The 72089-nt window shown below is 41.6% G+C and overlaps 1 protein-coding gene across 1 annotated transcript; it reads left to right on the plus strand.

Annotated features, from left to right (window-relative positions):
• Positions 1 to 15967: 15967 nt before the first annotated feature.
• MYL10 (myosin light chain 10) lies at positions 15968 to 29920 on the plus strand. The gene is made up of 6 exons (XM_009478825.2): positions 15968 to 16003; positions 18785 to 18860; positions 20344 to 20448; positions 23934 to 24012; positions 29014 to 29062; positions 29822 to 29920. Exons 1-6 carry the CDS (start codon positions 15968 to 15970, stop codon positions 29918 to 29920), a joined length of 444 nt encoding a protein of 147 aa, XP_009477100.2.
• Positions 29921 to 72089: the final 42169 nt, after the last annotated feature.

The raw sequence follows: 72089 nt of genomic DNA on the forward strand, positions 1-72089 counted from the left end.
CTCAGTACGATGTGATCCAACGTACTCTGGGATTCATCTGCAATTAAACCACAAACACCTGGCATGACTTTAGCCACTGGGTCAATATTCAGATATTATTTTCTGTAAAAAAAATTGGCTTTTGCTATGCTGGATTTTTGACAGAGGAGGTAGAACCTTATAGTTTAGCACATTCTGATATAGTTAGATTTTAGATGAAGAGTTCCAATTGTTTATCCTGAAATTTTAGGAAGCTCCATGCCATACACGTTCCAAACATTTTCAGAAATTATGCATGTATGTGTGTACAAACAGAAATTACAAATGCATCAGATTAATTTAGAAAAGTAGATTTTAGCCTAACAGAAAAAGGCATAGTAGACCTCATTGAAAGCTAAATAAGACAGAAATATTGAGGCAAAATTTCTGACAGGAGAACCATTTGTCAAGTTCTTCCATTCGTTGAAAGTTTTGAGTAAATACAGCCTGCCTTTCTGTGAAGATTCTTGGTCAAAATATTAGCAGATGTCTAAACTTCACCTGCTTTCCCAGAGCTCTTTAGCTTTTCTCCAGCCTATCTCAGTTCCTGACTTCTGCTTTGTTAAACCCTATCTTCTCAGCAGGGTATCCTGCTGCCAGAAAGAACAAGCATTGTCAGCAGAAACTAATTACTTTCTCATCAAATCCTATCTTGCAGCAAAAATGTTGTGATCTGTCCCACTGCATCCAGTGCCTCCCAAACCATTCGTGTACAGATGTGTGGCCAGCAGTCCAAGATGGGTGTGGAGGATATGCTAAACTGCAGATGTGACAAAGTGTGGAACAGTGAGGACAAGTCCACCAACTAGACTGGCTCAAAGTCAATGGGGGCTGAATTCTGTTGCTGAGGATGCCATGGCTTGAGTTGGCTTGGCCAACTGCTATCAGCAGAAGATAATAACAACAACAGCAACAACAATAACAATGTTTAAATATATGTTCTAGCTCAACCAGAAGATGCAGGCTTGATACAGCAACTGATAGATAAAATGCTATGGTCTGTGTTAGACAGGAGAAGTGGCTAGAGATGCTTTTTTGATTGTTTCATCTGTAAAACTCTGGAAGAAATTACAGTAGATTTCATTATAGTCCATCAGCTCAATTATTTGGTTACTGTTGGGTCTTCTGTTTTGGTTCTGTTGGATGGAGAACAAGGCAGAGCTGTTGCATAGGGATTCATAACATCACCAGGACATTCCCATTTCATTTATTATTATTGTTTGAGGTTTTTACAAATAAGTCTCATGTCTGCTTTTTCCACTGGGGAACTGGGCAGTATAAAGTAGCCAGGGAATGAAAAATAGTGCAAAAGGCTGGGAATTCTGCTGCCTTGCATTCCAGCCTTGCCTATGACAGACTTCCCATCGGGCCTATAGTAAGATACAGTTTTGTGCTTCTGCTCTCTGTCTATGGAATAAGGAAGGAATAACAGTGTGTTTCAACCTTGCGGGTGTTTTGGGAAAACAGATTCAGCCTTGGTTTTGAAATACACATATACTGCGGTAATTAGAACAATACAAAAGCAAATAAAACCAGGAAGAAAAGTACCTAACCCTCAAAAGGACTTGGTTGATGTGCAGCAAATGAGATATGGGACCACAGACTACATGATGAAGTTAAGAGAAATATTGAACAGCTGCTTTGCTACACACTTCTACAAAATGAAATGACATCCTGCAGGAAAAATAGTACAGGCTCATTTACTACCCAAGAGGGCAGAGCTAAGGTTACAGGGACTTTAACAGTGTTGTCATTTCCTTACTCCCAGGAGCTGTGTTTTCCAGCTTGATGGCTTTCCTAATGTAATTGCATTTTATGTGATAGTTTTTTAGAGCCTGATTCTTGCTAGAGTAAATCAGGAGGAACCCCTGAGAAAAGCCAATGAAGTAATCTCAGTGCAAAAATGATGGGAGTCATAGCAGAATCAGGCATGGTCAGTCCATAACCACCTTCTCCAAATTCTGCAACAAATGCCCCATGCTGGAATAGCAAGTAAGTATCAGACAAAAACACAAAACAATGACAACAGTGCATTTTTCAGTAGCCACATCATATTATGTCATTGATGTCAGGTTGAGTTATATTAGTCTGCTTTTCATTATGTTGTGTTATGCCTTTTGACATAATGCAACACACTGTAAGTAACATAAAGTGACCTCCAAGTATAAAAGAGAACACAGTTTTTGTCAGATTAGATAGTGGCTATGCATTCTCAGAGAGGGAGGGGTAAGTCAGAGAAGGAGAGAAGGAGGTTTGGATTCAGTGTCTTGAACAACAAATGCACAGAACTTAATTAACGGTTACAGCAGCCCTGGCAGTTTCCAAATAGGTGTATGTGCCTCCACTCAACAGAGACAGAAGATTCTCAGTGGGATTTGCGTGTTTAATTTATTTAAAATTCTGCAGAGGTATGTGTAATAGCTCTTTCTTTTCTGCACCTGAACTGTAGGAGCTCCATAAACAGTGAACATAAGACTAACTTGCCTGAGACTCGCCTTATTGCCAGGCTCCAAAATACAGTAGTGTTGTGGTTTAACCCCAGCCAGCAACTAAGCCCCACACAGCCGCTTGCTCATTCCCCCCAAGATGGGTTGGGGGAGAGAATCAGAAGAGTAAAAGTGAGAAAACTCATGGGTTGGGACAAAGACAGTTTAATAGGTAAAGCAAAAGCCACGCACGTAAGCAAAGCAAACCAAGGAATTCATTCAGTACTTCCCATTGGCAGGCAGGTGTTCAGCCATCTCCGGGAAAGTGGGGCTCCATCATGTGTAATAGTGACTTGGGAAGACAAAGGCCATCACTCTGAACATCCCCCACTTCCTTCTCCTTCCCCCAGCTTTATATGCTGAGCATGATGTCCCATGGTATGGAATATCCCTTGGGTCAGTTGGGGCCAGCTGTCCCAGCTGCGTCCCCTCCCAGCTTCTTGTGCACCCCCAGCCTGCTCGCTGGTGGGGTGGGGTGAGAAGCAGAAAAGGCCTTGACTCTGTGTAAGCACTGCTCAGCAATAATGAAAACTTCCCTGTATTATCAACACTGTTTCCAGCACAAATCCAAACCATAGCCCCATACTAGCTCCTATGAAGAAAATTAACTCTATCCCAGCCAAAACAAGCACAACAAACAGACCAAGCTTAGCCAATGGGCTTCCTGAGCTGCACTGTGTAACCTGTCCTCTGTATCAAGAATTTAATCAGCTGCTAAGAAAACTGCTGTAGGGAGAAAGGAAAAGGGAATCATCACGGCTCTGAAAGGAAGGGTATCTCCTCATTAATTTAAGGTGATCAAGAAAAAGTGGGTAGTTCAAGGGAAGTTGCTAATTCCCTCTGGAGGGCTTGAAATCCACCTCAGCTTGGTAGTTCTTGCTGGTGGCTTTGCTGGTATCAGCTGGTATTCTCACTTTAGTACCTACTTGAGAGGCGCTTGCTGTATACTCCTGATCCATGCTTTGCATGCCTGCCAGGACTTGCAAGACAAAGCTTCAGTTTGCTGCTTTGCTTTTAAGTCCTATTTACATTTGGATAAATCACTGCATATATCTGTTCCCCACCTGTAGAATAAATGAACATCTGTGACGTAGAGGATGTTAGGACCACATAACAATGAGAAAACAGATGACATGGCCAGAGAACAGTAGTAGTTGGCAATTCCACAAGGTACATCTTGCCAGAGTGCAGAGTGCCAGGATGGGGCTCACATGAGTCCTATTTTTAGACAGGGACTGGCCTTGTCTTTACCCTCAGCACCAAATTACATGTTGGACATAGAGATCAAGCCTGGTCAGTGCATAGAAAGTGTAGTCCTTCGGTATGAAGGCTGGGATACAACTCTTCTAAAGGTTTGGGGATTGTCCTGACCTATTGGCAGGATGTGGAAGGTTTCAGTTCCAAAGTATGATTAACTGTCATACCTCTTTTTTTGAAAGCATGCCACTCAAAGACATGAAGGAAAACTATCTGTGTGCAGAAGAAGTGTAATGTTGTGGTATGAAGTTGGTCTCAAAACTCAGTCTGCCATAGCCAGAATACTTACAAAGGTACTTCTTATACATTTCCTATGTAATATATCAGCATTAGTGGCTTTTTCTGTCCCCACTGAATGAGAAGAAGAGGCCACATTCCATTTGGCATTCCATCTCACTACAAGAATTGTCACTAAGTCCTGTCATCTGCATCTTTTTAGATAGTGGATGTTGTATGGATCAGAAACATTTTCATGATCAGTCTCGAAGATGGAAGTTGCGAAGGCACCTGAATACATTTGATGTGGTCTTCCTGAGCAGTAATAGATGTGGAAACTCACTTTAAAAGGTGTTTTAATATTAAAATTTAATATTGCTAACAGGAATAGACTGTAGCATTTTGCGTGAAAAAGGCACATGGTTGAGCAGTTAGAACAGCACATGATACCAGAATCCAGTGTGTGTCACATGTATTTTCTTCATCATTTCTCCATCATAAATATAGTATAAATTAGTATCTACTTAATTTCCAGGCATGCAACATTCCTTTAAGATGTGTATGAGATGCTATCCTTGTTCATTAGGCTATTAAATATTAGAGAATTACCAGTTACTTCTTCTGAACAGTGTGCAATAAACCAGCTCCGCTCTCCATCCTGCAAAGAGATCTGTGCAATCAGACCCCTGTGACACTGACATCCACAGTGCTCTGCATGAGTGCAGAGATCTACCTTTAAGTATCATTTTTCAGCATCAGAGAGTCCAGAATTAAATATGAAACATTCTGGTAAGGGTTGTTAAGCTCATAAAGAAAGCTGTTACCCTTGGTAGGACATCAAACCTTGCTTACGGCCAGAGAGACATGGAGACTCAACACTGGAAAATCTCACTGAGATTTTCAGCCAGGCTGGATCTCAGGAGACTTCCTATTATTATTTTCTTTACTAATAAATCATTATGTTGTCTCCTTCACAGCACAGAGAGTTCAAATAAACCTGTCCTGTGACAATCTGATTCTCTGAAGGAGTGTCCTGTTCTGTTGAGTCATGTGAGAGCAAAATACAAAGAAGTAGAAAGACAGATCAAAAAGGGGTAGCAGAAAGGGCCCTGGAGGCAGACTTAAGTTTGGTATTTAATATTTCAGGTAAAATAGTCGCTTAGCATCAATTATCTTGTTGGGTTCTTTTTTTTTTTTTTTTTCAAATGAAATTGCCTTCTGAATCAGCCAGCTCTCTAATTACCAGATTGAATGATTGAAATTTTTAGGGCAATTAAATTCAAGCCTTTCTCTTTCAGTCCTTATGTTTTTCCCCCCTTTCCTCCCTCCCCTCTCCAGTCTGGAGCCTTTCTATAATTTGGAGGCAGTTGCAGAAGCAAGCAGACCTTTAAAGCCAAGATGTATGTCTCCCTTAATTCCTCTGTGGATTTGTTTTATAGACTAAGCAGAGAGGGTTCTGGTCTCTCAGGACATGTGCATTACAAACACACAGTATTGTGTGGGTTTTATCCTAACATGTCATGTCATTTAAAACCAGCTTGGAATAATTCATTTAATATAGAAATTCTGTGAAAAGACAAAGATCAATGTAGAAAATACATGCACTATTGGAAAATGCCTGCAGATCAAGCTAGAAAACTAAGGAGCAAATTGATGATAATAATGATGATTGATGATACACAAGATAGGAGAAAACAAAACTCCCAAAGAAACAGTACAAAGCATCTGTTAACAGAGCTGTTAGGAGAAACTCATGAAATGGCTGGATGAAAAGATAAGTATTCTTCCAAAAAAGGACACAAAATTCACATGATGGAATCCTGGGCCCAGTGAACTCAATGACAAAGCTGCTGCTCATTTTCCTGTCTGGTTAGGATTAGAGCACTGATCCTGCAAAACAAGTAGCTATATTCTTAAATGTAAGTATGTGAGCTATTAAATTTATTTCAGTGGGACTATTCCTTCCTTAAAGTTAAGCAGATGCTTAACAGCTTTGCTGAATCAGGACCTATCCCAGTGAACATGCTTAGTCTTTATCGCAATGAACCTTTGAAATGATGTAAGATTTTCCTCAAAAACCTTACTTTGAGTTTTTCAGATTACGAAACTCAGTCTAGTATACAAACATGGGTCTGCTACTCACCAGGTGGTTGCAGGCGAATGGACTGAGGGATCTATTTTTATCCTGTGTTACACTAGGTATTGGTATAATGTCACTGAAGTCAGAATGATGAACACTGGGCTAACTTCCAGCTTGTGCCCACGACAATTTTGCTAAAGCCAGATTAATTCTATTATGCTTATTTATTACTTAATTATCCCTGTAGGTGTTCAAGGTACTTCACAACAGCTAAAACAGTCCTTGCCCTGAAGAGCATGCAGTCAAGTCTAAGATTAGAGATGACAGCACTGCAAGGGGCTGGACTGGGAGAAAGAACAAGGTCCTTATTCAACTAGATACTTAAATGTATGTCTGTCTCAAAGTTCAGTTGGTTGGTTAAGCACTTTTGTGACTCAAGGTTCTGATGTAGAGAAGTATTTCAGATGCTACTGTATGTTCCTGAAAAACCCATTGTTGCTGCTGTTTTTAATGCACCAGTTGTCCTGTATAGATACTCTCACAGACACAGATTAGACCTTTAGGAAATATGATTTCATGTCTGTGGAATTATGCCATTTTGTACAGGTTAATGTTTTGGCCCGTCGTGATAAGGCAGAACATGATTTATGAATCGGATGGAACGTGTATGCATTAATGTCCATGAGCATTCCCCGGGAGACACAGCCCTTGTGGTTCCTATGCTGCCTTCTCTTTTCTCCTGCTCTGAACACCAAATTCATTACTAATATCTCTTTTTTTGTACTTTGAAGTCTATGAGTGTCCATCAGTTTGCAGTGCCTTGAGACCTGGCCCCTGGACTTCAGGCATGTGCGATAGATTTGGGAAAAACAGACCTGATCTGAGTCACTTTATTGCCATCTGCAGAGCCGTGCTTTTCCAGCATACCTCCCAGTTATAGATGCACCTATGCAGAACCTCAGTCATTTTTTCTGGAGTTCTGAATGCATGCACCAGGCTCTGGAGCTACCAGACATCTCAGTGGCCCAGATCTATTGCTAGTTTCCTCTGCATTTTCTCAAGGAGCGTGTTTCTCTTTCTGCTTTTTCAGGATGCCATGTCCACTTAAAATCTTTTTAGTGCATGCCCTGTGTTAGTTATTTAGAAGTACATGGGAAAGCCCCTTCAGCTCTAGCTTATTTTGAGTGCTGTACAATTGCATCCCGACTGCCTACTCTACTTATCTACTGCATTATTTCTGTGAAAGCAAAAGCCGTGCATGGAACAGATGCTTGGAATGGTATTGGGATCCAATTACTGCACTTTTCCAACCTTACATCTATTGTCTAAACTTGGAGCAGGCGTATTTTTATTCCTTGGTGACACTATATAAAGAGACAATTGGCATTGCATTTGCTGGCTGACTAGTTGGCAGAGAAGGGGTGGAAGGAGCAGCAGCAGTATGGTAGGTTTTATTCTTTCCCATGTGTGTCTGTTTATCTCCGCCTGTATTTCTTTCCAACCCTAACAATTCAAACAGAGCAGTAATGATCACACTGGACCCCGTGAAATCTCATACTTAGTATTGCATCCAGAATGAAGATATATCCCATAGTGTGAGCTGTGAACTTCCAAGGACTTTTCTGCATGTGTTTAACAAGTGAGTAAGGTAGGGAACATAGACGCACTTGCTGAAGGGAAGAGCTCGTGCATCTCTTCCTAAGACTAGTACACTAGGGCAGTGATTGCTGGCACAGCTGATGTTAAATAGTGCTAAGGTCTGCAATGGTGTGATGGGCAGTGAGGAAAAGGGATCTCTCTACAATTGTAACTGTGTTGTTCTTGAGACCGCAGGGAGATGTAGGAAGTACTACAGAGATTTCTGTGTCTTGTCTTTTGCCCTGCTTACTGCTGCCTTTTAGCTCCTGGACTCCAATGGCCACCTCTGCACCAAAGGTGCACTTGATGTGATTGCAAGGAGCAAAGAAGAACTCCTGCCTAAGGACCAGTGGGCAGATTGGGCTCTATCTTTGCCTTCTGCAAATTCAGAGGAATGAATACAACAATACTAAAAAAAAAAAAAAAGCTGGTGATTTTCTCTTTCCTTATTTTTCTCCTTTTTGCAGGTCCTTTTCAGGCTGTCTTAAAGTAATGCTGCCCAATGGCCCCATGGGGCTATGGGATATTTGATTCTGGAGAGCACCGGAGAGGGAGTTGTAAATGAAAAGCTTTCTCAAAGCTTATTTCAAACCTGATTCCATTTAAGCAGGTGATGAATGTGATCCAAGTGCTGTTCTGAGCAGGATAAAACCACATTCAAAGCCATTTCTAAAATCCATGCACAAACCTAGGTTGCAGTTTCAGTCAGTGCAAGCCCAGTGTCAGTGGTTTCACACTGAGCATGCAAGCCACTAATCATGTTCTTCACCACTGTTTTAGAAGTGAGCAGTGCCTTGTGCTGATTATGCCACTTCAGTTGTGGATTTACAGGTTTCCCTTTAATCAGCTTCACTAAAGTCTAAGCCAGCCCTTTTGTGGGGTGGGGGGCAAGTGCTGGGTCTTAGGTTTCCTTTTTCCCCTCTTTTTCAAAATTTTATTTACCCGTTTTCTTCCCTCCTATTTAGTGCAATGACACACCACGCTGCTTGATGTTTGAGGATATTTCAGGACATTCTGCAGTAAAATTGCTTAAGTTAGGAGATGTGAAAATATAGTGACAGACTATTCTGTCTCCTCACTCCCAGTTCAGCTGATGATTCTCTGTGGTGGTTCTTTTCATTGTACCTTTTGTTTTGGGAAAATATCTTCTGAGGTACCTTACTATAACAGGGACACATGAAACAGATTTAAAATGGAAAAAAAAAAATAGCCTTAATGAAAGAAAGCTGAAGAATATCTTTACATAAGGAAGTGATCATTTTTTATTAATCAGAGGGAAATGTATATGTAATTATGCTAGATGAACTCTGTGGGGAGGTTTTTTTCTCTCTTTATGATGTCTTAAGGGATTTATAAATATTACAGAGGTTTTATAGCATCATAATATTTCAGATGTGCAGTAAAGCTACTTTCAAAGGATTAGTGCAGACAAAGCAGCATAGTAAAAAATAATTACAAGTCAGCCAGTGCTACTAGGCTCTGACATACAGGGCTGATGAGAGTGAGAGAGGCAAGGTTCAGGGAGATAATTTTTCTAACAAGAGCAGACCACACAAGTGCTGTGGAATCGAGTTCTGAGAACTGTCTACGGCTCTCCGTTAATTCCAGGGAATTCCAGTGAAGTTGGGTCTGTGATGTCTCCCTGCATGCTCTGTGCTGATGGAGAGAAGGGAAGAGAGGCGGAAGAAAGGAGAAGGAAGCCTTTTTCATATTCCCAAAAGATTCCTGTGTTTATTCAGTTCAAGTGACACCTCGTAGCAAATTCTGTGTGCTGAAGGGAACTGCGTACCCAAAAATAGATTGCATTCTGATCGAATGTGTTTTGCAGCCTGCTTAACTGTCTGGAATGTACCACCTGTACTGAAACAAGTACTGACCTCAGTGGAGCAATGCTGATTTCACTCGCTGAAAATGCGGCCAGTTGTTTAACTGTTGAAGTGTTTGTGTATGCAACTGCACATGCATGTGTGTGTACGTATGTGTGTGTGTGTGAGCATAGAGGACTGTAGGTAGAGAGGGACTGTTCATCTGTTTACAAGGAGGAGGAGGACATGTATATGCCAGAGAAGAAATTCTGTTGGGTGGAGAAAGCAGCTGGTGAATTTTGGGTCATAGAGGTTGAGCAGTCTGAGATTGAAGAGGTTATCTGCTGTTCTGAGATAAGTTTTGGGAGATAATACATTCTCTCTGTATATCTGTGCAAGAGAAACAAGGAGACTGTGATTGGGAAGGGATTTTATGTGGGGCAAAGGAGAATGCTTTAGTGTACGGGAGTGTGAAGCAAGGAGGATGCAGTCCAACAGATTTTTGCATCTAGCAGGGATCAAAGGTGTGTGTGCCTGTGTGGGTGTGTGGGAGGCTGGGACTACATATAAAATGGAGTGAGGATGAGAAGGGAGGGATCTGTTTTTGAGTGCAGAGTAGGTAATAAAAAGATCTTCTGTTTCTCAGTTCTGATAACGTGGGTTTTTATTTGAATGATCTGAGGCTGTTGCCTGTTTGAAATGCAAATAGTGCCCTTAGAGCAGTTTATGTTGCTTACTCCTCTAGACTGTTCCCTGAAAGGCATGCACTCGGGTTGGCCCTATGCTGTTCACCTGCCATGAAAAGGACCTAAAGCATGCTAAAAAAGGATGGCTTGTCCATAGCTGGGATCTTTGGTGCAGGTGCAGTGTAAATCGTCTCAGCAGAGTAAACTTGTGAGACAACAATCAACAAAAATCCTGTCCAGTGCTGCAAAAATCCCTTGGATGGGCCTGTGTCGTGGTTTAGCCCCAGCCAGCAACTAAGCACCACGCAGCCGCTCGCTCACTCCCCCTACCCCGATGGGATGGGGGAGAGAATCGGAGGAGTAAGAGTGAGAAACACTCCTGGGTTGAGATAAGAACAGTTTAATAATTGAAATAAAGTAAAATAGTAATGCTAATAGTAACAGTATAATAATGATAATAATAATAATGATACACGAAGCAAGTGATGCACAATGCAATTGCTCACCACCCACTGACCGATACCCAGACAGTTCCCGAGCAGCGATAGCTGCTCCCCGGCCACCCCCCCCCAGTTTATATACTGAGCATGACGTCATATGGTATGGAATAGCCCTTTGGGCAGTTTGGATCAACTATTCTGGCTGTGCCCCCTCCCAGTTTCTTGTGCGCCTGGCAGAGCATGGGAAGCTGAAAAAGTCCTTGACTAGCATAAGCAGTACTCAGCAACAACTAAAAACATCAGCATGTTATCAACCTTCTTCTCCTACTAAATCCAAAACACAGCACTATGCCTGCTGCTAGGAAGAAAATTAACTCTATCCCAGCCGAAACCAGGACAGCCTGAGATGTAACTTTTGATTCAGAAGCTGGATTCAATGATAATGAAAATTCAAAGACAGGAAATGTCAGCACTGAGATCCCAGAGTGGATGAAAAACAAGGAGAGAGTATGATGGATGAAAAAGTAATAGTAACTCAGAGTTAACATCATACTGTGGATCACAGTAGGGGACAGAATGTGAGCGAGATGATGGATGATTCTGTCTTTTCTGTAGTCACAGATGTAGTTGCAGAGGAAGGAAGTATGAAATGTGAACAGTGCAATTTAAAGCTGGTAGTATCTTATGTCTAGTTTGCTCTGGGCTGAATGAACACATAAGGGTACAAGACAACAGAATCAGGCTCTTAATAGTGTACACTGCTGTTTTTCTCTGAAGGACTCCCTCCCAGGAGACCTGCTTATCCACTGGTGTCTTCTTTGGTAAAAAATTAAAAGAAGACATGATAAGTTGCTGAGTGGGGAAGTGTTTCTTCTTGTGTTTTAACTTTGGCTGTTAGGAATATCAAATTGTGTCATGTTTAGTTATTTAGAGTATTTTCTGAGTGATTAAGGGACGGTGGACCAAACAGGGAACCCCAAACCAAACTGAAAATGTGGCTTCTGGCAGTGCTGCCCATTTTTCCTGACTGCCTGTGGAGACGTTCTTGCTCTGTAGAAAACGCTAAGTAGAGGTCGGTTACGTCATACTTCCTGAAGCACAGAAGTGTGCACCTGAGCAGTCAGTGCAGAGTAGTGTCAGTTATGGAGATGTACCTTTGTTTGTCTTGCAGCAGCTTGTCTTTTACCATATTTGTCTGGGTTGTCCGCAAAATTCATTGAGGGGCTGAGATGAGGAAGTTCTGCAATAGTTCAGCGTCACTTCCTTTGTATCTCTGGTGTCATGAACCTGCTCTAGCACCAGCCTTCTATGAGTTTATCACGGTAAACAATGCCTCACGTTCTGAAGTAACAACCAAGTATTCTCACCTCCTTCCTCCTTTGCTTGTAGAGTTATAAACTGATTCCCTGCCCCCTTTTCTTTTAGGTCACCCTAAAATCAGAGATTTCTTCACTCTGATTCACTTGAACATATACTCCCCTCCACAAAATACAAAAAACCGAATCCCTATTCTTATATCCAGAGAGGCAAAGGCAGCGTACACTCGTCTCTGTCTGCCTGTGTCACTGCACTGTCCTTGTTCTCTCTGGCTCCCTGACACTGCCAGACAGGAGAAATATAAAGAACATCAGTGGGGATGAGGGATCTCCCTCATCCCATCAGATGAAGGAAACTCAGCTCAAAGCAAATGCCTGGTTCAATAGTGTTTTCTTGGGACTAGATTTGTTGGCTCCATTTTTTCATTTAAAGCTTCTAAAACAAACAAAAACCAAACTAAGGAGAAAAAAAAAAAAAGACCCTTTAAAATCCAGGCTAATTGAGAGAGTGCTAACACTAGTAAGACAAATGAGTGATATGCGACAAGCCTGTGGTTTCTCTTCTAAAGTGAAGTGTTGTTTTCTTCACAATGGGATGATTAATACACTCAGGCAGGAATATTAATAGGCTTGTTCAGTTGTTGCAACATTCTTCCCACTGCTGTGCTATTGAGGCCTCGGAATCTGAGCCCAGGGGACCCTCAGCTCTTCAATTTCTCATCTGGCACATTTTGTATGTCAGTCTCAAAGCACATGCTGCAAAGATAGAGCAGCTATCTTTCCAAAGTGTAGCTCGGTGCACTTTGCATTTTACAAATGGGGAAATCAAGGCAGACAGAAGTGATGTGTCAGTCACTCACTTGCTCCTCTGTAGGTCACCTACTAAATCCTTGACAGTTTAGAAACTGTATGTTTGCTTAGTTCTGTGTTGCTCTATTTACCATGCCATTCTTTCAGAGAGGTACTCCAGACTCAGAATCCTGATTCTATTAATCAAAAAATTCTGGAGTGTCTGGAGTTGTCAGACAGCAGCACAGACCTATTTCTATACTCCTAGAGCTGCCTTGTAATTTGACTCACCTACCAGAAAGACTGACAATGTACTGTGTTCTGTTCCTGACCCACCTACTTATCTCTTAGCCTTCCTCTTCATAATCCCTGCCTACCCACTAGTCATGCAAAAACCAGGTGCAGTTTCTTTCTGTGATTATGAATTTCCTAGCCTTTCAGAGCAGATAAATTATGGTCCCAATACTGCATACGCAAAACCAAGAGACTGATAATCCAGGATGCTCTGTACATTTGATACCAAAAGACTTAGCTTGAAACTGGTGATGGAAAGCCATTCCCATCCAACAGCTGTTCATTGGCCCCTGTGAAATGTATTGGTGGTCTCAGCCCCATTCCACAAGTGAGCAGATCATAAATAGGATCCACACCCAGAGCTTCACCAGAAAAACTAGAGATAGATTGAGCCACATGGGCACTGATCTCCTTTATCATCCCTGGAGATGACTAACCAGAGAGTAACATTGAACAAATATCACACTGGGATGAATTTCTCTTAGTATGGTGATTGTTCTCTGGATAACTAGTCTTCAATGTTTTTGCCATGAATAGGACTTCACTAATGTAAAGAAACATCTGGGTGTTTTTTGTGTTGCTGGTCTGTTTCTAATAGATACTGAGCCACAGCTTTTGGGTTTATCTGATCCTTTCTTATAACTACAATCCTTGCTTAAAGCCTTACAGCACAGAGACACAATTAAACTGAGAAATAATGGAGGTATTGCCAGTGTTTGGCATTTAACATTAATAAAACCTGGAGCTGGAGCCCACTGTCCTTCCTTGTGGTGCTAGCTCAAAAAGATGCAGATTGTTTGCTAGCATAGGGAATATTTATCATGCTGAATATGGATGCTGTATTTAGTCACAGCAGAGCAGAGCATGAGAATGGTAAAACATGTTTTGTCTTCATAAATACCAGCTACACAAGCACAGGAGAACCAGTTCTACTACCCCATCCAAAAACGCTGAGGCCAGCCTTGTGCCCTGTGGTCAGTTCCCCCAGACAGCTTGCAATACATTCTGCTGGGTAACATCTGCTTTCTTTTTACCTCGGGGAACAAATACACATAAATACGTAGGATTGTTCTTAATATTTCCATTCAATCTGGAAGTGTTGAAAGCCTCCACCAGGCACCTCACGTTACATGGAATATTGCCCATTACTGCTCAAAATAACACTTATTTCATTTGTAGGAGGAGAAGGGAATCTGTTTATTCCAAAATCAATATTTCTACATTCATTAAACCTTCCACTTATTCACTTTTTTTCCATGCCTGTGGTGGCATTCTATCCTTATTTTTATCCTCACTACAAATACATTTTTCTTTTAATTTCCATTCCTATTTCCAGATTTTAGTGTTTTGCATTAGCTGATTGGAGCTTGACAGGTCTGGAGTGTGGTATGTGGGTGAGTGTCTACTATAGCCCTAATTTTCAACCTGGGATCTAGACCAGGGTGGCTGAGTGCGGAAATCTGCCTGGCAAATTAAATTGATCAGGCAGTGTATACTTCAAAAAGAGTCAAGTGGGAATATTTCCTTGAGCTGCTCTGCTCCTCAGGATATTTGAAATCAGTATTGAATTTGAACTTTCACAGGCTTTTTTATTTTGATGAAAGGAGACAGTAGAAGTTGCCTTCTGTTTCATGCAGAATAGCCCTAACTAACTAAGACTACTTTTCTGTGACATGAGAACCAGGTGGGACTATGATGATGAAGTTTAAAAGTAAAAATTATAAAGAAAAAAAATATCTGTCTGGAAGGGAACTCAAAAGGTGATGTAGTTCATTATCCTGCCCAAGTAAGGATAATGCTGCAGTTTAAACATTTCCGTAATCTGTAGGAATCACAAATTTGATTCTTTACTGCAGAACAAGAACTGTATTGTCTTAGGCAAGCTGGTTGGGTCCTTATTTAAAGATATATAATGAAGTCTAGTTCTGACTGATTTTTCGTGAGCATTAGATTCTTAGATATCATTGTAGCTCTTTCCCCAATCTTTCTCTGTCTCAGTCTGCAGACTACAGAATAGTGATAAAAGCAGGCCTGCTGTTTTATTTAAGATTACTATCTTGACTATTAAAATTATATGGGCTAGTTAAGGCAATGTAGTGTAGTGTCACAGGTTAGTGCAAGAATATAGACTGTCCTCCAAGTGTAGAAGGTGTTCCACATAGAAAGAGTCTGTTCAGTCAGTGTTGGTCCAGACAGAGCAGACTTCTAAACATTTCTACATGAGTAGGAAATGATACAATTTCCCTCTGTAGTTCCTGAACTGAATCTTCATGCAGGGCCTCATTTTGAGTCTGGCTGCTTGTCCCTGCATGGGAACTGGGAAGGAGTACCTGTAGTCACTTACCTGAACTGCCTGTATTTCTTGAGAAGAGCAGGTTGGGAATTTTAGCTTACATCTCCAAGTGAGACAGACTTACATCCCTCCTCCTGTAGTGCAGAGCTCTGAAAAGCCAGTGCAGAAGGGTGAGTAGTCTCCTGCATGAAATGGTCTGGCATAGGTGACTCTACACAAGGAACAGGCAGTTCCTTGGGGAAACAAGCAGTGGACCAGCTGTGATATTCAGAGTCACACTTTGGGTCCCTCATCTTTTTTAAGGCAGCACAGTGACAAGCTGTCCTTGTTTATCTGAGCTGCCAGGTTCCAGGCCAGAGCAAGGGAGTGGCAAAAAGTCTCAGTGAGATCTGTTACTAAAGCAGCATTTTTTATCCCTTTTATATATATATATGTGTGTATATATATACACGATTGAATTAAAAACCTTGTCATAACAAAACACAATCCTCTTGTACTACTTGACTGTATATATTTTACCTTCTGTTAAAGATGGAATTTGTTTTCATGGGTACTTAACAGACAAAGTAATATATATTTGATCTTATTTGTATTATAGGCTCCAAAAAAGGCAAAGAAGAAGGTAGAAGGTGGTTCCAATGTATTCTCTATGTTTGAACAAACCCAGATCCAGGAGTTCAAAGAGGTTGGTCACTATTCTGCTGTTCTCTATAGTCTCCTGTCATTGCTAATGAATAACATAGGTTTTGTTTGTAATCCTTATTCAATTCTCCATCTGCTTTAATAGAACACACAGTTGTTTTCTGAATCATCTCTGTGGTTTTGGCTGGTATATCATTTTCCTTGTGTGTTTGTTTGTTCTTTCCTTCATTCTTTCTTTCATTCTGTCTTTCCTTCTTTCTGTCCCTCCCTCCCTCTCTCCTGTTTCAAGCTCTAGACTTACTGGAAAAGCTCCCAAGCCCCCGCCCCAAAATAAAAGAAAATTTTCATCTCATCCACTTTAGCCCCGATTCAGGAAAACACTTGAGCACATGTTTAAAGTTAAGTGGTATTTTAAATAAGAATAGTCTTATGTGCTCAAGTATTATCCTGAATAGAGATGCCTTGTGGAACCAGGGCTTTAATTAGCGGACTGTTCCACAATAGCAATAGAAAATATTCTTCTGTGCCCTTCTAATACTGCCCACAAACTAGAGACAAAAATACCAAGAAGCCCTCAGCCGACTTTCTCCATAAATGCCAATAAAACAAAACAACATGTTGAGATTAACTAAGTAAGCATCTTTTAGCTCCCATAGAATTTGGTATTACCATGCACTGTAGATTCTTTGACCAGTTACCTGTGAAGAGGTAAATCTAATGGGCTGGCATAAAAGCTGAAGCATGTTAAAGACAGATAATTTGTTTGATGAGTTTATGCTCTTTTTCTGAGTGGACATTCTAGAATGTCTGTGAAGCCATCACATTTTGCACTGGTTTATAATTTAAAATTATTTATTTTTTCCCCATTTTTTGCTAACTTACATCTCCAAAGCGATTTCCAATATGATAAATAGCTACTGTTTCATTTTGTACATGTGGCTTTCAACTTTACTTTTCATGAGGATTCGCACCAGTAAAGCTCAGTGGTGAATGAGGCTAAAAAGCCATGCAAAGGACTGTGAATATGGCCCAGGTAAATGGATTGAAACCATTAACCTTTTCCCCACACTTAATCGGAACACGTTTAACACTCTTCTCCCACCTTTTCTCCATATCTTATGAACTTCCAATTTTATTTTCTCCAAAGACTATTGTTTGAACATGTACCAACAAAAAAAAGAATTGGTCAGAATGCTGTATTTGATCTACTCTAAATAAGATCATACTAGGAGCATTTCTGGGAGGATGGTGGCAGAATAATGGCAGAAGCATAAGGCAGTGGAGAGGTCCAGTGAAAACCAAGACCACGTTGTGTCCAAAAACTGCATACCTGGGACAAGTATTTCTGAAAAGCTGGGTTTGATGAGAACGTTTTTATCTAGAGATTTCAACCAGCTCACCAGAAAATGTTTCAGCATTGCTGTTATTACGTTATTTTAAGTTCACCCATTACAATACATACCTAAGGCTCTTCCCATCTTCTATGAGCTTGCTGGGCTCTGCTTTGCTCTTCATATTTTCTTCTGTTTTGCTTCCAAATTGTGGGGATCACCATTTAAAGCAAGCCCCCCCAAAAGGACGGAAAGCAATTCTAAAGAGTTGGGCTTAATTTTTTATTAGGTGATGGTTTGGCAGGTAAATTAAGGGTTATGAACATGCATGCTGCAAGTAATCACATGGGCAAACTGGAATGTGAGCAGTGGGGCTTTGTAAGAAACTGGAGGTAAAACTACATGAAGATATGTTGATATAATACGATCATGGAAAGAAGTGCACCCTGTAGAGCAGTAGACTTTAAAACTTTGCAAGTTACTGTAGCTGCAATGGACTAGCTGTATTCTCAGGAGAACATTGTCTTTCATAATAATACTGAAGTAAGAATAATTCCTGGTCATTGTAAAGATATACCCTCATATTGATGTGCATGTCAGACAGATAACCAGCTTCAGAGACATGCCTGGTTCTGCTAATATTCCCCACAGTATGATCAGGGGAATTTCAAGTCATTAAAATCCTTCAAAATCAATGAAACATTAAGTGTGATGGCAGTGAATAGACAGACATGTAAATAGGTAAATAGATAGATAGGCAGTTAGCTGGCTTGGTAAATAATGGTTAGAGAACATCAATTCTGGCTGAAAACAGAAAAATAACTGGTTTTTTTCTAGCAAAAGTTAAATTTTGCCTGACAAGAATTATTTAAGGTCAACACATCAAGGTCAGTCAGAGCACAGAGTACAGTCTGAAGGATACAATTTATTAGAGAGGGAAACTAACTTTGAATAAATAATACAAAGAAAGCTACATTTCTTCGTAATGTAGCTGATAGATTCAGCTATCTCTTTACAAAGGATCATTCTGAGGCCCAGAAGAAATTGACTTTAGCTTGATCTACAGTAATTACATGTTCTACAGAATATGATAGCTGCACAAAGGAAGGAGGTATGGGAAAGGTACAAAACACACAGAGTAACCACTGAATAAATCCTCCCTAACTAAAGCCTCCCTAATTCCAACTTTTATGGGTTAAGGCCTGAATGGCTGGAGCCGCCAGCATTGGCTTCAGCCCAGCTACACACTGCACTGAGCATTAATTTAGTAAGAAGAAGTTTGGGTGGGTTTAATTAAGCCCCTTGCCAAGATACAGTAATGTGTTGAAAGTGAGGAAAGTGCAACGATGTGGCATGATATGGATGAATCAAAGGAAGTTAAATATTCCTCTTTACAGCATGAATATAATACCCCCCTGAACTGGTATCTGTGATTGTAGCACTGTCCAGTGTAACATCGCAATGGCAATTAATTTTCCTTTTTCTTCCAACAGGCTTTTACCATCATGGATCAGAACAGGGACGGCTTTATTGACAAAGCAGACTTGAGAGACACATTTGCTGCACTAGGTAAACTGGTAGTAATAATTAAATACTTAAAAGAAATGCAGCTTAAATTTCAAGCACGTAAGAAAAGTTTGTATTAGAATTACACTGGGGGAAGTAATGAGATACACAGGAGGCAAAAGGAAACCTGCTCAGTTTGATCTTCCACCTTTATCTTATGGTATTTGCTATCTTAGTACATAGCTCCAGCTGGAAAGTCTCCTGAGCCGCCTCTTTCAGAAGTGAAATGAAGGTCTCTCTGGGACTCACTGGCGGGTGCAACAGAGCTGTGCAGCTGGCAACTCTCCAAAGGCACTGATCCCTCCCCTGCAACTATTTCACAAAAAGCCCACCCAAGCAGGGGTCCATGCCAGGCATTTCTGATTTGCCTCTGAATCCAGGCTTCACAGGCTGCACCTTTTTCATCTAGGAGCCATGCAATATCTACCAATTAATGTTGTCATGGACTAGCTAGCTGCCCCTCTGCCCACACAAAAGTAGGAAGACTTCATGTGAGGTTCTGTGCTGTTGTGCATTTATGCGGGGTGGAATGTGCCTGTTATGAGATTAGGTATTGTCCATTCCACATGCATAACAATCCTGATAATATCAAGCAGATTAAAGAAAATCTTCCCAAGGAAAGGAAAAATCAAAATGTTCATGATCCCAAACCTGGAGTTGTATCCTTGTTGCAACATTGGAGGCTTGAACAGTAATGTAGGCATTTGGGTTTTTGCCATCTGGATCTTATTAAAAAGAGTTTGATAAGAATCTTTAGTGCTCCCTGGGGTGGAATCAGACGCCAGCAGAGTCAGTGCAAAGAGCAGAAGCTCCTGAACTCTTTATTGTGACAATGAGGTTTGCAAACTTTGGCCTGTAGCTACTGTTACCCTGAAATATTTATTTCTTAAGGCCAAGTTCTGGTATCTTTCCTGTTCAGCGAAGCCCTTCAATGCCTATAAAGTTCAGTCACAGCAAATTACCGCTCATTTTGAGTAGGGTTGCCAGGGTCTAAATTCTCATCAATGGGACTGTAAGAGGATGGGGAAGGGATAGGACTGCACAAGGATGGGGAAGGGATATGACTACTCAACTCATCCCTCTGCCCTCTACTCAGAAAGGCATCTCAACATACAGGAGGGCAAAGACTGAGACCTTGGATTCACTTCAGTCACTTTGAACTCTGCTATATTAATATCAGTGGGGCCTGTATTTCACCTGGGGTAAAAAAAAACAAAAAAGAAAAACAATTTATTTGGAAATGCCCCATCTTTCGTCCACTGCTGGCCACATCCCTATTATTTATCCTTCTTACTCCTTCAGTCACCCTTTGATCTTAGAGCCAGCTCTGTCAATTTGTTTTACACTAGGGTATTCTGGAGTTGTGTTCTACCATGTTATTAGCAAAGTTGCACAGAGCCCTGAGCTCCCCAGTGGGAGGAGATGAATGGGAATCATTTTTGAAACACAATTTGTGATTTATTATGAAAAATGATCTCTGCTGCAGGTCGTCTGAATGTCAAGAATGAAGAGCTTGAAGACATGGTGAAGGAGGCGCCAGGTCCTATTAACTTCACTGTCTTCCTTACTATGTTTGGGGAAAAGCTGAAAGGTAAGTACCTTTGGGGCGTTGGAGAGGTATCTGTCAAAGATCCTCAGCACTGAAATATCTCAGCACCTTGCAAATTATAATAATGTATCCACAGAACAATGCTTAAAGGCAAGGAGTGATCTCCATTTTTGCAGACAGCTGAAGTATGAAAAGGCTAAGGGACGGTCCAGAAGACAATTCAAAGATGTGATTTCAGTTTACATAAGCTAACATGAAAGTGGTAAGTTGAGGTCCAGAAAGTAATGAAATCATGGCAGCCTAGAGCACAGTGCAGATGTGTTATTTGCCGTCAGTAGGTTCCTGTTGCTCATGCTACAGTGGTATCACTCCCAGTGTTAGTTGGTTTAAAAGTATTTTCAGCATTTCTACAAAAAAACTTTCTGCACTCCTTTGGCTCATTATGCAGACATGACCTCTGCATCATTCTTGCAGTTACAGGGCATGAAGGAGCAACATGGCCTTTCCTCATTTTCTGTATTAGTTGCAACCCAGTAGGCCCAGCCTTGGTTTCACTTGAGGTCAATAGTCGTTTTGCCATTGGATGAAGATTTCAATGAATAACTCTTAATGGAGTGAATAAATTGAAGTAATTTAATCTCAGTGGATTTACAATGATAAGGGAGAGAGATTCTGCCCATTGCCACAGAATACATAGGGATCACTGCAGGGAGTTCAGAAAATGTGGGTACTAAATTTGTTGTGGGAGCTAGTAATTTAGTCACATCTCTTATACTGTTAATGACTAGAAACTGCAAGAGAGGGATTGTGAGGCCAAGAGAAACCTCTAGTCGTCTTCCTAGATGCATTAGAGGTAGGTGAAAGCCTTGATCTTCAAAGCAAGGTTTGCCTTAGCCAAGCACATTCCAGAAGTTTGTTAAAATAACTAATGAACAGAAAAATGGAAAAATCTGATCCCATCTTCTTAAAAATGTGTATTGTATTGCTGCTGGACTCTGACTTTATATTGCTGAGCACAATTTCAGTGAAGGGCTTTCTATGCTTGGAATAGAAAGTAGAGAGGTCTGAAAGAGAGAATTAATGTAGCTAGTCCTCAAAGAAACACACTATTGCTAAGGAGCACAGCATATCTGGGAAGCATAAGAGGTGATGGAGGAGGCTGTACACTGACTCTGAGGAGGGGATTTTATTACCCAGACATCGATCTGTCTTGATCACAGTGGTACCTCCACCTTTATGTTCCAGATGTCATCTTGCAGAGTAGGTAGTGCCCTTCTGCATAATCTTCCTTCTGGGTTATGTTACTATTTCTTGTGGGGTGCCCTGCTACCCATTCCTGTCTATTTGTGATGCTTATGATCACACAGAGCATGGAAATGAGCTCTTCTTCCTTTGCCCCCTTCCCTGTTGCCTCTTACGATTGCTAGAGCTGGCAAAGAGTCTGGCCCTGCCAACTATGTGGCCTAAAACCAGAGCCAGCACAGGAAGGTGAATGGTAAAGTGTACCCCTCTTGTCTGCAGGTTTCCTGTTGGCTACTAGCAGAGGAGGAGGGTTTTTTTTAATTTCCATTTGGTGAAGGGAAAATCACAGCTGTGCTTGTCATGCCCTTCTGGTTGGGTTTGTCATGCAAAGGAAGCAGAGCCAAAAGACTGCACATTCCCAATCAAAACTAATTGGGATGAAGAGCCTTTGTAGTGCAATTAGAAAGGGAGAAAGGGCTAGAGGAAGTGGATATGGCAATTTTGCAACACTCTTTATTAGTTAAGTACCACTCAGAGAATTTGGTGAAAGGTGCTTTCTAAGTAAAATTTGTTGTGCTATAATTGATTTCTGTCATAAAGGGGAAGCTGGGATTTTGAGGATGAGCTTTAGCTTTGTATATTGAGATTATGATGCCAGATGAACAGCTAACAAAACTCGGTTTATGTTAATGCCAACCACATGGAGCTGTTTCTACAGGGAGTCAGAATAATACAATTTGTACAGAAAACAGAGATGCCGCACATCAAAGAAACCACTTTATTTACCAGCTAATCAATAAAGAATGCCTGCTGCATCGCTTCTCTTCAAAGCCAAAGTCCAAGGATATAACAGAGTAGAAAATGTAAAACACAGTAAGGAAAAAAAATCCCCCACACAGTGGTGACTACTTAAAATGCAGACCTTTCCTCAGAGCTGGAAGATGTTTCTGTTCATGGGACAATCAAAACACTCATTAAATACCAATGGTCTTTGTATTGATCATATATTCATTGCAGTTTGAATATATTACCTACAGCTTGGCAAAAAAATACACGTGACAAGAAGGAGACCATATACCCTTAGGTTTATTCATTATTATATCCACTAAGATACTACTTCTAATCCTTGTGAAACTGTTTAAACAAAGAAAACTAAGAAGGCATCAGGAGTGTATGTAGTCATTAGAGCAGGGAACCTTGACTGGGTTCTATTCTGGTTCTCTCTCTGCCAAACTTTGAAATGCAATTCTTTTTTTAATCACACTTTCAACATTTCAGCATCCCAAGTAACTTCATTTGTCCATGGGTCAGTCTATCTGCTTGTCAATTTGGTTTCCTACAGTTATAAATAATGATTTGTTTAATACGTACTACTGTAATATTTTGAAATACTGGGGAATAGTCAGAAAAAGAGTATATAGCATATCCTTTGGTGTGGCTTGAAACTGACTGTGAGTGCACTGAAAATCTGCAGTATTACAGAATAGTCAGAAACCTCAGCCAAGATTAAGGCACTGTGAAAGCTAGTCCCTGACCCAAATTTTTTCCAGTCTAAATAGATGGGACAGATAAAGGATGGAAGAAAAGGAAGACTATTACTATCATTTTACCGCTGAGAACAGAGGAACAGGGAAATTAAAGTAATACCAAAAGTCTGTGGCCCAGCTAAGAGCAGAAGCAAAATCTTGGAGCCATAGTCTAGAGCTTTAAACCATCCTGCTTCTATAAGTAACACTTAGTGAAGAGATACTTAAGTGGAAATGCACTACAGAACATAAGCGCGGATCACCATTTTACATTGATCACCCTGTTTCCATTGCATTCCATTGGCATTCTGATTTTATGATGAGCTCCATTTCCTTTAGTGAGGGAAATAACCTCTTTATATAGTGAAGAACAAGTAACATCAAAAAGTGTTTTTACAAGGAACATATAGTACAAGATTAAAGGAAGCCAGTGAGGGAAAGAGTTTGTTATATTTTCATTTCTGAAAGCCACTAATCCTCTGGGTACTGATATTGGAGACCAGTTCCTGGAAGTTTTCTCTCCTGCAGACATAGAATAGATATGAGTTATTATTTTTAAGCTTCTGAGCGTTGAACTATTCACCTCTATTGTTTATCTGACATGACAAATGCTGCCGACTTAAGGAACCTTTGTCTTCAAACCTGCAACTGCAGAATTCTCCATTTTGCACTGTTTTCAAGTGAATGCAATTACTTAGCAAGTATTCAGCAGCTATAGAAATACATCCAGGCTTCTAAATTGTATTTCATTAATTTCAGGCACGGACCCAGAAGAAACCATTCTGAACGCTTTTAAGATTTTCGACCCAGAAGGAAAAGGCCACATAAAGGCAGACTAGTAAGTTTATCTCAAATCCTTTTAAAATAATAATAATAATAATAACAACAACAACAACAACAACAACAACAATAGCACAAGTTTAAAGAACTGCTTAAAAGCTACATTTTTCACAGTATTTTAAGAGACAGAGGAACTGCCAGGCAGAGAAACATTTAGCTTTTTAAGCCAGAGTTAAAAGACTGAACTATTGTATGAACGTATTTCTATACCAAAAAGAGATGTTACTGTCTTCAGACATTGCAAGAGGCAACGGAAATATAATCACATGTAGACCATTAGATAGCCTTTTTTGAAGGTCTGGATATAAATCAACACATGACTCTTTGTAGATTAACGCCATATGTAAAATTAAAATGAATGTCTGGTGCCTAACTCTCAGAGTGCTTGCCTAAATGGGAAAGCTAGTCCCCTTTTAAAAAAAGTGATCAATTTAATTAACTCTCGGACATAGTTCTAGTGAGGACATTTTCCTTGTTACATGTTTACTGTTTGAGCCTTCTACTTCTAGACAATAATTTGCTGTAAAATTCCAGTAGATATGGTGGGAGCCAAACCAAATCATACTATTAATAATATGGCAATTATTGTCAATATGGCTATTTTAAAAATAAGGAGTCAGAACCTGATTTGTATTCATAACCTGTTACACCAACAAAGCAAGGTAAAAGGACTTGCAACTGCTAATTGCACAAAAGTAAATCCTCATTGCACTGTCAGAATGGTGTCAGTAGACCTTCAGGTAAATGAGATAAATGATATCAAATCAGGGCAGTGGATGAGGAGGCCTGATCTATGGCTCCAGTGAAATGCCTAGATTTAGGCATATGTTTAAATTCCTTGGTGAATTTGGAGTCTATACTTCTACTGCAGCAGCCATTTCAGGTAGATTTTATAAAGCATAGTATGTATAGGAAATTTATTAGAGAACCATGAGTTACAAAACTGTATTTGCATCAATTAATTCTGCCAATGTTGTGATAAGGTAAATGAAAACTAAACCTCTTACCTGAACCTCTAAAGTGGAGTTTTCCATGACATTATCTGCAATTATCGATGTCTCATGAAAGTTGAAAATACAAAATTCATGTACAATATTTCTTTCCATTACTAATATGCTTTTCTATGACAGTAACCCAGTGGGTATCAGAGTCCTATTATGGTATGCACTATGCAAAATAAAAGCAAAGAGACAGTGTTTTCATTAAAGAACTTCCGAATTAATTAAAACACAGCAAGTGGATGTAGCAAACAATCAGAAGGAACAGATGGTTAACAGTCATCCTGATTGTTTTGGGGTTAAAATTATCCAAACAGTCAGAGAAACACATCAGAAGTGACTCAAACAATCAGAATAAAATGTAGCCTGTTGCCAAATAGGCCAGATCACATAGTAGCAAAATCACAACCATGAAATACAACCTTCTGATAATACAAAACCCATGAAATGTTATATTTCCCACCACTATCTGTAACAATATACTGCACACAAAATCTGCAGCTTGCCACCCTGTGTCCAGTTCTACATTCCTTGGATGCTGGAAGCCACTTGGAGTTTGGAGAAAATTAGGAATGCAGTATCATACTCCAAAATGAAGATGAGAGAGAAATACTTTTATTTTTCCTTGATGGAAAAGGTCAACCTTGTCCCCACCCCCACTGCACTGCTAACATTAGACAATTGTTTTAGTTCATCACCACAACAGAGCATAATGTTTACTTATTAGACCCGAGGGTAACGTTGATCATTACAGAACAAACCATTAAATCAATTCCATGAATGTCTTTGAGGTTTAACTTCTATTCATATGCTTCCAAAATTTAGACATTTGAAGGTTTTGAAATAATTTTTATGTTGGCTCATACAGCCCTTTCAATATGACAGTTAATGTTAATAAATAATACTTCTCCATATTAAAAAATCGTGGAATGTTTCTCTCCAAAACCAGCCATGTTGACCTTTTAATCAGAACTTCTTTTTATGTTCATGGAGTTAACATCCTTCTGGGGATTTTTATGTCTCTTCCCTCTGCGTGTTTTCACCTCTAGTCTGGAAATGACTCACTTAGTCCATCTGATGGTAGCTGGGATAGAGTCTTCTAACCTTTCCAGAAGTTCCAGGGGTTTGTAACTTACTTCCAAATTCAGTGACAGATTTTGTTTGTCTGCATCGTTATACCACACATAAAATCCTTCCTATAGCATGATGTCAAAAACAGAAAATGCTTTAGGTCAGATTCTCGGCTGGTGTAAACTGGCATAGCGTTTGGAAAGGTTAGATGATTCAGTCCTAAATGCCATTCATTGGACAAAGTGAGTCAGGCCAACATCAACTGCGTCTAATGCTGATGCCAACAAAACTTTTCAGATTTGTACCAGATGAAAATGGATCCAGGGAGTCTACATGCATACTGGACCTTTGGAGATTAGTTTGGCTGAGCTAGTGATGTTTCTCATCATAGTTGTAGAGCACTGCTCCTTTCAACACACCTGTTTTTCTCCAAGACAGCACTGTAGAAAGGGCAAACCCAGTAGAAAACCAAAATGTCCCAGAGATTTCACAGATAATTTTTAAAAAGGTTTTGAAAATATAAGAATGCAACAAAGTATTTGTAACTGTAGAAGGAACTGCTGTCAGCCAGGACAATAGATAGTATTTAGACTCCTACATCAAGGCAAACGGATATTCTTTTTTGCCCAGAAGACTTTGATTTCTTTTTTTTTCTTTTTTTTTTTTTTTTTGAGAAGCAAATAGCCTTTAAAAAAGAAAACAAGATACACAAAGAAAAAAGTGCATAATCCGTAGCTTTGGAAATTGTGAGTGTTCATTTCTCTATAAAATAAATAATGGAAAATGTGCATAGATCCTTAACTCAGTCCTTCTTCCTTATAAGTGTGCCAGAGCCTACCAGGCTGTGCATCAGAAGATTATAATTAGATATTTGATCTTTTCTTTTCCCCTAAATACTTTAAGCATGTGAATAGAAGACACATAGTACTCTTTTAAATTCAGTTCTGTTTGTGATGAAGTTTATTTGTGACTTCTGACAAAATTGCTGTAAGTGCTTCCTTCTATTCACCAAGCTCCTTCCTGTATCACACTTCCTATATACATTTGCTAATGCTGTTTGCCCCAGTGCACATATATCCAATAATCAATTTATGCTGATGAGAGTGATCTCTCTGCTCCTGCACCCACTGATCATTTGAGAATTCCACCTCAAAAAACGCAGTCACATAACAAATGTCCAGGATAACAAAACAGAAACAGCAATATGAGAGAAAGAGATGAAGAAAGATTTTGCTAAGTAAAGAGAATGGTAAAGTAATGCAGGAAAAATACATACAACAGCTTAAGCTCTGTCTGTGACTTCAGAGTATTTCCCAAAACTTGCATGGATATTTTCACTCTTGTCCTTGTGGGTGAGATCCTTATTCATTACCCAGAAACTTCTTTTTTTCAGTTTTCCCTTTCTGTCCTTCCAAATGAGCACTTCACATCAACAAGAGATTCAGAAGTGTATATGCCTCTTATGCAAATTGGGATATGTCTTTGTTGTAGCCTTTTACTAGAAAAAAATGTATGTGTCAGAGATATGAGGAAATACAGTTGTAGCTTTGCCATCAAAACTACACTTGTATCTGTGTGACTTTTTTCACTCGAGATGCATGGTGTATGGGAGCAGAAAGGGAAGCTTTACTATTTTGCCTGAACATCTGCGTCCACAGTAGGTGAATTTTGCTCATATGGAAGTGTTCCTGTGCAGGCATGATTTCTATTATGAATAGTTACTTTTAAACATTCACTTTAAAAAGCAGAAAGGGCTGTTTCCAGAAAAGCTATTACTCTCACTCCCCCCCAACAAATTCTTCAAAAAAGCAGACTTTTTCCAAGTCTACAAACAGATTTCTATACTTGTTTAAGCTTTTGGTTTTGTACAACAGACTGCTCATCTGTTATCACAGGTTTATAGTCTGTTTTACTGATCTAGAGAAAATGCTGAAAATGTATAAACACCTTTGGTAGTAACAAAAGGAGACAACTCTGCCTCTTCAGTGTGAATGCAAACTCTTTGAGATTAATATAGGAATTCTTCTACAGGAAGGGGAAATTATTAGTGCAAGTGAAAGGGATGTTTATGTGATATAACTGAGTTCATACTGGTGGACATTCTAGCATATTGTGCATGTAGTGCCCTCAGCACTTGAGCAACTGGGTGAAATATAAGACATTTTATCTAAAGGGGTTAGACTAGAAACAGTAATTATTCTTCCTGGCTTTTCTGTTCACCTATAAACTTAGGTAAAAAAATTACATGCTCCACATGTGACTTCCCACAATGGGTTTGCAAACAGAGGGTAAATCAGCTGAGGGTCTGTCCCAAAAATATTCTCTTTGATCTAATTGCATAAGATGCAGATTGTGTGTGGGATAAGCTCCTTGTTACAGTGCTGTAACTCCAGATCAAGACATTGTACCGTGAAATACAACAGGTCTCATGCAGTTTCACAGTCTCCTCTGGGAATGACTGCATGCAAATAAAGGGATTCTCAGATGATGATTCGGAATAGCTGTTGGAGTTCTCTTTCAAGTCCTCTTTCTCATTTCATGCTCTGTTCCTTTCATCCTCAGATTTTACAGAAAATATTCTCTCTTTCGATTTTGTTAAGTGATCCAAACTTTAAACAGCAAGTGAGAAAACCTACCATTTTAGGTTAAGATAAGCATAAAAAATTGCTGTATTTCAATTAGAGTAATAACCTTAAACAATTTTAAACCTCTATAAAATGTCACAGAAGCAAAATAAGTTGGCAGAGCGAGGCATTGACACTGATGGGTGCCCACAGAAAATCTCTTACAATATCATGTAGGGATTAACAGCTCTAATTTATGCGGTCACACAGATTTTCTTTCATGCGACTTCAGGAGGGATCTTGCCATCTGAATTGTCATGTGCCATTATCACCCTTTAATCAGGTTATTTCATTTTATTTCAACAGCATCAAAGAAATGCTTATGACACAGGCAGACCGGTTCAGTCAAGAAGAGGTAAGGACCTTCTGCTTTATTCAAAATAGGAATCTATCTCCAGCTACTATTCAGCAATAAGTATTTGCCCCTCTTTAAATGCATGAATTCAGCTCAAATCCAGACTGAGAGAAGGCTGATGCCAGCTCTAGCAATTAGAAACAATTCAAAGCTTCTCTTTTGAATAGCTCCATGGCTAAATCAAAGTCAAACAGATTCTTTGGACTTCCATCCAAATGTAAGCGTGGCCTATCTCTTGCTGTTCTTTCCTATAGTGAGCTGGGCAATGAATTTACTAGAGTTCAAGTGGGTTTGGGTGGGGACTGTGATCTGGTTTCCATTTCTGTGAGAGTTATTTTGTCTGAAATCTGAAATGAGTTCTGAAATGAGGTACTGACTTTGTGGTTTGTGTGAGACTGAACACGGATTCTGCTGGCTGTGAGGAATTTAGAGGGACTTTATTTTCAGAAGAGGAGATTGAGTGGAGTTGGTTCGTGGCAAGAACAGACTGGAGTGCAGACTGTAGACATTATTTGGCCAGGGCTTACCTGGATTTTGGGAGAGCTCTTTTCGACAGGGAACTTGCTGGGGTTATAGCAGGACTGTATTAACTAGCTCTGTCCTAATTCCTGTTTGAATTTTCCCGAAGCTAAGGAAAAATTTTCCATAGTGGTTAATGGATCAAGGCAGAAGGCTTAACTGGGTTGAAAATGAAAAACAGTACATGTTGCTGTTTCACAGTCCTACGTTTGTAACACTTATCTCCTCTGTGCTTGGCAGATCAACCAGATGTTTGCTGCTTTCCCTCCAGATGTCTCTGGTAATCTTGACTACAAGAACCTCTGTTATGTTATCACCCATGGTGAGGAGAAAGACTAAGAGGAAAGAGATGAGCTTCTCCTGTGATGATGCACCAAGTTATTTCATAATGCTTTTGTGTGCAAGACAAAGGGCTAAACATTCAGTATGTGAAGCCATGTGGTCATCAGAAGAGAACCAATAAAACAATTGAAATTAGATTAGTTATTTAATGCTCCTGTTTTTATAAAAGATGAACATACCAATTTTGTGAGTTTTTTCCCATCCTTTTTTTTTTTTTTCTGTCAGTGGTTTGAAATGGAATTTTCTTGATGAACTGGTGTTTTTGTGATTTATTGACAATCCTAATGTTCACCAGATGGTCCATTGGGCAGTGTTGCTTAACCTCTTGTCTTTTATACATAAGCTCCATGTGTTAATTGAGAAATCCTCTAACTTATTGCACCAGCAAGAGGATTTGGTAAATAGAATTCTGTTCCATTTCACAGATGCTAGCAATGAAAGTGTTAATAAAACAATCTTAAGCTTTTATGACTATGAAATATGCCCTCTCTGTCTCAGTGATGTAGCCAGTTTCATAAGCCACTTGACTCATTTGCTTTCGTGCAAAAGAATGGAAGTAGTGGAATAGTGGCTATCTTTCTCATAGTAAAATTTACCTAGGTGCACTTAGAAACCAGTAGTAATGAATTTCCCCCTTCAGAGGTACCTTTATTATGTGTAGGATGTTGTCCATGAAATAACAATAACACCTAGTCTTTCACCCCTTGGTCATTGGCCTTGTTTTACAGCTGAGGCACACACTGGAAGGATGTCTTTTGCCAGAGATCGTTTGAAAGTCTAGGGACAAAAGAAAGAAAAGAACTCAGGAATGGTAGCCCAGAGTTACACAAGAAAGCGGACTACATCTCACTTTTATAATCCAAGATCAGCGTAGTTTCTAAAATGGGCTACAGTTTCTTGTATTTAGACTTCTAGGAACTGGACATATTCTGCCTATGTGGAATATTGCACGAATACTTCCTGCGTGGGAGTCAGAAGGATGTTGCAGCCAAAGTAAAACAAACTTCTGCTGTTTTAACAACTGATGAAAATGGTTTCCTTTTGCATCAGTGTTTTTGGCACCACAGTCCCACAGACATTGAGAGGAAGTAACAAGCCACTTATTTTCTGTTTCCATCTTAGTTTTTGTAGAAACAGAATGTGAGGGCAAGGTGTCAAATTCTGCCCTCATCAGGAGGGCCAGAAATTACATGAAAAAGCTTTAGCATCTGCATGACTCAGGGATGTGACATTCATCCCCACCTGCATTTTTTGTTGTTCCAGCAAAACCTTGCACTCAGTGCACTTCAGTAATATAGGACAACTGGAATGAGAAGGCTCTTGGCAGTCACAATGTTGATATAATAAACCTCACCCCTTGCCCTTATGTCCAGAAGCACTATGCGCGTTCCTGTAACAGCAATGTTTTTCTAGTATAAGTAGGCAGTTCCCAATTGTATCTATGAGTAATTATCTCTCTTTAAAATATTGGTAGACACAGCTAGAAGCAAAATTTGGCCCTTTCTTGCAGGAATCTTGCTGAAGATGTGGAGAGGGCTTTAGCACTTCTTGCCGTATGTTCCTGTAACATTTGAAACAATTGCATGGTCACCCAGACCCATCCCTCCCAACAAGGTGTGCAGCTTGACTGGGCTTTGGGGACTAGTGAAACTTCATGCAGTGCAAGAGTCTGCCTGACCTTTTTTTCCAACTCATGGCTCATTCACCAGAATCTGGGCTTTCCTGTACAAGCATAGTTCTTACCTGTTTCACAGGATGGCACTCCTCTCCCCAGAATGTGTTTTTCTTCATAGGTGTATGAAGAAGCATCCCACTGCTTATGGGATGGGGTTATAGATAGGCAATGGGAGGTCATGGAGGTACAGGATTTTCAGTGGCACAGTAGAAAAGATGATTTATGAGCTTCTGCTTTAGGCTCTTATGCAGACCCAAACAAGTGACAGCACTTCTCAAATTCAGAAATGAGCTGCTTATGGGAGAGGGCTGCAACATGGATGTTTCATTTACAGACTTCATTTGGAAATTGCTTGAGTGGTGACTCTGGAAAATGCTCTTATATACCACAAACACATGTGCAAAGTCTAATACTACCTTGTATGAGCTCCACAAAAATCACATACCCAACCAAATGCATACTGACTGTTCCAATAATATGAGCTGAAGTCACTCAGGCATCAGATGTCAGATGATGCTTATGGCTTTTGCACTGTTTAAAGATTTCAGAATGAGACTGAAGACTAGATAAAATGGCATACAGGGTTACCTTTAGCCTTCAATCTAGAGAGGTTTATTTTTCCTCCTGCAAACTGGTAGGCATAAACTTTGAGGATAGTGCTCTTGAAAGATGAGGTCACATTTTTTCTGTCAAAGCATGTACACTTTTTGATGTCCTTTTTCACCTGTTACTGCCTAGTTACCTGACTTCTTCAAGTGCAGCTCTGTGGCATCTTAGGCTGATGTAAGTCTGGTCTGAGCAGTGCCACATTCTCCCCTTCCCCTGCCTACACCCCTCCCTCAGGTCAGCACTAGAGCTCATACACACCCATCAGGTGCTGACTGAGAAGAAACCTCCTTGCTCTTCAGTCACACCAGCTACCTACATTTCCTTGCCTGTCTGCAACTGTCAGGGCTCTGAGTGCACTAATAGGCCTTAATGGTCTTGACAAGCTACACCTGGAATCTCCACCCACACCTGCTGCCTGGGGGGGCCAAGAGCCCCATTTAAGCTCAGCCCAGGGCCTTCAAACCTTCTTTGAGCTACACTCTTAGACCTACACTACTCCTTGGGCCTTCTATATCACTGTGGACCTGCCTAGCAATCACTGAACTGCGTATGACTCTAGTAACTGTCACTGAATGTAACCCTGACCTGCAGCTTGACTTTTCAACCTGATCTTGGACCTGCCTCATCATCCAGAAGGAAGCAGTCAATGACCTGTTACACTACCTGGACACTCACAAGTCTATGGGGCCAGATGGGATCCACCTGAGACTATTGAGGATGCTGGCAGAGGAGCTTGCCAAGCCACTTTCCATCATCTTTCAGCAGTCCTGGTTAACAGGGGAGGTCCCAGATGACTGGAGGCTTGCCAATGTGATGCCCATCTACAAGAAGAGCTAGAAGGAGGATCCGGGGAACTACAGGCCTGTCAGCCTGACCTCGGTGCCTGGGAAGATTATGGAGCGGTTCATCTTGAGTGCGCTCAACAGGCATATGCAGGTCAACCAGGGGATCAGGTCCAGCCACCACGGCTTTATGAAAGGCAGGTCCTGCTTGACCAACCTGATCTCCTATGACCTGGTGACCCACCTAGTAGATGACTGTGGATGTCATCTACCTGGACTTTAGTAAAGCCTCTGACACCGTCTCCCACAGCACTCTCCTAAGGAAGCTGGAGGCTCATGGCCTAGGCAGGTGTACTCTTTGCTGGATAAAAAACTGGTTAGATGTCCAAGCCCAGAGATTTGAGGTGAATGGGGTTAAGTCCAGTTGGTGACCGGTCACAAGTGGTGTTCAGTTTTGGGGCCAGTCTTGTTTAATATCTTTATCAATGGTCTGGATGAGGGGATTGAGTGTGCCCTCAGTAAGTTTGCAGATGACACCAAACTGGGTGGGAGTGTCGATCTGCTCGAGGGTAGGATGGCCCTGCAGAGGGACCTGGACAGGCTGGACCGATGGGCTGAGGCCAGCTGTATGGGGTTCAACAAGGCCAAGTGCTGGGTCTTGCACTTCGGGCACAACAACCCCATGCAATGCTACAGGCTTGGGGAAGAGTGGCTGGGAAGCTGCCTGGTTGAAAAGGACCTGGGGGTGTTGGTCAACAGCCAGCTGAACATGAGCCAGCAGTGTGCCCAGATGGCCAAGGAGGCCAACAGCATCCTGGCTTGTAACAGGAATAATGTGGCCAGCAGGAGCAGGGAGGTGATTGTCCCACTGTACTCAGCACTGGTGAGGCTGCACCTGGAATACTGTGTCCAGTTTTGGGCCCCTCAATACAAGAAAGACATTGAGGTGCTGGAGCATGTTCAGAGAAGGGCAACAAAGCTGGGGAAGGGTCTGGAGCACAAGTCTTATGAGGAGCGGCTGAGGGAACTGGTGTCATTTAGTCTGGAGAAGAGGAGGCTGAGGGGAGACCTTATCGCTCTCTACAACTACCTGAAAGGAGGTTGTAGTGAGGTGGGTGTTGGTCTCTTCTCCCAAGTAGTTAGCAATAGGACTAGAGGAAATGGGCTCAAGTTGCATCAGGGGAGGTTTAGATTGGATACTAGGAAACATTTCTTCACGGAAAGAGTGGTCAAGCATTGGAACAGACTGCCCAGAGAGGTGGTGGAGTCACCATCCCTGGAGGTGTTCAAAAAATGGGTAGATGTGGCACTCTGGGACATGGTTTTGTAGCCATGGTGGTGTTGGGTTGAATGGTTGGACTGATGATCTTAGACATCCTTTCTAACTTTAATGATTCCTAGTTTTACTTCATTAAAAAATAATCCAGCCACCAAGCCAGGAAACATGACATTCATTATTATTACTCGACCCTTAATTGGTTTAGTGGTGGACTTGGTAGTGTTAGGTTAATGGTTGGACTGGATGATCTAAAGGTCTTTTCAACCTAAACAATTCTATGAGTCTATGATTCTATCCTAGACTTGCCTGATGATCTGGACTCTTGAACCTGACTATCATCTTTGGGCTTGCCTTGCTTGGATATTGGTGAGGCCACCTTCCCGCTGGCCATGTTGCCATGCCTTGCTGCAGGCTCCCTGTTCCTTAGGGAACAGCTGGCCCTTACTGCTCCCCAACAGCTGCAGATGGGGTAGGAGCATGGAGCTGTGGGGAAGATGGAAAATAGGACCACCTTAGTGCAGACTAAGTTGAGCTAGGCTTTGTCTATGAGACATTTGGTTTGGAGCAGTGCAGTTTTGAGGCAAACCACTTGGATTGCCCCTACTTACCTTGAGCAACCTTGGTAGCTTTTTTGGAGGAAGCTAAACCAGAAGTTCTGCTTGAAATTCAGTCCAAATTCCCTCCAGTTCCTGATGGGGACCAAACCAGGGTGCAGGCTGTGAGGTCCTCCAGCAGCTACCAAACATTCATGCACCACCAGAGTGCTCTCATGAATCTCTGAAGTGGTTCGTGGGCTACATAAAGTCCCAAGTTCCATGTGACCCTACCTATTTGCCTTTAGTTTTTTTGCAGTTCTACTGCTCTTTCCTCACTGGTGCACGTTTCTCTTTGTTCAAAAGTCATTTCTCCCTTTTTTTTTTCTGTCTGTTGCCCCAGAATTACTGTACATCAAGGGCAGTGCAGAAGATGTGTCTGTTACAGAGAGCTTAAAGAGATTTTTGGGTTGGCTATACCAAGTCATTTGGACTTCTGCACCTTGGGCTCTTGGACCATTATGCAAGAGAATTTGGAGCTGTAACTCTCCCCTTCTACAGGGAGGAAGGACAGATGTTCAGATAAATATAATGAAAATATTACAGGCTTGTTCTAAGAATCTTTATCAATCCCAATTTTATTTCAATCCCTGTTTTCTTTTGGGGACATAGAGCTGTGCTTATGGGTTTTGGATGCAGATTCAAATAACTAAAGGGAACAAAGAGCTGAGGTTAATTCCACAAAAACAGATTCTCACCAAGCATCATTAAAATGATCAGATGGGAATTGAACTTGTATGAACTCTGGCAGTTGCTCTTTAGTGTCAGCCCTTTCAGAAACAATTACTATTTGGATGGGAAAAAACAAAGAAACAGTGTAGAATTGATAATGTGCTTTATTAACTCTTAAACGTTTAATCCCGTAAACCTTTCTGAAACCTTGTGAATGGGTAGAGCAGCCTTTGAAATACACTTTCATTAAAAGCAGAGAAAGGTTCTCATGAGTTTCCCCCAGCTTGTTGTTCTGCTTGGAGGCAGGATCGTTGTTAGAAATGTTTGTCTGACCTGTCTAAACTTTCTAGGTAGCCTCAAGTCCAAAGCTAGCCTTATATTTATGTATTTTTTTTTCCCCTACCATCTAACCTAAATCTTTCTGTCTGCAAATTAAGCCAATTTCATCCTTTGCATCCTCTTTGTAATGAATGTTAGCACACTGGAAGACTGTTTAGTTTTCTTTTTTTTTCAACATTCTTTTTACAACTTTTCCTCTCAGCAATCTTTTCTACACTTATAATTCTTCTTGCTCTCTTTAGGATTACCTTAAATTTCTGCATATTTTTCTTAAAACATGATGTGCCAACTTGGACACAAAATTCCAGCACCAGCCAGAATGGAATAATTATTTCAGGGGTTGGTTATCTGTAAAAAAACAAACAAACCAAAAAACCCCCCTGTGATTCAGCAGCACTGAAGGTTATGTATGTTTCTAGGCAATGTGGGGAAAAATTTATTCCAGACCTCTCTTTCTTAGTAACTGCTTGCTTCTGATCCCCCTGTAGCCTGTTCTATCTATCCCAGAAACTTCCTTAGATCTGATTCCCCTCTGCCTGTGTTACCTTGGTAATGTGCCAGCATGGGTTATCTAAGGACATACCTTGAATTTTCACTAATGTTCAAAAGGTGCAGATTGTCTGAAGTATGAGTTTTCTATGTGAAAATGCAATGCCGATACTGTTTAACATTTTCATTAATGACCTGGATGATGGGACTGAGTACAACAAATCCATACTCTTCCCAGTAGCGTGCATTGACAGGATGAGAGGCAATGGGCACAAATTGAAATGTGGGAAATTTCATTTAAACTTTTTCACTGTGATGGTGGTCATATATTGGAACAGGTTGCCCAGATAGGTCATGGAGTCTCCATCACTGGAGATACTGCAAACCCAAATGGATATGGTCCCGGGAAACTTGCTCTAGCCAATGCTGCTCTGAGCAGGAGGTTTGGTCTAGGCTATCTCCAGAGATGCCTTCTAACTTCAATAAATCTGTGATGCTGTGATGTTACATATGTCAGCGTTGTTAATACAGCCCAAATGACACTTGCTTTTTACTGGGTTGACACATGATCAATCTGTGCTGCACTTTGAACCTCAGATCCTTTCCTGAGGAACTACAGCCTAACCAATTACTCTGAATTTTACCGGTGCCTTTCTTCTAACATGTAATGACCTGCAATGATCTTTAATTCTGTCTTGTTGATTTTCTATCTCCCCTTCAATTTAAGGTTGTGCTGAATTCTATTCCTGTCCTCCAAACTCCACATAATTTGCCTTAGCTTACTGTCCATCATCCACAAATTTTGTGTGTGTTCTCTGTTTTGCCCTCCATATCGTTAATATTGAACAGTATCTGACCCTAGGACAGTCTCCTCCTCCTCCTCTTCCTTCTCCCTTGTCATCCTTGAAATGTCTTCTGATTTTAGCAGTGACAATTCATGTTGGACATGTTTTTTAACTGTACTCTAGGTCACTGGTCTTTAAGCTGCCTGTAGGCAACTATACAAAAAAAGTTTCTCACCTGTGGGCCTTGCTTCATTTCCCCATCAGTCTGTTTAAATTCAGGTGGTCATCAGCAAGACATTATCCATGAACCAGCCAGCCATATCTCTCTAAGTCATCCTATGATAGTGCTTATGTCCAATGAGAACGGATTTCCTGCTATAAATGGGGGAAAACCAACTTCAACAAAACTGGTTTATATGCAAGAGCAAATCCACTTGGATTCCTAAAGGCAAGCCCATACCTTGCACCAGAAAAGACTCCAACTCCCACAGCTCTGATTACATGGCTAGGGTTCACAACTTGCTAAGAAACACTTCTGGGCATGTTGATGATGTGCAGAACTGTCTGTACAGCTGCAGCATCTGAGGTCCCTTGTCTTTCAACATGCTATTATGCCCTTTTCCAAACTCAAGACATTAGAAAGCATAAGAGGGGTTTCACATTGAAGGAGATAGACTTTGGATCCTTGAAGCACATGTGGGCCCAGTATTTGAAATAATAGTTTTCTAATGTGCAAACCTGGAAATTTTTGTTAGTTACATAACTTGGGGGATTCTCATGTGTATTGACTTAACTTTGGCCACTTAAATCCAGTGTATATTCAAGGAGGCTTATCTCTGCAGGACTTCAGTGATTGAAGGGAGAGAGGTCCTTGAATAGGCATTTCAGGGCACTAAAGTTCATCTCTCCTCTGATTCAGCCTCTACAAGCATCTGTTTGACTCTGCAGATTGTAAAGCAGGGGCCTAGGAACGCTAACTCAGGTATTTAAGGTCAAGCATGGCAATACCTCCTTGAGCCCTTATCTAGGGAAATGTTGCTATTTGTTACTGTCCCTTTCAGTTTAAATGATCACTTAATGTGCCTTTTGACCTGAGGAACACCATTTTTTTGTGCAAAATATGCTAGCAAGCTCAGTGTTTGGTCAGCTGCTTCAGTGGGAACACAGAGCTCAGGTGCTAGCTAGGCCAGGCAGAAAATTTTTGTTACAATGATTAGAAGGCAGCAGCTACCCTTTCATGGGGTAAGAGACCTTATGCAGCAAGTGAAGGGAGATCCGAGCAGTGAGAGGACTGAAAGAAAAAGATAAGGTAAGAACCATCTTGGCTGAGGTCACATAGCAAGTAGAGAGTCAGGATCAGCCAAGTCTTCTATTGACCAGTGGCCATTGGCTACATTGCCCTTCCAGATGCTGATCCTGCAAGCTGACTCCCAAAAAATCTCCTGATAGGCTTGGTCAGGTATTTGCTACAGGTGTTACAGCTTCTCTTTTTTATTACTGGAGAGCATAAAAAAGCCATCTCTGGAGAACAAGTGTGGTTATTTAGATAGCTGTGAAAGCTACTCACCAAGCTCAAGCAGCAGCCAGTTTGTGTGTACCTGTACAGCACAGATAAACCACATCCCACCCCACAGTTGGGAAAGGGGGAAGCTGGTTCTTCTTTAGCTGACTTGCACAGTGTTACTGAAAGCTTTTTGATTCCTGCTTTGTATGGGTTTGGCCTCCTGCATGAACCTACCCACGCTGTACTGAAAACTGGTGTTGCTCAGTGTGTCGCAGGCTCACATGGTTCAAAAAGAAGTTGCTTTACAGAAAACTGGAGAGGATGACAGGTAACTCTACTTCTCCTACCTTGTCTCTTTAAGTTTTGGAAGCTGCAAGTACCACCACAGCTGCAATGAGTAGAAAGTTCATTACCAGAGAGAGTGGGGTTGGGGGCTTCCTCTAACAGGCCAGAAAGAGATAAATCTCCATGAATTTACTGGTAAGCTACTACCTTTAAAGTATCGTATGTAAAAAGGATGCAGTTTAAATAGCAGCCAGAAAGTTATTTGTAGAGCAGGAATTAGCTACTTTCAACAAGGATCTCTGCCCTCCCAACTGGGCTGAGGGTGTAAAGGCTGTGACAGAATTTAATGCTTGGAAAAATAATACTGGTGTGAATCAAGTCCTGAAGCAGTACAAGTGTCCATATTTTGTCTGGAATTGTGAAAAGCCTTAAGGAAATATCAGTGATTTCTTTGTAAATTGGTGTTACAGTTCACCCAAGTTTGTACAAACAGCAGCACACAGGTAATGCTGAAATAGGGTGTGCTGCCCTATTTTTCCTGGAAAAGATGGAGAAGTTTAGTTTTGTTCCTGGGTTAAACACCTGCATGCAAGTATGCTAGCTAGAGCAGGGCAAATGCCTGAGCCTCTCGCAGCCTGGCTGCTGGCGGTGCACGTGGCTGGGCTGGGCACAGGGAGCTGAGCTTTTCCTCAGCTCTGACCACGCTGGTGAAACGCGGTGGCTGCGGCAGCCCTGCTCTGCAAACGCTGGCAGGGTTTTGCCTTCCCGTGCAGTGCCACGGCTGTGTGCTGAGGTCTGCTCTTCAGGGCCATTCCCCAAGCATGGCTGATACCTGGAACCTTCCCACACCTGTGTGGGGCTGGGAGGGTGGCTCCGAGTGCTTCTCCAGCCCCACAGATGTGGGGGATTAATGTTAATGGGCTCCACTCTGCCCCTCAGGAACCACCGCCAGGTAAAGGACACGAGAGGCTGCTGGGCTCGGTCACAGGGGCTGCTCCGCATCCACGCACAGCCCTGGCCCTCCTGTCCCTGCTCCTGCGCAACCAACGTGGAGGCGAGGCCTCGGCATGCCAAGGTAAGCCAGTGTTTTTTCCAAGCAGCATATTAATTAGGGTGTTTGAGGCCTTGGATCAACCCTAGGCTTGTGCCTGGGGAACCGGTTCTTTGGGGGAGGTGGGATGGGAAGGCTTGAGGCTTTTGTTGTTTTGTCTTACCTTGGCTGTGAATGACTCTCAGTGCCCTGTTTAGTCAGCTGTGTCTGATTATATAAAGTAACCCCCTGGCTTTTCATATAACATATAAAGCTTATCACCTTTTTCCAGCCACTACAACATAGTGTGCTCATTAAACTACCCCTCAGTCACTGAAAAAACAACTGCCTGCTTTTAGTATTAAAGATCTCCTGTGTTTTGTGCCTGCATGCATCAGGCTGGTATCGGTTAAGCCCTGGGGACCGAGGTGCTGGGCAGCACGCTCTCACCGGCAGGGTCTGGCCGGGTTGCCTGTCCGCATACCTGGCTGACAGAGCAAACTTTTAATCCTGTTTTTTCCAGATGGCTCCCTCTAGTTATGTTTTAATGGCAAGGTAAAAACAGTGGAGAGAAATACAGCAGAGTGCCTTGAAGCCCTCCTATCACTGATTCTCCATGTTAGAACTGGGATTAAATATAAGAGGCCTTGGCTAGCTTACCTGCTACGTGTATTTGTGGTATCTAATTAAAGTGCTGAAGTGAGGAATAGCAGTTTTGGTGCTTTCTTTACAGTCACTCTAGTGAGGGATGGCCCAGAAGATGCTTTATCCCTCTGAAGTGAGGAACTAGGGCTGAACTGGCTCCTGAAGGAGACACCCCTCCTCTCACAGCCACTGTGTTAGTGGGTGGTTAAATTCACCAACAGATTTGGGTAACTTGAGTGCATCCAGTCATTCAAATTCTTCTGGTCTAATTCATTGCCCTTTGCAAGTAGCAAGGCATATTTATTTTGCTTTGGGTTAAAAATAAACTCCCAGTGCTGCGGGGCAGCATGGGGCTCTTTGTGAGGTAAGTGCCCATCAGCCCTCCCTGTGCCCCTGCCAGTGCCCCACAAGAGCCCTGTTGGCTCCTCTTGGGCTGGAAAGGTGTAGATAGGGATTTGGGAGCCGCTAATGGGGAAGCAGTTGAAAGTGAAGCTTCAGCTGCCTTTTGCAAAGACAAGAGCAGATGTTCCCAATAAAATTTTGACTCCTTAGATGTGGGTGCTTGGCTGATAACAAACAGCATGAGCAGGCCCTATGCTATTAGACAAGTAATGAAGGGCTGGTGTGGATTCTCTTATGTCTAATAAGCACGTTACTTCAGTGGGGCTCTTAAGCGCATCTTCATCCTTTACCCAGCTGCCTATCCTGTGAAACCCACAGGAACTTCATATCTTTGAAACCTCTCCCACTCTGTCAGGCTTGGCTGAAGTTTGCATGTGGTTATTAGAGCAGAGGACAGGCAAGCGCATGTTTTATTATTTTATATCCCCCCCAGTGTGCTTTTTAATGTGTGTGCATATATACTGCCTCTCCTGAATCAATTTCGTGTTGAATCCTCAGTCTAGTTTAATTTAACTGGCAGAGATGGGAACTTGGAGGCTTTCTTTTCTTTTTCTTCTGAGTTGTTTCCGTCTACTGTTTTATGAATATTCCATTGCTCAATAATGGGAGGTGGAAAATGAAATCCCAAGATCATCTTTTAAAGGATGTTAATGGCCATGAATGTAACCAATATAGTTAATAACAGTCCAGGCAGAGATGGAAGACCGTTCTCCTCTTTTGAATAAAGGCCAACATAGCTTTCTGATTATCCAGATCCCTCTCTAGAAGGGATATGAAGGGATAAGTCATGCTAAGAATTTCCTTCTTAAACTCCTTATTCACTTATGTCTACTGTTTTTTGTCATCTTTAAAGGTGGTGTTTAGCTTGGTTTGAGTTACTTTAAAACAAATGAGTCTTTTAAAAAACAGCTCTTGAATCCATGGAGATGTTTACTAAATCCGTTTGATTAAAGGGACAAGGTTTTTCTTCTTTAAGAAACATTCTGTAACAAAAGTAAGAATTATTTTTAATTTGAAGTGTGAAAGGGAGGAATGAGGACTTCAGACTTCAGAAAGCTCTACTTGGTTGAAGGAATAGTGTGTATGCAGTTTTCTTGTCCTTTTCTGAGTTGAACTTAGAAATTTGGAGGCTCAACAATGAAGTACCATGTCACAGATCCCAGCATGGAATTACTAGGAAAAAAGTATTGTTTCCTTTCCATAAACCAAAAAGCAGCAGAAAAAAAAAAAAACCCAACATTTTAACCCTGGAGCAATGAGAAGATAAGGAAGTATTGGGCAGAGAGAAACAAAGCCTTTAGGCTAATGAGCCTGTTGCCTCTAGGTTTATCTCGGCTCCACCTCTCTCCTTTGTCACTGTATTCTTCAGCCTCCTCCTCCTCCAGTCTAGCTGCCTCTTAACCTCATTAATACTTTGCTTTGATGGTCTTAAGTTCTTGACAATTTATTCCAGATGTTTGCTACTTTGAGTGAAATAGATTTCCCAAATTTCCTGTTTACTCTTAATGTCTTTTGTCTTTTTCTTCTTCTTTGAAAGTGTGACAATTTTTTTTAACCTCTTAGCAATCTAAACATGTTTGCTGTTCCACCCCATCTTCCTCCTAGCATTTCCTAAAGTTTGGGGCGTTTTCCTTAGAATGGGCACTCCTTTTTGTTGTCTTCTTGTGAGGCAATCTTGACCTTTTTCACCTTCCTTAATTCTGCACATGTGAAATTCTAAGCTCTAAAGTTTTTTAGGTGTGTGTTGTGGTTTGGCTTTTTTTTTTTTTTCTGGGGGTGTGTGTGTGTCCATTGTGGGTGCACACGCATGGGATAGGAAGAAAATCGGGGGGTGGGTGGGGTGGGTGTTGAAATCCTACTTTTTGACACACTCCAGACCAAATGTTCTTCAAACATGGGTTTGCCCATGTTGCTTGTTCCATCAGGTGATTTCCATGGATGAACTACCTGGAGACCTTCGAGTAAACATAGTGGGCTGGCATCTCCTTGTTGGGCCGCTCAAGGTGCAAAAGTTGGGGCTGTTCTTAATGGCATTGACACAAGTCCTTGCAGTGTGAGTGCAGTTGGAGCGGCATAGCTGACCTGGGAATGGCTGTGCTGTTGGAAGATCCCGTTATAGTAATAAAAATGTGTCCACTTTAAAGTGGTTGTATGGCTTTAATTATTCTGTTGTTTTCTTTAGAAATAAAATCAAAAACAAAACAAACCTTTAAGTGAAACAGTCCTTCAAGTACAAAAGCTGTGCCTGGACCAGGCCTTAGGCCTCAATCTTGCAAACACTTTCACAGGTACTTAACTTTACCACTATGAGTAATCCTATTGATTTTAAACGGCACTACTCAGGCAATAAAGAGTGGATTTGTATGATCTGGGGCTTACCGTGGGGTATATCAGAAGTCACTCTTCTGAAATTAATGATTACATGGGTGTAAGAGGAGTGTCCAGCCCAGGATTTAGTTAAAATTAATAGTACTTTTGCTTGTAGGCTTCCTTTGAAGTATTTAGCTGCCTTGTCTGCTCTTCTGAGTGCTGTATCTTGAAGGCCATCCATTTTTTGACTGGTGACTTTTGCTACAATGTCCTTCAAAAGAAATATTCTGGTAGTACTTGGTGTACTATGGCTTTCTATCTCTTGTCTGATTGTTACCTTCTATTGAGGCTATTCCACATGTCAGTGCCTTTACAATGTCATTTTCTGGTGCCCGACACTGGGTGAACTCATGCTGCAGCTTTCCAGCCTCTAGACCTCTCTTTTCTATCCAGTTGCCTATTTTCATGTGACTTGTAGCAATGTGACAGCTCTGAAACTCCTGTCTCTACCAAATTGAGCTGAAAGCAACCAACTAATTCAAAAGTTATTAGAGATGCATGCTCATGCACACCATGATCATATATGCATTATTTTTGAAGGAAGTCAGGCAGAAAAAGTAACAAGTGATTTCATTAGATATAGATGCGTTATAATGTTTCATGAACTTGAAAAAATGACTTTGCTGTATGGCTGGTCTTACAAACGTATTTTTCCCCACCTCATTTCTCACCCCCCCTTGATAAAAACACGCATAAGTCTACTTTTTATGCAACATACAGATGGATAAACCTTTTTGGAAGTCATAGAAAGAAAATTTCCCTCTCAGTATTTCAACAAATGTAAGTAGGCTTGGCACTAGGGCTGAGAGATCTGTGCCAGTTGCCGACACAGTGGGTGAGTCATTTCTGCTCAGGTGTTTGCTGGAGAAGGAAACCTTTGAGTTCTGCTTAGTTAGAGAAATACTTAGGGGAAACAGCCCTGTTGTGTTAAAGCACCAGGAGTCTGACATCATATCCAACTTTGTCCCAGCTGGCTGTGCAGCAGATCATTAAAGAGAAAGGGTATTTTACTCATTCCAGCCTCTTTTTCCCCTTTAAAAGGGCAAACCCTTGCATTTTAATTTCAAGAATTTCAAAATAGAAAAAGAAAAAACCAAAACCAAATCCAGGTACTGAGATCAAGAAGAGAAAATCCAACTTCAGCTGGAGCAAGTAGAGAAGGAATGTTCAACGTGAAAGGGTTTATTCTGGACAGCTGGAGTACCTGCATGTTGCACAGCATTATGTGTTACAACTCCAACTCTCAAACAGTGAGTGTTATTAATGCAGCAGTTGCGCTGTGACACTTGTGTAGGACATGTAACTGCTTTGGCTGGCAAGAACCTAAATTGCGAGTTTTGCAGAAATTGTGTCAGAATTTCCATTGAGCTTTGTGGGAGCTGGTCAGCACTGACTCTTTCAGTTGAATTGTGCTGTCTGGCAGTGTGCTGCAGGATGCACTGAGGAATCAAAGGTAGGGATGTAGGATACCAGGTGAAGATTAAGAAAGGCAAAGTCTGTCACCAGCTTAATGAACTCTTGAACAAGTTGCTTTGCAGTTACTGATGTCATTCTCTTTGGATTAGTCCTGGCACTTTGTTAGGATTCTTGGTGGGTGCTTTGCAGAAGGAGTCTTCAAGACCCACAGGCATTACAAGGTAGATGATGATAACTTGCATATCCATTATTGTTTCTTGAGTGTGTGGAATCACCTTGTTCGCACCCGGTTTGCATGCTAAGTTCACAAGACGTGTCAAAAATCCAAGCTTTGTGAATGGGTGTAGGAAAGCAGCATCTATGCTGATGCTGTTTCTTTCCTGCTGTTAAACAGCATGTACTGCTGGTCTCATTCTCCTGCCTCTGTTTTTAGGAGATCTGTGGTGCTTTGGAAGGGGGTCAAGGTTACAGCTGGTTTTCTTCCCTCCTCCAGGTTGCAAGGCCAGACTTCTGGGTGCACCCAGAAGTTTTGCACTTTCCCCAATGAAAGAGATGGGGATCCTAGCTGCTGGGCAACCCAAGGGGCTGCTGCCACTGGCTTTATTCCTTCTAAGTATTGTTCTTGGGGCACTGCCACTGCTACTGCCAGAACTTGAGGCTCCAGCTCAGCTCCTGCTGATGCTATTGCTGGCTCAGATGCCTCTTCTGCAGCTTTCTGGTTAGGCAATTGTTAGCTGCAAACCTGGGGTGTGGAAGATTGGTCACTACTTGTCTTAGTTTCTTTTCTCCTCTTTCTCTTCATTTGCTAGTCACCATTTTGGAGATGAGTATAAAGGGAGATACACTGGGTAGAAATAATGTTAACTGGGAGTGAGCCAAAAGGCATTTTTTTTTCTATCACAGTCTTTGATTAGATTAGGACCAAGTTGTGTGTCCACATGAGGCTGAACCAATGAATTTGGTTTGAAGGCACCAACATCCTGTGAAGAGAGCTAGTGAAACTGGAGCTTAGGGTAGAAAAATGTCTTTGTCGGGTTGTCAGAGCTATGCAGCTGTTCCAGATTTTTGCCATTAGCCTACAAAATAGTCTGTCCTTTTTCCATCTCCAAGATGCCCCTCAGGTTCTGCCTGCAAGGAATAACATCAGCCAACATCTTCCACACAGGACCTTCCTCTATCCTGTGTCATTTGGCAAAACAACACAGTAGAATCTTTAATGAAGAAATGTTGGTTACAAAATACCCATAATGGGCATTTAAGCACATTGCATTTGCTAGTACTTTTCTTTATAACTCTTGTGTCTAGAAGCCCCAGCTGTGATCAGGGCCTTGTTGTGCGAGATATTATGCAAATGCATATTTTGTACAAACAGGATGATGCAATCACTTGGAAAACTTTATAATCAAAGCAGAAAAAGGGTAAGAGGGGAAAGAAAAACACATGAATTAGAGTGGCTTTTTTCAGGGTCATGTGGTAGGTCACTGGCAAAGGCAGCAGTGGGTCTCCTGGGTCCCAGGCTGGTCCTTACCCACTGTGGCATCCCGTCTCTTCTAAAACACCCGTGAGCTTTCCCAGCGCTCCCTAGCCTCTCTTAAACTCTGTCACAGAGCTGGAACACTAAGTGGGTTTGGTTAATTCAATTTAACCTTCGTTTGTCGAGCTGCTTTCATACCCAGAGCCATGTGGCTGCTCTGTGGTGCTGGGAACTGAACTGGATTTGTTAGGTTTCCAGAGAGGAAATGGAGTACAGCTAGGAGTCTCCTTAGAGCGGAGCTGGGATGCTGTACTAGACCATGGATATGACATCCCAAGAACAACTTGTGGTCACAAGCCAGGCTACCCGGTTTTAAATGGTGTCCAACTTTTTGAGCCAGGCAACTAAATATTTCTGCAGCTTATTAAATTAACCAGTTAGACCAAGGCAATATACAAGGCATAGAGGCCAAAGAAAGCATTGTGGGTGTAACTTTCTGAAGGAGAATTATAGTTGCTGCTGATCATGTTGTTACAGTAAATGTTGTGTCAGTGTTTCCATTATCGGTCTCTTTTTTTTCTCCCCCTCCCTCCCCCCATGAGTTGTTCTGGGGCTGCGTGAAAAGGTTTGCACCTCATGAAAAGGTTTTCATGTGCTGTGACATGTAACGTGAAACAACTGAATCTATGTTAACCCAAAAAATCTGCACTGTTTGTGCAGGGAAGGAGCACATTCAAAACTGGGATCTGAGCCTGATGCTGAGCACCCAAGATTTTGGGGGAGTTCAGCTCATACTCGATTCTCCCTATGATGAAAAGTATTCACTTTGGCTCTTGTTTAGCACTGAAGAGGTGACAAATCTTCAAGTCAGGTACACTTCTGTGGTTCAAGTCTGCTGATGCAAACAGCTTTGCTATGTTTGTGATTTGTCTTGTTTTACAGTTTGTGTTACATTGCTATGTAGGGATGCTGTGATTGAGGGTAAGATGCTATACAAGATGCCAGCCTTACCGCAAAGACCTTCTGTTACTGAGTAAGCTCTGTGTGTCAGCCCACACAAACGTGCAAACATGCTGTACTTGATTAATCATGGTCATTATGGTTGTATTTTCAAGCAACCAAGAACAGGGCTCCCTTATGCTGGGCACTGTGCAGCGCCAGAGAACCAGCCTGTCTTTGTTTCCTGTGTAATGTGCCAACCTGTTTCTCCAGGCCAAACCTGCTTTCTAATTCAAGTGACAAAATTAGTGAAAAACTGGTTTGCGTCTTGCTCTTCCATCCGCCTGGGCATGTTTGGGAATCCCTTAGAATGACTGAATTCAGTGGTTTAAGCTTTTTTTTTTTTTATTGCACACCTCCCACAATAACTCTGAAGTAGCTTCATAATGGAAATGCTGACATGATATTATCGTCTCAGCCCCAGGAGTGTGTTCCACCTTCTATTGTTTGCCTTGGCCTCTGTATATTGTATACTGCCTCTGTTTAATTGGTTAATTTAATAAACTTCTGAAGTGCTGTATCAGTTGCCTAGCTTAGCTTTTATCCACTAGCCTGATGAAGAAAGTATAAGTTTCAAAAGCTTTCCTGTATGAAGTTAATCAAATAAAAGGTATCTCCTACTGTACTTTGCATGTATGTCTTGGAAAGACTGCTTGAACTGACACATTTTTACAATTAAAGCATTTAAAAAAAAAACCCTCTAAAACTCTATGTGTAGCTAATGTTCCAGGCCTGACCTGCCTAACTTCAGTCTCAAAAAAGAAAAGAAAAAAATAAAAGGAAGGAAACTTTAAACTTAAGTCTGTGCAATGCATCAGTAGCCACATCTGAATTATATGTTAGGCCAAACTATACTTTATATGGACTCTTGGGGTTGGAAAGGGGGGAGAAAAGTGGGGAAAACATAACAAAAATGATTTGAAGGTATTATGGAAGGGAAGTCTTGCAATTCAGCTGTGTGTAAGACTCGAGTGATGTGCACCAAACTTCTGGTTCTCGCTGAAGCCCCACATAACCATGAGCATATCCTTTAACGCCTCTCTGCTCCATTCACCATTTGGAGGTCTTTTCACATTTTGTGTGTCTCACTGAATTCTGATTTTGAGATTTGGGGATTGTATGCTATAATGGGACCTTTTATTGCATGAGCTGTAATAATAATGAGTTGGAAAGATTGGTAGATCTTGCAGTACACTTTCACCGCAGGTGCAGTAAAGCCCTTTTCAGGCCAGTGCAGAGAGCACTTGAGAGGCCCCAAGTGCCACACATGAGGGAGTACTTATCTGCATTCAGCAGAGCCAAAGAGTGCAATGCACATGTAACATGAGTCCATCTTTATCTATTTTAATCCACAGCTTGAGCATCCCAACATTTAGGGGTATTCATCTATCAAGAGTGATTTAGATATACTTGATCATGCCTCAGGGCAGGGGAACAGCCTAGGTTACTTCTTGATATCCCTTCCAGCTCTGGTTTTTTTATGACTCGATTAGATCTGACAACAACAGAATTGTATACTTCGTTCCAAAGGATTCTTCCATTAATTAGTACTTTGTGGTGCATAGCTCCTCTTCCCTTGAGGAGCTCTAAGAGGTTGACAAGTGCTAATTAAGTCCTACAAGAACTGGTGTGTTGAGTAATTATTATTTTACAGGTAGAGAAACTGAGGTGCAAATGCAACCCACAGGAAGTTTTGGGACAGAATCTCACTTCGATGCTTAGCATTTTAGCTACTTTAAATTCTTGCTGATCTGTGCCTGTGGGCTGTTGTCGCCAATGGAGAATAACGCTGGTGTTTCCATTCTCCTGCCCACATCTGAGCTAGTCAAGGCTGTAACAGGCTCATCAGCCACATTTGGGCTGCATCAGTGTCAGAGGGGGATTGCTAGCAAAATTAATCTGGCCTGTGTGCCAAAAATAAGTTTATTTTTTCTCTATTACCATGCTTCCTGGACTTGCAGAATTATGCTGACTTTGAAGGGGAGCTGCCCTAGAGTCCTGAATTGGGCCTTTTGTATTGGGAGGGAGGTAACCTCCTGCAGTCTAGTCATTTGAGTGTAATTTTCAATCAAACGTTTGCCGGTGTAATTAGTCTGCTTCAGAGTTCTCTGGTGTGGAGTGACACAGCCAAGTGGCATTTGAGAACACTTTAAAAGGAAGTGGGCTAATTAGTTTAGCTCTGGGTCAACAGTACATCAGGAGCCATTGAGCCAGACTGGCCTGTACCTGGATTGCTGGTGTTTAAATTTCTCTGTTTAGTCAGCAATACCTTGCTAAAGGAGGGTCTCTCTAGTGTGAACGAGGTATGGCTGGAAGAGTTTCATTTGTCCTGTAGTAGGGCTGTTATCCACCTGTGTATTTCTGGGTATGGTATTGTATCTATATGAGAGAGATCAAATACTAGTTTTTCCATGCTGCTTTTCCTGCGTTTTCTGTGTCCTGCAAGACCTGTTTGTAAAGTTAGACTTTATGCAGAATTCTTGCTGCTTCCAGAAACAATAATATTTATCATACTCAATCAAATTCTGTCCCAAATCTTCAGTGATTCCACTGACTTCCTTGGGTCCATGGGGACTGTGCACAGGGATCTGAATTGATCACCTGCAGATTCTGATGAAGCGATTTCATTCAACCACGCCAGTCCTCAAACTTCCCATTTGCAAATTATCCAGGTGAATTATCACCTTAGGTCTATGTGTGCAGGCTAAGATCAATTTTACAAGAGCTTTTGCTGGCTCCACCCGAGACATGCATTAAATACTGGCAACCCAGGAACAGACCTGAGAGCACAAATGCCAGGGTGGTGGTAGATTTGTGTCCTTGATGTGATGTAGAGGGGCTGGTTAGACAAGCTAAACACAGATTTGCAGCTTTTGTGTGGTAGAAATTGTTGTCGTCTTGCCACTGTCCATCTCTGTCATGCTGCTGCACATCAATTCCCTTCACTCTTCCAGGGTGTGGTCTCGATTAATGTTTGCACACTGTAATTTGTGATGTTGCTCGGTTTAACAAGACAAAATTTGCCAGTCTGAACCATGTCTTGGTGAGGTCCTTATTAAGATCTGGAGGTCTTTTTCACGTTCACACGTGGTCTCTTGTAATCCCACAAGCCAGGGTTGTCCTGGTTTCAGCTGGGATAGAGTTAATTTTCTTCCTAGCAGCTGGCATAGTGCTGTGGTTTGGATTTAGTATGAGAATAATGTTGATAACACACTGATGTTTTAGTTGTTGCTAAGTACTGCTTATGCTAGTCAAGGACTTTTCAGCTTCCCATGCTCTGCCAGGTGCACAAGAAGCTGGGAGGGGGCACAGCCAGAATAGTTGATCCCAACTGACCAAAGGGCTATTCCATACCGTGTAACGTCATGCTCAGTATAGAAACTGGGGGGGACTGGCTGGGGGGCAGCAATTGCTGCTCGGGGACTGGCTGGGTATCAGTCATCGGGTGGTGAGCAATTGCTTTGTGCGTCACTTGCTTTGTATATTATTATTACTATTATTATTAGATTGTTATTATTACTACTGCTATTCTATTTTATTTCAATTATTAAACTGTTCTTATCTCAACCCAGGAGTGTTTCTCACTCTTGCTCTTCTGATTGTCTCCCCCATCCCACCAGGGCAGGGGGAGTGACCGTGGCTGCGTGGTGCTTAGTTGCTGGCTGGGGTTAAACCATGACAAGGGTGTAATGCAGCTTTGCACGGCAGCAGTGGCTGTGAGATAATGGGTTGGTTATAAGGAGGACAGGAGAAAGTGGTATGAATGAGCCCCAGAGATATTTCTTGTATAAGAATTTTCTGCCCTGTTTTCTCTCCCTGATGAAGACACTTTCTTGAGAAGCAATGAGTAGGGCTACACAGATCAGATTTGCAAGTAATCTTGTTCTAAACTGTGCTTGACATGCAAACATTCCTCCATGCTCTGTTATGCTCCTGCCAGGGTGATTACACCATGGCTGGTCTGATCACATCTGCCATGCTGCAAAGCCTCTGTAGTAGTCTGTGTTTCTGGGTAATGCTCTCATAGGGTCACAAACCTTAAAGAAACCATTCATGTGGTTCTGAACATCTATAACAGTCCCTGTATTTAATGTTTCAGAAATGAGGCTTGTTTTCTTTCAAAGGTAGTTGCTGCAGTATGCAGAAAGAGGACATGCATCTCCCAGCTCTTTCCAAGAAAGTGATCCCAACCTGTTCTGCTGGAGAGGCAGTAGCCAGGTGGAGAGGTATGGAGAAACACTGGGAGGCAAGTAACACCCTGTGTTTTTCTCATGGGTTACAAACCGAAAAGTCTTATGAATGGACATTAGCAGTCTATCCTCACCCTCCTTGACTCGTTGTGGGCCAAACCTCCTCAGACACATGTCCTGCTCTGTTGTGTATCCAAATCTGGAGTCTGTGCCAACCAGGAGAGGCTGCATTTTATGGTTGTGAAGGAAAATAGGGCTACTAAGGGCAGGTTCAATATTCAAGGGCTGCAGTTGTGAGGGGGCCCTGATTAAGCCAGAGAGCCAAGCTGAGCAGACTGGCCGGTCCCTTGCTGCTAGGAGAGCAAATCATTGAGCAGAAATGTCCCTGAGCATTGCTAAAATGGCCAATGGACCCATATCACCTCCTAGCTGAGAACTGGGCATCTTTAGCCTGAGCATTCATGTGAAATCAAAGGTGAAGCACTGGCAGGGGACAGCAACTAATCAGTCCCAGGTATCTGAGGAGGGTGTGTTAAACACCCCCTTTCCATGCAAGAAGCTCCTCTGAGCATGTTAGTGTCCATCTTGTGGGTAATTAGCTGGATCTCTAGTTGAAGAATTGGTGAAGGGATCCCTCTTCCCACATCTCTATGATTCTATGATCTCCCTGTAAAGTGCCTACTCTAATTTTTGTGACATCCAGCTGGAGGGTCTCTGTATCTGTCATTACAGACCATTAAACTCCTTCAGATCTATCTATATATTTTAAGTAGTTTCTGACCCTTGGGTGACAGGGGCCAAGGGGGATCTGAGATTTTTTTGGTGGGTTTTGGGGTTTTTTTGTTTGTTTTGGGGTTTTTTTTTTTTTAGTTGAGGATTTGTTTGGGTGGAATAAGTGAAAAAGTTCTTGGCTAACAAGGGTGTGTGTCCATAGGCTCCTGTCCTGGCAGGCTGGGCACGGGCAAAAACTGCCTTCTACAGCAGCGTTGTATTACTCTGCCTTATAACCTGTTAGACTGTCCCTGATCTTACCAACGAATGGGAGAGTTTTCTCTCCAGCTAGAATTCCTCTGGTTTCAAAGTAACAGTAGTCTTGATACTGGTAGGCACAAATTGTCCTGGAAGGGGCAGGAAGGAGTTGAAATGCTGCAGGGAACAAAACAAGCTGAACTGTTTGCTCCAAAAAGGTGTGAGAAAAATGTTCCTTGAAAAACAACAAAGCCCCCCCGGCCCCCAGATTCAGGACAGGATGATGATACTAGTGAAAGCATCAAAAAAGGGAATCGGTTCAGGTTGAATAAAATATTTTGACTCGATACATAATGCTTCCTTTCATTAAAGTGCCTGTAATCTTTTCTTGTTAATTGAAATTAATAAATTAATTTCAGTTTGAAAATGTGTAAGCACTTTCAGGCTGATGAGTTTTATTTTTTCAGCTGAAGTGACAAATCCAACATAAATTTGCAATGTTTTTGTTGACCCAAATATGTCTGTTTTCTTTGGGTAGGGATGAAAGTTACAGCTGAGAAACCCTGCCTGCTTCTAATCTGGACAACACCTTCTGCCTAAGGATACTTTCATTCATAAATAAAAAGACAAATAACTGGATGGAAATGAAAGCCAGGAAGCCAGTACGTGCACTGTAAGGGTTGAGGATTTCGCACAAACCAACAAAAAGTGAAATTGAAAAACCGAACAGTATGGTGTTGCTTAAAACCCTTTTGGCAGTCAAACATTCAGGGCTATTTTCATAGAAAGCATTAGTGATAGCATGTGTTGAACAAAGCTAGCTGTTTTGCTTAGCCTGTTGCTGTGTAAGGTGTTATCACGACTTCTGTGGTGGTAGTACATATCTGCGTGCTACCAAGTGTCCATAAAAGCGGTGAACTTCTATTAGGTTACCTGAGCTAGAGATTTGTGTAAATAAAGTAGTGTGTATTCAGAAATGCACAGGGCAGCAGAATACATAGGAGACCTGACACCTCAAAGCCACGATTTCCAGGCTGTCTTCATCCTTCATCTTCTAAGGAGTGGTGAGAATGGTGTCTCAGTTGCCCAGTGACCAGTCTTCAAACTCAAAACAGGAGAGTTTTGAGCCTCTTTTTTTTTTGCTGAAATAAAGGGTGCTTTATTGCCTGTGTGTAAACAGGGATGAAAAGGTGACATTTTCTTTCGTTGTCAATAAGAACAATATTTTCTTCTTGGAAAAGGACAATAGGAAAAGTTTACAACACTAGTTGTTAGTGGAAGCTATTTTCTAGAAGGGGGATCTGGTCTCATCTGTTTAAATATTTACTTGTTGGTATTTGATTAATAGCTAATTGGAGAAATATGATTTTATATAGTTTCTAAATCTGTGCAATCTGGTGTCACTCAAGGATTGAGCCTGTAATTATTTACCATGTTGTGAAAAGTCCTACTGACAGTCCTCACTGATGTCCAAAGAAATGAGTGTAAACATGGGACTCATTGGAAAGGATAACTTACTGGAGGACTGTAGAATTTTTCTCTAATATTTATTAAAAATTTATATAATGCATATAAAAAATATAATATTTGAATGTAACTATATAAATATGTATATAAACATATATTACATATAACAACATATTAATTTCATAAAGGAAACTAATGAACTGAAACTTGCATTTCTGTTTCCTGAACCACTTTTTCTTTTGTTAGAAAGCTGGAGGGTTGGGGTCTCTTCTGAGAGAGGTAGAACTCTTTTTGGAAGGAGTTCAGAACTCAATTTAGATAGCTAAATAAAAGTTGGATTATCAAAAGTGTGCATCATGCTAGGTAGCATTTAATAACGTTGAGACTTTTCTGAAAGCTGCAGTTGTGAGGTCTCTGACTGCAAACTAAACTTCTGAGCAGTCAGCTCTGGTGCCATCATGAGTACGTGAAGGGAAGTGCCTTTCCCAAGGGCTCTCACTGGAAGCCATATTTTTAGCTTCTCTCCACTGAAACAAATTGTGTTGTAAAGCTTCAGTAATGAGTAAATGTGCACTTCTGTTACCCTTTAAGACACTTCCTTGTGTTTGGAAATCTTCCATTACGCCCCTAAAGGCACAGAATAAAAAAACCAAAAAAGGTAAAAATCAGTTCACACAGAAGGGAAAGGGAAGGGCAGAGGAAATATTATTCTGTAGGAAATACACCAACCTTCTACAAATTCAGAGTAGATAAACTGTTTACCAGTGACTACCTAGTTTGGGAGAGTGATGGTATAATCACCAAAAACATTTTTAAATACATTTCTAAATAAAAAGGCATTTTGTGCAGTTGCAGTAATTAATGGTTGCTCTCTTGCAATAGCCTGCAGAAAACTAACTCATGCGTTTGACAGCAAACATGAATATGCTTGTAAAACTGAAGGGAATCATTAGGCTTGTGTGAGCTTGATCACTTAAAAACAAACCAAGAAGCTGAACATGGAAGCATGTTATGACTTAGGGGCTTGACTGAAGTCAAGGGGAGTATGTGGGTATTAAGTCCTACAGAAAGGAGGGGAAGGCCCAGCTTATTTGCAACTTCACCAGCTGTGGCACAGGGGTTAATGTACACATTAGGGTGGCACACTTGAGGCCCTGAACTGCCCAAGCAACACGGACGTTTTGAAGGAGAAGAGCAGTTGTAACACCATTATATATGTGGTTGCTTTGGAAAACTGGACCTCAGTGTAGGCAGATGTGAGAAGACAGTGATGTTTTGAGATTGCTGTGCATACTTCTAACTGTTTCCTTTTTGCCTCTGACTTGCATGAGGGCAACTTCTGTCACATCCATGGAGTTCCTGTAGGAGGAAATGTGATTTATTTATGAGGCTAAAGGGGAAGATTGTGACAAATTGTGCAAATACTAAAATTTTCAAAAAGGCAAGCAAAAAGGTGATTCAGTTTGCTTCTCACTTTGCATGTGCTTACTGTGATTATTCCATCCAGTGAATTTGCAGGCATGGATTTTCAGGAACATTAATTGGAAAAGCTTATAAGGAAATATGGTAAAGCTTGCATGGAAGAGAAATTCAAAAATCTGTGCTGTGTTGCTGCAGCTGATTCTCTTTTAAAGGTCTGAGCAAGGGACAGAGGTACCTCATGTGTTTCTTCTTAGGCAATTTGAATATTTCAGATTTGGAGTGTACGTTAGGAAGTTGCAAATGGCAAGCATCAGTTTACAAATTATTCTGAACTGTGGAAAAATTCATAAAATGAAAACTGGGGAAAAAGTTATTTATTTGCTTGGAAGTCTATTGACATAACTGTAAGATGATATAGCGACTTGTTGAAGATGAGGTGCATAAAGTCTACTGAGAACTATAATTCATGCTATAGAAATTAAATGTCTAATCTCTACCCATTCCTCATTTGCATTGTGGAGTGCAAAACGCAGAATTCTTACAGCTCAAATACATCAAAGTATCCAAAACTTACTAATTACTGGTAAACTTCAAATTTTCTGTTTAAAGGGATGAGAGTTTCACTCCAGTTCTGGAGGAGCAAGCAAGTTTTGCTCTTGCTTACAGAAAGGTTAATCAGGAACACCTCCACTGTCTGTCCAATCTACCCATTTGGATAGAGAAGAGACCACATGAGCTGTAAATGAACACATTTCTCCCCAGCAGGGCTTAACAAAAGGCGTTTGGAACAGGAGTCATCTTCATTGTGTTTATGCCGTCTAATGTTATTTCTAGTTGCCTCTTGGACCATGTAGGATTGCTTAGTCCCTGGCATTACCTCAGTTATGAATTTGACAATTTCCTGATAGAATGTTTATCAAAGAAAATATTATGTCAATAAAGTCTAAAAGCTGTAGCAATATTGCTCCCAGCCCAGAGATGTAAATACTGTGTTATCTCATGGCACGGCCTTAAATGACGCCACACATCTTGAAATAACATGTCCAAATGTGTCAGAGGAAGAGATTGTTAAAGCGTTTGCCTTATATTACCTGCCTGCTAGCAAATGGGTGGTGAGAGACCTACAGTTTAATTTTTTTTTTTTTTAATGTCTATTAGGCAGATCATGCAACTATCTAAACACAGTTCTGGAAAACCTGTTTACTAGCTTACTCACAGCCCCAAATGGCTTTGAGTTACAATAGTGTGGTGCCTAACCCTTTGGGGGGAAAAAAAACCATAGCAAACGCAACCCAGTGCACCTTCTAGAACAACATCTTCCAAATTTGTGAAGACTGAGGGGGGGAGGGAGGGGAAAAATGGCCTGTGTGTGAAACCACGAATTATATTATGTCTGCCAAACCCCTTTGAGAATTGGATCAACTGTCGGTTCAAATGATTTGTGCTTATCCAAACTTTACTCATCAAAGGTTTTTATGAGTTCACTTTGGCAATGGCTGTGTTTTTCCATGTGGTGAAATCATACACCTGGAAAACATGCAGCCAAAATGGTGTGGAGCTTGAATAACTCTCCTTGTTCTCCACATGCTCTTGAGTTTTAAGCATCATGATAGTTAAAGTGTTTGTGGTGCTATAAAATTTGTACAACTTTACTGTAAACCTGACTCTTGCATAACCCTCTTGGCCAGATGATTGGCAGCTTGGTTGTGATCTTGTAACACAAAAAGGAGCAAATATTGGCCTTAAGTTTTTACTGTACAGAGGGAAGCAAGCTGAAAATCTTTACCTTTGTACAAGCTGTGCACGGTGGCATGGAAAACATCCTGTGAAGCAGCAGCCTATGAATAATCCTATTTTATGGTTTGCTTCACAAACAGTGTACAGAGCTCTATCCAAAATGAGCCTGTTCTGGGATGGACAACAGCAATCAAGAAGATGACTACTTCACAGAAGTGATGGGGAGAGGCCGACAGAAGATAACTGGCAGAAAATTCAAGAGAAAAGGGTAGGTCTACAGTACTTGAAGTTGAACTTGAAGTTACCTTAACCAGTCTGTGTTGTTTCTGGCAGCCTGCAGCCAAGCCAGTTATATTGCCCTACTAATTTGCAAGTTGGGCCCTCCTAGGACTTGTTTTGAGGCCAGCTTGCCTTTCCCTGTGGGCAGTAGAGAGAAGCAGAGCTGGGGAGGAGTGGTGAGAAGTGGGAATGGTGGGATTGTTGTGGGTTGGCTTCTGTGCCCTGAGCTTGTGCTGGCTCCAGCCATGGTTCAGGAGACCACAGGGTAGGAGGACTGATAGTGGTGGGAAGATCTCTGATCTGTAATTGAGCAAAGGTGCCAGGATTGTGGTGGGACCACTAGTAAATTGTGACTTTGGCAACCTCAAGGTTAATCCCATTGGTGTTCTGGGTATTGGGTGGGTCTTTGAGCGTGGCTGAAAAAGGTGTAACTTTTTCTACTTAACTGAAGAGCGTCCTTCCCTGGCATAGTGAATTGTTTTATTTTCTAACTGCAATTAAGCTGGAGTTGTCTAGGAAAAAGGGCACAGCATAATTCTCAAAATGGTATCATGAAATGAAAGATACATAACACTAGTCTAACAAAACTGGGGAAGTTGTGAAGTATTTAGGCTATGGTGAACAGCAGTTTCTTGACTGCAATGGCTAGTCACTTGTCTTTCTGTTTACACAATACAATAGCCTGAAGAGAGTTAATATGTTTAGAAAATGGCACTCGCATGTGTTTCTAAGGGGAGAGGAAACGCAACAAATTGATGTGACTCAACAAATTGAGTATACAGAACAGATCACAGCTCTGATTAGGCCATTTGCAGATTGGTTTGAAGAGCGCTGGCCTCTGGCCAGTGAGCTGCTACTTACTTGCAAGGAACATAGACAAACAATGAGGACACTGAGCTAACGCTACACTATGCTTTGTCTGAAGCAATGATGATCTCGTACTTAGAGCATACGCTCACAGCTGGCTGCTTAGCATAATGGCGCAGTCCTGCACCACACGCGTCTGTGGCCACGCTACAGAGGCTTCACCACAACATAACTGCAGACCTCTTCCACTAAGGCCTCATAAATGGCACGGATTAAAAATAATATGGGTAACATAAAATGGAATTTAAAAGAATATGGATGGCTTAATATGAAAGTCATGAATAATACTGCATAAAATGCCTGAGCTATTAGTTCACTTCTAACCAGTGTACCTGTGCACAAATCTGTATGCTGGTTTTGCGTACTGTAATATAAATGGTCTTTGTTCTTGCCTTTATATAATGACACCCCACCTAATATCTAGACACCCTTGTGTATATTTTACACATACATCTAATTTAGTTGTTAAATATTGCTCCAAAACCCACACGTACACCAAAAGAACTGTGTATTGTCGAACTGGTTTGAAATCTATAAAGAAGCAGTGCTTGGGAAGGGAAGGGTTGAAAGCTGAAGAATTAAAGAGCATTCCTTTTAATTTAGTGGCCTTGTAATATGCTACTGAGTAGGAGGAGAAAAGAATGAGTCTGGTGGCTGGATTGGGTCTGTGTTTCCTGTGTTGACATGTGATGGGTGGAGCACAATGGTAATGGTGTCCCCAGCCCTGGAAGGAAGAAACAACCATTTGGTCTTGATGTGGAGCTACTCTCAGAGTTTAACTCTGGGACAAAGTTGTTAGATTCACTACCCAGGCTGGTTTTCTCCCTTTCAAATAAACGTTAGTGCTCCTTCCACTTAAGTTTTAATCTCGTATGTCTGAGGAAACCGCTTCTTGGAGGGTCGCACTGCTGTGAGGCATGGGACCCCTCCTGGGTCTGCTACGTCCTGAAGCTGTGGTAAGGCTGTGAGTGCCTGGGATCCTGGGGGCAAGCCAAGGCCAGGGAAGAAGCAGCTGTGAATTACTGAGGAATCGCAACAAAGCCAAAACACTTGGGTTGTCAGAAACCCAGGCAATGTTCATGAATTTCAGTGTTGGACTGATTTTTTTTTTTATCTTTATTATTCTTTTTTCTTGGTGTCTGCTATTGTACGAGGGCAAGAATCTGCACAAAAACAAAGGCCCAACCCCAAGGAGCCTGTAAACAAGCCTAAACAGTTAACACATGAGCCTGCCCCAAAAGAGAAGGGAAGGGGAAGATGTTTTTCATTTTGTGATGAGTTGCTAACTGGGAGTCAGTTTGCCATCTGCTTGTGGGAAAGCCCTAGGAGGAGGCTTTGACGTACAGCCCATGGAGTTCCCCGCTACTCCCCTCCAAACCATTATTCGGCATGGAAAGCTGATCCTGCTGTGAAAGCACTACATGCTGGAAGTCTGCCGCACTCAAACTGGGGAAGTCTGAGGCAAGATGCTCAGTCTGTGCACCCTGTGTCCCTCTCTGTACAGCAGGGACAGCCAGTGCTTCCCTACCACACGGGTGTTTTGCAGGGGCAATAGTCATTATTATTTCCTAGGCGTTTGGGATGATGGAGTGGTGGGAGAACATGACCAAATCTCAAGTGATGGGTAAAGTGGGTATGGGGGAGTTCTTCCCCAGTGAGAAGAGGTTTTTCTGCATGCTGTGGGGATGTTTGAAATTATAAACTCGGCAGTTGTGTGTAGTTGTGACCACCCGTAGGTAGGTTTATCTACTGCCTGCAGTTGTGCCCTGTTCCTCTCCTCTGCATCCCCTCTCCGTCCAGCCAATTCCCCAGAAAGGTTTTCCCAGAGGCTGCAGAAAAGTTACTCTGCGGCTTCAGTTCTCAGGTGCCCATTACAGATATGTTAAATACATAAATTAAAAACATCCTCCCTACTTCTGTTCTCCCCCACGTTGTCTGGAGCACCCATCACATGACCTCCTGCTTGGTAGAGCTGATGATGCAAGGATGGAGATTACTTCTGCTTGCAAGAATTGCACGGCAGTTCCAGCCATGTATTATAATTTTGTGCAGGTTGGCGCCAACTAAGTAATCTCTGTGATAGCCTTAGGATCAGCTTTGCCATGAGATCTTACAAATGATATGTTGTCTTCCTGTGAAAGTGCTGAATTAAACAAGTATTTGCAAATTTTCATGACAGTGAAATTCCATTTCCCTGAACAAAACCAGGGAATTTTCTTGAATCTGTGGAAGTTAGATATATAGAGGAATTCTGTGGTTAAACAGTGACTCTGCCTTTTTAAAATACCTTGCCTTTTATTATTCTTGTTTCTTTGGGAGTGAGAATTGTTCTAAAAATTCTGGCATTATGGTTCAATACGTTCTGTATCACAGAGGGGAAAGAATCTGTAAACCTTTTATTATCAGCCCAGGAATTTTGCTCTGTAGCTTTCCAAAGGTGAGCACCTGCCCCTTGTTTTATTGAGTGAAGGAGGTGAAGTTTATTAAGCCTGTCTTCTTGTTGACTTCATCACTTTGATGTCCTCCAGATTATCAAATTCTCTTGTATTAACATATGATAATGTCTACCTCTATTGATAGACGATTATATATGCAACTGCACTATATCACATGATACTAAATGAGTGATTCATCCTTTGTTCATTGTGAATCTCAAAACTGGGTCTCCTACCTTCCCAGACTGTCTCTAATTTAGCGACTACAAGCTTAAGGCATCAAAATCTGTTGTGCTATATCTATAGCTTGTTACAAGGAAATTGATTCTTCACCCAGTTACGCCAATGAGGGGAAGAGATCCTCTCTCAAACCTGTAGCTACTTTGGGGAGGTGGAAAGGCTGAGTCCTCCTGTACCTTAGGCTCTGCTGAGGATAGTGGGTATGTTCTTCCATTTAATGTATATTTAGAGCAGTACTGCTTTAAGATCAAAAGAATTACTCTGGATTTATACCAGGGTAGCTAAACATGGAATCATACATAATTCCCAAGCACATTTGTCTTGCCAGAACCACACCTGATCTGCCTCCCAGCTCTTATTTACATAAGACATCCTCACTGTGTTGAGAACATCTGGGGTGGGGTTGCTTGCTGCCAGGGTGGGCAGCCGTCATTGCCATGCAAGCCTGAATCCTACCTCCTCTGTAACTGTAGATCCTGACCGCTTGCAACCCTTCCTCAGGCAGCAGGAACATCTCTCTCTGCTGGGTTTGTGCATTTCTCTGGTCTTAACACTAACCTATTTTATCCCTGAACACAATAGGATGAAATCCTACAGAAGAAAGACATATCTCAAATGTTTCCAGGATGCATACATCAGTGATGCATGTGTAGATTCTAGCACAGAGAGGATTAGAATAAATGCATTCTTTGTAGATGCTGTTTTAATCTTTCAAGCTAAACTTAGATCTCGGACACCTGTCTCTGCAGCAGTCTGTCTCTTGAGCTCATGAATTTTGTGCACAGCTGTCAGTGCTGTATGTGGGGTTCTCTCTTTTCAGCTGGCTCTATTCCCAGTTGGCTGAAAAGTAGGAGCCTGTCTTAGAAAGAGAATTTCCACTCCTGCATACTTTGATGGAAACAAGAAGATATAAAACAAGATTTAATGACCCTGGTTTTTTTTTTTTTTTTGAACCATTTATTAGCTGCTCTGTACATACTCAGTCTCTGGGGAACTAAGTTTCATATTATGATAACTATAGAGTGCCTGTTCCCTATGGACATTGTTTGATGATTTATGTGGATAAAATAAAGCATATAAACCAAATAAATTACCTTGGATAGCTTACTTTGAAATAGGACTCCAGGAAGTGCCACAAGGTGGCCAGATGAAATGCTGACCTGAATCGGTGGTGCTAAAATGAGGATACCATCTCCTGCCCCTGCCAAGCCCTTTCTTTAACTCTGAGATTGAAAATTACAAAAGAAGGAAAAGGATTGTTAGGAAAAACATTCACCTATGTTGTCTTGATTCCTATGGGACTGATTAGATGCGGGGGATATGTCACAATCTGAATGGCTTCACTATGAGCTTAATGATGAGTGGTGTCTGCAGAGTTTTGCAGTGTGGTCCACTTGCCATCCTTTTTTCTCTGAGAAATGGCCATCTGAGACTTAGGACTCCCCCATGCTCTACCCACCCTCTTGGGATGGATACAAAAGCAAAGCTGCTCAAAATAAAAGGTTGCCTGCTACGGTCTGCAGTCTGTGTGGGCCTTGCTCTTGCCTAACTTGGGTATCTTCAGTCTTCTAGTCTTGGTCAGTTCAGGCGTAGTTCTTCAGCTCCAGACAAATGGCCAATTCAGCCTTCTCAAAACCAGTAGCAATAGGGTGTTCCTGCTCAGAGGGAAATCTTGTCCCCAGATTGTCTGCAAAGAGTTTAAGAAGCCTGGTGCTACATGAGGGAAGCTTAAAAGTGAGGTCTTGGCCTTTGTGAGCAGTAACAGGGATATATTTCCAGGGGAAGGCATGTCCTTTTGCCTAGGACAGGGGAGAGGGTGCATGTGGATATCAGGTTTGCAGAGGTGCAATAATTGAGATTTTTACCAAAAAGTCATCCCATGAGTAGTAAGAAGGAGGTGGAAAGGGAGGCCAAAAGTTTCAGGCCACTTTCTGTGCAACATGAGTTCAGCTTAGAGGACGTGGCAAAACTTGAAAGGGTCAGCAGTTTTAGCTGTGCCTGGCAGTCTCTGGAAATGTAGATTGCTGTGCTGTGCCACTGAGAAGAGCTAACTGGTTTTCTTTCTTGTTTTTGCAAGTTCTCCATGATAACACTATGGGCAAAGTAACTCTTCTGTATTCGGGAAGCAAAAAGCATAACCTCCCTTGGGTGAACATGAGCCACTCTGCATTTTGTAAAAGATGCTGCTGAAGCCATTGGTTGTGTACTGTGGGGGAACGGAGCCTGCTGGAGCCTTGTATCCTCTCTAGAAAAGAGAAGAAGCAACTGAAGGAATTTGGCTTGTGTTAGACGATACACCTACACTACCAGATAATGATTTGATCAATCGGCAAGCTTGTCAGATCAGACCCCAGATAGGATGGCGGCTTGCCAGGTGCTGGATCAGAGAGACTTTGTTTGATGTTATCGGAGTACAATTAGGTTACATGCATTGCTTCATGGTGCAGGCCAAGTGCGGGCGACCGGGAGGTGCATTCTCCTGCCATCGGAGGCCATGGGCATGCCTGGCACCTCTGGTCACCTACTGCAGAGGCTGGGGGCGGGTCTGGCAGGCAGCAGGAGGGCACCCCACAGTCTCTGCCCGGGTTTTGGTTCCCCTCAAACTCCTGTCAGCCAGCAGATGAGAGAACAAGTAGATTCAGTTTCGGGAGACCTCGGGGCTTAGTAAAAAAGAAAGCTCAAAGGAATTACTCTGTAGAAGAGTAAAATACCAGGTGTAACATGCAGCTAATTATGCCACTGGTTTACAGGAGGGATTTTAAATGTTTCTTTCTGAAAAGCCTGAAAGGAAAAAAAAATCAAAGGGGAAAGATTGAAAAACAAGTATGAGAAGATATAAAACAAGATTTATATCTAAATAATTTCCTCTAATTGCTGTTAGAAGACATTAATTTTCCTTTTGATGCTCCACTTTACCTTAGGCTTTGCTGTACCTGCCAGCATGGCAGGGAGTCAAAGAGGATTAGCTCAGCAGCTCTCTGCCTTAGTAGCCTCTGTAAAAGATTTAGCAATGGGAAGAATACACAGGTTTAAAAAAAAAATTAAAAAAAAAATCCTAATTCAAACAGGCCAACTTCAACCTTCGTTTATCCTGTACAATCATGATGACTTCATCAGCATCCCATGGGTACAAATGAGGTAGAACCTGGGTTCATAGTGCCAGGTGTGTGTGTTGCTTTTTAAAGATACAGAAGTACCTGATGGATCTGTGGCTGCATAGGTGTCGGCGGTGGTTTCAAAACCATTTCAAGTGGAAAACGTTTTGTCCATACAGCCAGCCTAAAGCCCATGCACCAATTAAGAAGGTTTGCCTAAATCTTGTTCTGGAAAGGACTTAAATAACGCTCAGGGGTGAGCTATCCCTTTGCCAAGGGAGGACTCTGCCTGTGGAGAATCTGGACAGAAGCAATATGATAATACTTAATTTGCCCAGATTTTTATAAGCTTCCATTCTGAGTTGCACGTGTGTGAGACATCTTTCTGTGTCTGTGCTGGTATTTGGGCTGTGATTCCACTGTTGTCCATTTTTCTGTCTCCTCCATCTGAAGATTGTGCAATTTTCTTGACTGAGACTGGGAGTGCAGAGATTGCAACTCGCCTGAGAGTTTGCTTGCTGAGACTAAGTCTGCTAGCGATGCCAGCTGGATAGGTCAAACGCTTTTTGTTTCACCTTTTTGTTTGTCAGTTTTTCAGTTTAAGGGTACTTCTTGATCTCTGACTACACCTGAAATCCAGAATTGCTTTTGGTGGTTGTGGCAGCCACTTCCCAGCTTGACTCAGAGGTACAGGTACCCATTCAGTTCAACAGGAGTGGGAAAGTCCACATTCCTCAGGCTGCACTGAATATCTCAGCCTGGAAGTGTTGTTTATCAAAACTTCTCTTAGATGAACCTTGCGGTAATTCTCCATTAATTTATTTCCTCCAGTTATTACAATGAGTTCTGCTCAGGGGTATCCTAGAAAACCACTTGGAAGCATCAGTGGAGAAAAATGAAGTGCGGTTGGCTGGAAGGAGCACCCTATGCCACATCACAGGACTCAATCTCTTATTTTCCCACTGCTTTAATCTATTCTGTTCTCTGTGTAGGGCTTAAACAAAAGTAACCTAAGAAGATACTGTCTCTTTGTTTTTGTTCTGCATATCATTTTGTACTAGGCAGCGAGTCTTAAACACAGCTCATAGCTCAACAATCATGTAGACAGGCCTTTTGGGTGAACAATAAAACAGATGCAGAAATAATGAGAATCAAAAGCTGCTTTTAAATTGCAGGTTGAAGTTATGAATAAATCCCCTCCTTCAGATGGAAATACAGGAATGTATAGTGTGTATTAACTGTCCAGTTCACTAAGGTCATGGTTTTCATGAGAGTCGTTCTTATTTAAGCACTGTAGTAAATAGCCAGGCTGTCCAAAGAAGTTAGCGTGTTGAAGACATACACTGGTTGCTGAGCTCTTCTAAAAATCTGGTCCCACTAAATCAAGAGCAGACAGCCTCTCTTATTCATCTCCTTGTCTGGTGGTGGTTAAACAAATGCTTTTGAGTCTGAGGAACATTAAAATTCTGCAGCTTCCATAAATGACTTTGATTTCAAGATGAACAACGAGATGTTACAATCAAAACCAAAACCGCTGCAGAATGTAGCATTGAAGGAAGCTGTGCTAATTTCTTCAGAAACAAATGTAGAAGTTAGTAACATGAAACAGCTGACCACGAGCCAGATGCTTCAAAGCGATAACAAGTAGTTCAGGAAGCCCCCAATAGCTTTGGCTTTCCAGAGAACTTTAAGATCCATATGTATACCTTTAGGGGTAAAACTACTTTGCTAAATGCAATAGTGCTCCAGATACAAAAATGTGAATAGGCAATGCTTGCAACACCAGTGAGTACCTCTTCAATGGTGAGACTAGTAGATTTGTGCTTTTGAATATCAAGTTAGGAATTAAGTTATTTTGCACAAGAAGCAGCTACAGAGTAGAATCGATAATAACCAAAAAACTTTCATCTGCTTTAATATGTTTGATGAAGTCCCATTGCCATCATGTTTATAAGCAGCTCACAAACTCATACCAACATTAGGAGCAGATTTCAAAATAACTATCAAGAAAACATGCATTATTTTCAATCCTTCATACCTGCTCGAGAAAACTATTCAGTGCCCCCAAATGTGACTGTGCCCTCTATTAAATCCATTGCATCTTGCCTGTATTCTGACCTGCTACATCCTCTTTAGTCACAATTTGACCAGATCTAGCACACTTACTCTGTTTTGTACAACACACTGAATAACGGTGCAGACTCTGAACCTAAGTAACAGTGGTTTGAATCTTAAGCAATACCAGAGTTACTGTGACTTTCTAGTATCAGACATGTTCTTAAAAGGACGTCCTGTTCTGCTGTCAGGCTTTTCATTTTCAGAACAATAGATGAGTGTTTGGGAGTTGAGGGAAAGAAAACTAGTCTCCTAGAGGAGATAAGATCTGATATAGAGGCCTCAGAAAGAAAAATACGGCTAAATTTATAGTTGCTGGAGTGGCTGCTCTGTATCTTATTTATCATTTTTTACATTAATCTGAATGGATATTTATTGCTTCTCAAACAATTTTGTGTCACTAAAAAAGTTTTTTCCAGTGAATTCAAGGAATAATTTAAAGAGTATAAGAAATGGACAAAATCTCATAGAGCTTCCTACCTGAAGTTTCCTCTGTTGGGGGCAAATTTTTTAAGGGCAGCCAAATGAGTTAGTGATCTGTCGTATTGAGGTTTCTTTGTACTGAAGGGTGATGGGTACAAATCCTTCCCAAGAGGCCTTGTTCAGGATCAGGGCCTTGCAGTGCTGGTTGCTATACAAAACACAATCAAATCTACATACCCTTCAACATTAATTTTTGTCATATGGTCATGTGTCATGCTTAGGATCACATGCAAAGTCCTTGGGAGAGCAAAGGGCAGAAATCTGCCATTTTCTAGTGCTGATTCCGTGTTATATCGAGCAGGATGATGCACGAACAACGTTGAAGGGGCCTCCAGTCATTTCCTTTACTGACATCATGTGTGTGAACCCTTAGCTGAGGGAGGGAGGGATGCTGGACTGGGAGCACCGGAAAGAAGACCTCACATTCCAGCAGAAAGAAATTTGCTAATATCATATGTTCTTTTTTATCTTTTTTTTTTTTTTTTTTTTTTTTTTGGGTGGGGGGGTGGGGGTGAGGGTGGTGCTACCAGTCTTTCTGAAACCAAATTCTCTAGCTGTCAGTCAGGGGACTGCAGGACTTGGTCTTGCTTTCCAGTTTTGAGCATTAGAGCTATCATTCATGCTTGCAAAATAACACCTAGGCTGAAATTCCCAATCTCTGTATCGGTGTGCGGTGCTTTTCAGTCTTAATTCATCCTACAATATGGGTCTTTTTTTCATGTTTTTATACCACACAAAGTTCTGTGGTATCTAAATGCCTTTGAGTCATTCCCTTTCAAAAATTTACCTCAGCTCCCTTTGACTAGTGACTTTGACCAGAGCCATGAACACTCATGACCTCTGAAAGTCAGTCCCAGGCTGAGTGACAAAAGCAAATTAGGGATTTTATTTTATTTTATTGTGAGGGGTTTATTTACTTGCCTGGGAGCCTGGGGCATAGCCAAAGAGAGACCTGAAGGTGTTCATAGCCACAGTTCATGCCAGCTGTGCTAGACAGTGCTGCTGCCTTATATTAGAAAAACTTGATGATTAAAAAGAAACAGCTAGATATATCTAATTTAATAAGATATAACCCATGTGGATCATAAAAGGGAGATCATAGCTGATTAAAACTGCATGAATTGTTTTAAGTGCATTCTTCAATTTTTAGACTAGAACAAAGGAGGTGACCTGATTTATCCTGGAATATGGAGATAGATAAGAGCAACTACCTCGACTAGACTTTTCCTCTGCCAACTCAGGATTGTATATTTAAAAACTAGTCTGGACAAACACTAGCTGTGTGCCAAGCAGCAATGTTTCCATCACTTCCCTTGGAAGATTATTCCATACACTAATAGATCTTGTTGTCAGGAGGCTTTTTCTTACAGTCTAAATCATTCACCTCAAAACATTAAGGGACTGAGGCAAGAGTCTAATGGGTTGGTTTTTTTCCCTTGTGCCTTGCTCCGCTCCAGTGTCTCTAGGCTGTAGCCACAGGTTGTGGAGCTGCTGTTGAGCTGGATTATCAAGCACTTGGGAAGACTTTGTGTGAAATGGACTGCTCTGAAAAGCCAGGGTAGAGACTGGTTACAAATTGGCTTTTGGACAGAAAGTAGAGGATGTCACAGCCAGGAAACATTTCAGGATGGGGAAGTGTGGCAAAGGTTGATTTTTAGCTACACTTTTGTTTCCCTTATACATAAAAATGGTCTTCACCCATTCTGGGCTTGAAACAAATTGTTGTTCAGGCAAAAGGAGACCAAAGAGAAAAGGTTTTTTCTCTAATTACCAGAGTAGTGCTTGACTGTCGTGGTGCGATGGTGACTTGAGCTGACCTGTCTGTATGTCTGTCCTTATCCTTGGTCAGTCAGCCCGTGCTTTGTGGGCTTTGTGGTGCAGGACCATCATGCTTACATGCTGTGGGTTATCTGTAAATAAATAAAAACAAAGTAGAAGCAGTTTAAATAAGCTGCCTTAATGTATTGGTCTGATAACTGATTTATGGGACTCTTTCCACTCGTGAATTGGCACAGCTCCACTAACCGAATTAGGGCTGTGCAGATTTACACCAGCTGAGGATGTGGCTCATTGCATTTAATATACCAGGAACTCTCAGGCCAAAAATAGCCATAGATACCTTGAAAGGAAATGCCATGTGAAATGCTGACCGAGAACAAGACTGTTGGGAGGAGGAGGAGGGGAGTGTTGGTGGTGACTAATACACTACAGCCATCTGCACAAATTGGCAGCTGTAAAGTAAAAGCAACGAGGTTCTTGCACTATATATATATTGAAGCATTAAGTGTAAAGCGTGTGGATATACTGTATGGAAGCATTCAGCATTAATCAGTGGGGAACCTGAAATAAAACACTCAGGCTATTGTGTGCGATTTTAGTTACCTTATTATGGGAAGCATGCTGCACATTTGAGAATGCAGAAGGGGCAGTGTAGGGCAACCAAAGTTATTCAGGGATTTGGGGAATGAATTATAAAGAAAGATTAGCTAGGCTTGGCCTCTATAACTTTGAAACAAGAATTGTTGAGCTGAGCAGCTTGCTTAGCCAGGGTGATACTGAATTGGAAGCTCAGGAAAATAATACCTTAGTAGAGCTAGTTGACAGACTTGCTGGAAAAAGCACCATGAAAGAATTGGAGGGTGCAGCGCCATCTCAGTGTGCTGAGACTGACCTGAAACCATGTGTGGGATCTGAGTGCAGGGACAGATGAGAGCACGGGGAGTTTAGACACCTGAATTTCATTCCACTTTTGAAGTTGGAGGATACTTTTGTGGTGAAGGAACAGAGAGAAGGTGAGACCATGGCCCTGCTGAGGCATCAGTGGTGCTGGCTTTCACCAAGGCATTCCACATTTCTGGTTTGTGTGCTGAAGTCTATCACTGACTTCAGAGGATTTAAAAAGGATGACCCACAAGCCTGGAGTCAGGTGTGTTTTTATTTTCAGCATGTCTTGGCTTTCATTGTGATATTTCTAGCCGGGTTCTCTGGAAAGCTTTTTGGAGAACTTGGCCTGTTTTAGCCTTTCTGATTATGGACCTATTTTCAATCTACCCTTAGTATCACTGGGAATTAAACTAGGACACTTAACCTGTCCATGGCATCTCAGATCACCCATCTATGCAACAAGAACAAAGATGAGTTTGCAATACCTTGGTGATCTGGATATTTGTGACCATCTCCACGCGTGTGGAATTTGTGGCTTAATGAATGTCTGAAAAGGGATTTGAGGTCCTTGGGTTAAAGGCCCATATCCTGTAAAACACCACATTATGATTATTATATTCCTCCTCATTGATCAGCTGTCAGGGAGACAGACTCTAGTGCCACTTCGCTGATGAAATGGCAGCAATACAAATACCAGTGCCGCTCCATAGAGCAGCTTGCAGTAATACTGCCGAGTGCAGCTCCAGTAATTGCCTGGCAGCGATACAGGCGGTAGTGCTGCTCCATTGATCAGCTGCTCGTCTCCGAGGCTCCAGCGATGCTCTGCCGATTGCTCGGCACCACTGTGGGCTCCAAAGCTGCTTTGCAGACCCAGCAGCGCAGGACACTCCAGGGCATCGTCATCCACCTGGTGGAAGTCCTGCCCCAGTTGCCGCGTTCAGGCTGTACAGGCAGGGCCTCGATGATTTATTTGGTTTCCCAACTGATTTCCTTCTCAGCCATGATGGAAAATGCTGCGCTGATACGAAGTTGCTCCACCTGAAAGCCAAAGGCTGACAGCCTGTTATTCTGAGTAATTGCCACAGTCCCCAGCCCTCCGCTCTCCCATCCAGTCCTTGTGCCTCCTAGTAAAGGTGTCTCTTGCAGACGTGTGTGGGTGTCTTGGGGTGTGCGTGTACTTGCAGTAATTCCCGTACTGCTCCACGGACAGACAGGAATAACTGTTTAATAATAGTGGAAATACAACAGTATCTGCAAGCGAATAATTTCTTAGTGTTTCAAAGGCTGGGGCTGAGAGGTGGAAAGGAAGCTGATCTGAAATGCAGCCAGAACACGCTGTTTGTATTTTCGCAGGGGACTCCCTAAAAAATGCGCACCTTTCACCTGGCTGATTGCTCCCAAGGAACAGGAAGCGTGCTGCTGAGGAAGGCGGGCAGACAGAATAACCGAGCACGTGAGATGAGCTGGCACAAGCTAGTTTTCACAGTGTGCCACTGGAAAAGGAATAGATGAAGGTGTTGCTCTGTCGTACCCCGTGGTGGCTGGTCCTGCTTATCCCGGCTGGCCCCCTTGGGGTGTGCATCTGTTGCTGGTTTGTACATGTGTGTGGGGGGGTGGGGACTGCACCCCTTAAGGTTCTTACTTTTATACTTTTTTTGTCTTCTTTTTACCCAGGGGTGACTATTTCTGAGTTCAACAAAGCTTATACATAACAGAGGGAAGCCCAGACTTTTACTGTGAGGGACGTCAACCAAAACCACCCCTAATATTTTCTCCTGGGGTTAACACTGATGAATATACTTCATGGTTAACTTCAGGTGTCTGGTCTTTATTCAGTGTTGAGGGTTTTTTCTGTTTTGTTTTGGTTTTATGCATTATTTCTTTTTTTTAACTCCAGGACAGTTCAAATGTGTTAATTACCCCGAGGTAAAGTAGACATCTTTTAATGTGAAGGCTATCCCTGCATATGTGAAATATTTAACACTTGGTATGCTGAGACTTGCTCTTCAAAGTATTTTTATTAGCTTCAGGGGTAAATAATGTTTGGCAAGGATGATTTAGCAGGCACCAGAGAAAGGGTGCCTTCGCATGAGGAAATCACTAAAACACCCCTCCAGTTTGCAAACTAATTTCAATATACCCTGTGCATCTTGTTCTACCACGCTGCTGAAGCATGGAAAGTGCAAAGCAGGGGCAGATACTGTGCTCCATGGGAGGAATCTCATTTTATCTTGTACATTTTATTGCATCCTTTAATATGTAGCAAATATTCTATTGGCATTTACAGAAAGAAAACCAGTTGATGAGATTGTAGGATGCATGATTTGGGACATGTGTATGGTTAAATCCCCTGATGTTTTCTTTACAAACTAATTCCTGGCCAATTTGGCTACATGAGGCAAAGCCTTAGATGATGGCTCCCCAGCATTGAAGCTTTGCGGAAAACTTTAGTCTACTTGATGAAAGGTTGTATCCACAACACAGAGGTCTTCTGAATCTTGGTATAACTGCAATGCTGAATAGTTTGTTTCTTTTTAAAAAAAAGAAAAAAGCTAGAATTAGTGCTACAATAAAGCAGACAATTTAAATGAAAACTAAAAGGAAATTCATTTCAGGGGGATTTTTTTGATCTATGGTTCCCAAGAAAAGTTCATTTTTTTTACAGTTCAGAAATTCAAATACTGAAAAACTAAGGGGTTTGGCCAAAATACTTTTGTTTTTAGGCATTTTTTTTTTTCAGGAAAAACAGGGCAAAAATTTTCCACAGAAACCAACACTTTTCACAGCCTCTCATGTTTCCTTGGAAATTTTGCTTCTAATTTGTTTCTGTTGGAGAACTCAGGCTCCACCCCCCA

Source organism: Pelecanus crispus, chromosome 12, assembly GCF_030463565.1.
Source record: "Pelecanus crispus isolate bPelCri1 chromosome 12, bPelCri1.pri, whole genome shotgun sequence".
Taxonomy (NCBI): domain Eukaryota; kingdom Metazoa; phylum Chordata; class Aves; order Pelecaniformes; family Pelecanidae; genus Pelecanus; species Pelecanus crispus.

What these genes read in the sequence shown, in the direction of transcription:
- MYL10 (XM_009478825.2), top strand. Translation starts at nt 15,968, where the DNA reads ATGTTTGAACAAACCCAGATCCAGGAGTTCAAAGAG. An exon ending in GGCCACATAAAGGCAGACTA is followed by an intron (nt 24,013 to 29,013) that starts GTAAGTTTATCT and finishes TTATTTCAACAG; the next exon opens with CATCAAAGAAATGCTTATGA. An exon ending in ACCGGTTCAGTCAAGAAGAG is followed by an intron (nt 29,063 to 29,821) that starts GTAAGGACCTTC and finishes TGTGCTTGGCAG; the next exon opens with ATCAACCAGATGTTTGCTGC.